This window comes from Argiope bruennichi, chromosome 6, assembly GCF_947563725.1.
Source record: "Argiope bruennichi chromosome 6, qqArgBrue1.1, whole genome shotgun sequence".
Lineage (NCBI taxonomy): Eukaryota > Metazoa > Arthropoda > Arachnida > Araneae > Araneidae > Argiope > Argiope bruennichi.
Window position 1 is genome coordinate 126,427,871 of NC_079156.1, and position 72,089 is coordinate 126,499,959.

A 72,089-nucleotide genomic window follows, 5' to 3' on the forward strand; every position below is an offset into this window, starting at 1 on the left:
TATGCTCCCCATTACAGCTTGCTCTCCGCCCATGCATTTTATGGTGAAAACTGCTTGTTTAGATGTTTTCTTTCATCCCCTAAATTGTTGCCTATGAGTTTTGAAACACCTTGCATACATTACTATAGATAATACCAAGTATTTACATTATTTCCAAGCATTTCATGGAATTTTTCCATCAGCAAAGATATAATGAAAACTGAAAAATCTCTTTTTCCTATAAATGACAAATTTTGCAAAATATTCCTTTCATAAATACTTAAAATTTTCATTTATAATTGATATTTAATGAACTTTAAGAATGCTTCTGATAAATAATTTTATATTATGCAAAAAATTCCAATGTTTCTATAAAATTTCAATATTTTTTTCTCCTTTTCAAGAAATTTTTGTTGTTATTTTCTATAAAAAATATTCAGTTATTTCAATGCCAGTTTTTATTTTCATCGAATAATGTGATCTCTACTAATAATAATGATTAATTTGTATGCACTGTTAGAAGGAAATTTGTTAAGAATCTTGTTCGCTATACAGAAACTGATACTATCGAAAGTGAAGAAGAAGAGAGCATTAATAAGCTGAACGAGGAATTTTGTAATCGACAAACACACCGCTTATCAGGAGAAATCCCTAACTGGTGTCTGGTCACCAATATTTCCCTTGATTTCAGGCATAATGTATGCTTAGGTGTGATGAAAAAGAAGGTGAATTTATGGATGAAAGAAGACATTGCGGATAATGTGTGTATCTCCTATAGAGAAAGAGCACGGATATCCAATATATTACAGGCATTAAACAAATATAGATCAAAGGACTATAATATCTGGCCAAGCTGGTTGGATAAGTTAAAAAAAAATTGTAAAGCCACATAATCCAGACAGTTTTTACTTTACATAAGACAAAAAAAAATGGAATCAAGAATTTTGGCTTTACAAAAAATTTTGGATTCATCTAAATATAAATATATAAATTCATCTAAATTCATCTATAATTCATATATATATATATATATATATATAATTCATCTAAATATATATATATATATATATATATATATATATATATATATATATATATATAATTCATCTAAATAAATAAATATATATATATATATATATATATATATATATATATATATATATATATATATATATATATATATTCCTTTCAAGTGTATGTAAGAAGGCTCAGTGTTGAAACTATGGAAGTAATTCTTAATCACACCAAACAGTTCTTTTTTTTTATTTAATTTGTTTGACGAAATATATGGCATTCAAAATTTATAGCAAAATGGATGTGGGCTCATATATTTGTCACATTACGTAATAATGCGTGGTAAGCTTCATAATGCCTGTCTTTTCGAATTTTAAAATGGCATACAAAAGTTAATGAGGAAATCAGAGAAGTCCCTTTAATAGTTGTGGAAAATATATCAAGAAATATCTGTTATAAAAACTATTATTGCAGCAGCAAATGAAGAAATGAATTGTGATTCTATGGGAAAAATCCATTTGGGTTGTTTTACTCTGAATCGAATTTGAAAGATGACAGATTTTGTAATTTGAAATCAGGAGAGATGGTATTAATTAAAAAATTGAAATAATCGCATGGCGATGGTACTATCAATAGCGGTTCTAAATTTTTAAACTGACGATACCTTTATATTCTTATTGAAATCGTCTTTTCTTGGTACTTGCGTAGTAAGCTAACTTCCATTCTTGAGATGTTTCAGACATTACAGTAAAGTTTGCTCTTTATGCTATGGGAGTGTAATGCTACTTTTGATGAAATCAGATTAATGCAAATCGAAGTACACATAAATGTATCTTCTTGTAATATTCAATTTCATGCATATTACTGCAATTATCGAGTTCGTTTGCTCCTATGATATATTTTCACTAGATTAAAACTAAATGAATTGTAGAAAAAAATTTTAGTACCTTTCATGAAAATTATGTTTCGAAATTAAAACATCTGCTCAGAAATAAGAACTGACATCGCCATTTACATATAACTAAAAGCTCAATGTTACTTAACATCGGTCGGAAGGACGTCGTTCCTTTCCTATTATTTTCAACGCCCTACGATTAGTTTCGAGATTGTATTAAATTTTTTTGTTCTGCTTCCCTAACTGATTCGAATGCATATTGAAAACTATGAAATCCACATTTTAGGAATGCCATGTAAATATTCGATTCATTGAAATGAACTTATGAGCAGTAAATAAACCTAATCATAAATTGCGACACTGCATGCATCCTCTTCTCATCTCAGGGATTGGTCAAGGATATTATTGCACAGTTTATTTATTCCAATAGTTGAAAATTTAAAGCAAATAAAAAACTTCTTACCCATTTATTCAAGCTCTGTATTTGTTTCTAAAATTTACTTTATGCACGGACAACCATTTACACAATTTATTCGCAGTTCTTATTTCTTTTCAATGATAAATTGAATTTTGAAAAATGAGTACTGACCAATGTTAGTATCTTATTTATCTGTACAGAAGACTCCATTTGAAGATTAGTCTGCATTCAGATGCATTTTGACACGAACTGGAAATGATATGAGGTTGAAATTAGTTTCTGAGACATTAACCCTTTACACTCAGATATTGACTCTCACTCACCATTCAAAACGGCTCATCATTTTGACGTTTTATTTATTTTTTGATCTTCATTATGAAAAATACCTGCAGAATAATAAGAAGATGCAAATTAGTAAAAGGAAAAATTTGACTAAAAACAATTACATATAATTATTTTTCGGAGCAAGAAACAAGTCTTTCTATTAAATGAATAATTAAGCCTCGAATTGCTTTTACGAGTGCAAAAGGTTAAATGAGCTATGCACCTTGGTGGAAATGGTAAAAGAAAATAATCGGCAAAAAATTGTAAATAAATAAATGATGAGAATGAAAAATTATTTCTTTTCTTTTCTGAAAGCCGATGGTGATTGTGGGGGGCCTAATGGTGCATGGATTTGAAATACATTATTCCATGATTGAAACCAAATTGCGGAAGAAGAAAAAGAAAATTTCTTACAAAAAGGAAGCATTCAATTTGAAACTGAATGGAAGAAAAACTTAAAAACAATCAGTATTCAATATTGATCACAAAAGGAATAAAACCTGCTTCATTTTGTCCCATACGAAATAATTTGCTACAAACATGATTCACACGTGCATTTTTTCTTCTTGTTTTGATGGGAACTTAATGTTAGACATTTGAATGACTCTTTCTCTTCCTACAAGTAGTGAATAAAATTTCCAAAGATTCCAAACCAGGATTTTTCTTTATTAGAAACTATGCTGTAGTTTCGTGTACGTATAAAAATTTCCTGTTATAGAATCTGATTCTATATTCAATATTAAATTCTCGTTTAAAGTTCCACGAGACTGTCATTAGTTTATATCCATGTTGCTTGCAATGAATGGCGTCTTCAACTGCACAATACTGTGCGGTTTTTGAAGAGTATTCGAACACAACAGAAGATTATTACTTCTTATTGAGTTTGTGTCTTGATTACTCAATTTGTCTCATTATATTTCCTAGAATTGGGAAATTCAAAAGGTGTTAATCCATATAAGTTGCGTTTATTTTGAAACCTTGAAACTAGAGTTAAAATGCAATTAAAATTATGATTTTTTTCTCATGCAATGAATACCGGATATCCTTTTCTTGAAAATATGTTGCATCATCTTTGTTTTTCAGAAAAAAAATGGCAGATATATAAGAATATTCACAACCTTATTTATAAGAAATTAAATATTCTTTCAGCAAAAATTTATCTTCTGTCCTTCTAATTAATCTTCTGGATCTTTTAATTTCGGAAAATGGTCAAAAGACGTGAACTGTTAATCAGCAGCAATATTTATGCTAGTGAAATATTTGAAATAGAAACTTCTAAACTGTTAAAGATGAAAGAATTGCAAGATTTGTTTCCGTATTTTATTTTACTGATGTTGTATTGCTTCTCTGTCCCATTCGAAAATAATTCTTCAGACAAAATGTGATTACTGAAATATAACTTAGAAGTAAATAATCATAAAAATGCGTTGAAATTTTTTTTATGAGCAGAAAATAAATAGGAAACCGAATCGCTTCTTTTGGTTTATGGAGTGACGAAATAAACAAAAAATCTTAATTTATTCTTTAAAATATTTCGATAAATAGTTTTTTTTAACAGAATCTCATTGAATTTCAAATCATTTCATAGCTACTAGTGCATTTGAGTGATTACATTCATAGAAAATAATTTTAATAAAATGTAAGCTTTTATTTAATATACATGTATAATTATATTGTAAAATCTTAACGAACTGGAGGATTCAGATTAAAAAAAAAAATATTACATCACACATGCACACATTTTTGCTATTAATACCATCTCATCATTTTCATGCTGTAAATTAAATTTCGTTTGACATTAGAAAATGAACTAATTATCCCAATAATTTCATCTAACAGCGTCCTATCTTTCCATTCTCTTTTATGCTATATAATATTTAACATGTTGAATATTTCCCCACTTGTAGATAAGATTGTAGAAAATCAAAATTTCCCGCCATCATGCATTTATGCGCTCTTTTAAATACCGAATTCATTTAATTTAAGAAATTTAAAATTAAAATGCATAACAAAGGAAAAAATCTGAATAGGCTTGATGTTTAAACTTTCATGCAATAATATCGGACTTTAAACAAAAGCTAGTTCTATTTTGAAAGGAAATCCTAATTTAAGATTACGGTCTAAGAAAGAGGCAAGCACTTGAGTAGACCCTTAATGAGCATTAAAAGATTCTTGTGAAAGCTTTGAAATAGAAAATATTAATCGATCAAAAATGATAAGATTAAAGAAATAAAAAAAAGTTCAAATTTCATTTTACTGATATTATACTTTCCATTCTAAAACAGTCTTTTATATATAATATTATAACAGAATTACAAGCAAATGACTATGAAAATGCATTCGATTATATCTTTATTCACACAAAATAAATACAAACCAAATCTTTTGCAATAATTATGAGAAAAAGAAAAAGAAACAAACCAAATTTATTTTATTATAAAAATGTTATTAAAATATCAATTAACTGAATGTCGTGGAATTTTAAATGTTTTCCTATTTGCGAGTACATTAAGAGGGAAAAAATCATAGAAACGTTTCTGGTAAAAGTTCGTTTAAGGTAAATTTTCATTTTATAGACAGTATATTTCTATTTTAAAATCTGATTCATGCCTTTTATTTTTTTTTTTCATAATACCTTCCTTCATAGACAGATATATTTTGCCTGACAGGAGTTTTGATTGTTGAAATGAAACATCAATATACACTCAAAGTAATAACTTCGAATCCATCGTGGAATTCAGGTTAAAAACAATCTTCCTTTTTCTAGGTTTCTATGCTTTCTCTGCGAGGGTAATAGGCATTCTAGATCATAATCTTTATTTTTGTTTTAATTCAGTTGCTACCCAGATTAAGATAAGGATATCACAAATAAACACATGAAGCGAATGTGGATTTTAAATATTAGACATTGCATATTTGAATTTAGGGCAAAGGGCTCTAGCACTTTATTTAATAAATGAAACATTCATAATTTATTCATCGTTGAATATACTTTAACTATAACCGTAAGTACCAAATGTAAATCTCATCAAGAACGTTTACAGCATTAAACTGTTGAAGAAAAGAAAATCTACGTTTCTTACCTATTTAAGAAATATTTAAAAAAATTTAAAAAATCGGAATTTTATTTTTGTTGGAAATTAATGGCTCGATACTTTTGCCATATTTGTCGCAGAGTACTGACTTACGGTGAGCATCATCCTTGCGTATTTTATAAGAATGATGACAACGTGTATTCACTGCCAACGACAGGAAATTCAGATGAAGATAATAAAGAAGCCAAAGACAAATGTACGGAAAATTCGAATGAGAATTCTTTGTATTTAAGTCAGGCTTTCCAACAACAGGAAGATAAAGAATCTTAGCTGATTAATTTATCGCTGTATCAACATAATGAAGAATTTAAGCCGCTTCCTCCAAAAGTAAACAAGTACAGGAATTCTACAGAGTGCTCCGACAATGCACAACTAAGTGATCCTTGTGATATTTCTTATATTAATCCCATTTCAGATGCTCAGGCGACGGAAGTGCAAGGCAAAGAAAACACATCTTTTACAACTTATTCAAAAAACATTGAATCTGCTCATAGACCTGAAATCGTCCATCGTGAAGCTTATGAAGAGACGACAGTTTCTGCCGGATCAAGTGGATTTCAGATACAAACTCAAAGTGCATCAGGTGTATCAGACCTGATCTATGCAACAACTGATGAAGAATATAAAACGTCTCTTGAAAATAGCAAATGGCAAACTTTGAATTACGGTAAAAAATTTTTTATTGATTCTCTAGAATGTGTCGTCAAAACAGGTCATTCAGGAAGTAAAAGTATTTCTGGAAATGAAAATTTGATTTTGAGGAATGTCTCAGAGAGTGTCAATCATAAAAATATTTCACCTGAAATGCATTCTCAAGGTCACAACAATAAGAAGAAAAGGAGTACCGACTTGAATGAACCTATCTCTACCAAGGAGGATGACAATGCTGTAGCTGGTCCTTCCGGATTCTGTTCTGGTAAGAAGAAATTTCCTAAGAACTCTTGTAAGAAAGATACTCCTAAAACGAATTATCGAACACGCACTAGCGAGAAGCGCGATATATGCAAGAAGCAGTTCTCTCAAAAATCAGGTCTCAACCTACATTACATAACCCACACGGCAAAACGCCTTATGCATGTGATGTATGCGGAAAAGAATTTACTCAGAAAACAGGTCGCGACAGACATCATCGATCCCATACCGGTGAGAGACCTTTCGTGTGCTACGTCTGCAATAAAGGTTTTGCTCATAAGGGTAATCTTATTACACATTTAAAGATGCACACTGGAGAAAAGCCTTTTGCATGTGATGTTTGTAATGAAGCTTTCGCTCAAAAGGGTCATCTTAAGAATCATGTTAGGACTCACACTGGCGAAAAGCCTTTTGTATGTGAAGTTTCTAATGAAGCTTTCGCTCAAAAGAGTAATTTTAAAAGACATGCTCGTACCCATACTAGAGACAAGCCTTACAAGTGTCCATTTTGTGGAAAAGCTTTCACGACCAGCAGCTATTGTAATAGACATAAGAGGAGCGCTCATAAGTGAAATCAACTTGTAAACTACCAAAATAATTCTTTTTTTCTTGTGTGGAACTATTTTACCTTCTTAGCCGAATTGAAATAATTTTAACATGCGAGGACGCACACGGGAGAAATACCTTATAAATGTCCAGATTGTGAAATGGCATTCGCGCACAGCAGCGATTGTTAAAAGCCTGACGGAAGAAAGCTCGAGTGAAAGTAATCAACAAATTACAGAAATAATTATTTTACACTCCTTATCGAAATTTAAGGAATTTTAAGTGAAAGTTGTTACAATTTTATTTTTAAATTTACTGTATAAATTTTATTACTTTGACGAAGTATATTTCCTGATACAGAACCCATAAGCTTATTGTATTTTACTAATAATTGACAATGAAAATATATTTTCAGTTCAAATGCATTTATATCTGAGTGTATTAATATTGATTATATTTTTAAAATCCTAATAAAAATTTTAAATCATTTATATTAAAAATGCATTTTTATCCTCTCTTCAAATAAAATTATTTTGGTTTTGATTTTCGCTCAATATTAAATATTTCCAAATTTAATGGTATCTACCGTTTCATTTATAGTTTTTCAGAGTATTTCGGAAAACAATTTAATGCAAACTTAGTATTGGTTTTAAATAATGATACGTAAAACGATATTTTAACTGAAAAAATTACTTGTGTGCGGTAAATAATTGTAATAATCGATAAATTAATGTAAGCAACACTTTTTTTAATTTGATGTTTTCTTAATGAATAATTTTTGCTGCAATTGGAAAATATTGATAAAACAAAAATCTATTTTTAATATTAATGACGAATTACGCAAGGAGTACCTTTCTTCATATCTTGAAAATCGTTCTCTACAAGAGATATTTAATGCATTTTTGTAAAAAGTTAATAAATATTTTTATATTATACCTAAGATATAAATATCTCTGTGATATATTGTTTTTCTTTCTAAGAAATTCTTTGGAGTCATTTTCTATGAAATAAATAAATTCAATAACAGTTTTTTTTTCCAATTATTTGAGTAATGCCTTTTAGTACTTAAGATAAACATGTGAGTTGGCACATGCAGGAATTGCAAAATTTGCATATTTGTCTACTGTACATTTTCAATGTGGGGAATTTGGAGGACCACCCGGTTTTTTTAAATGTTTGGTAGCAATTAAATTAATTTTAAAACACACTTCATTTAGACAATAAATTTCCAATGAAAAAAATTATTTTTAAACATACCAAAATTCGAAGCATAATCATTTCAATGATAAGTTTTAGACGCGTCATTGTATTTTCTATTTTTAACACATTAAACAAACATGTTTAAACTTATTTTTCATTAATATGTTTCATTGTTGAAGTGAAAATCTGATTATTTTCATTTTTCTTAACTTTTTATCTTGTATTTTTCTATTGCTAATGTTCAAATTATTATGATTCGGCGGATTTTGCGTGTTGTTGTTTTTTTAATGTAAGGTATTCTTTTATAAAAATTTTTGAAGATTTTTTTTTTGTAATTATAATTAAAAGTTTTGTTTCGAATCATGCGGCACCTAAAATTGTACCCATTTTTAATACTGCTGCCCTATCTCTTAATATAATTTCATCTAGTTTCAAAGACAATTGTTTTGTGTTGATGTGCCGGGGTATTTGATTTTTATTCATTTCCTCTCAAAGCTAACTAATTCTATATATTCGAATCATTTTCCTGGGAATGAATTCACTGGTCTTTATGTGTTCAACTTGAAAGTTTTTTAAGCATCGCTTGAATTTCAACCAGCTTGATATAGCAACGTGTTAGTGATAAATTGAATCCAAGGAAACGAAATCTTCAAGTATAAGCTAAAGATACATGATTCCTGTTATCAGACCAATGCATTTGTGAGCAATCTGGTTTTTAAAAAAACTGATGAATGTTAAAAGCAACAATGATTTGTTGGAAATTTTTTGGTCGGCATATAAAAAATGTGTATTTACTTTTTAGATTATGATTTTGGCTGTAATTAATAATACATTGTAATTTGATAAAATTATAAAATTATTTTATTATTTAATTTTTGAACAGAGTCCGAGTAAATTTGAAATTGTCTTTTCAGAGGTTTTCTTTTCTGTGTCATTGTTAATTCAACTAAATTGCATTAAACCTTGGTGTTAATTTCATATATATGATGCATGAAGATATGCATGAAATGTGTGCGTGCGTTTTTAATAAAGAAATATATTTGAATTTTTATAGTTTCTTCGATATACTGGCAGAATCATTTGACCTTAAAATTTATCTCCTTGAATTGATTAGATATTTTTTCAACATTCCTTCGAATCAAACTCTAGAAGGGAATAAGGTGATCTTTAAATAAAATCTGATATAAAAATTGATTAGCATTAATTTGAACTATTTCATATTTTTTCAGTTGAACTTACGATTGTTTATAAAGCACAGAATATATGTTTTTAAATAGGCAAAAATATTTTCCGTTTTTTTTTTTTTTTTTTCGATATTTCAGAGATAAGCTTCTATTTTTTACATCTTGTTATATAAAGAAATAGAAAAAAGGAAAAAGTCTTCTATTAAGACTTTTTTTAATTAATTATTGAAATGGATTAAAAAGACAGATTCAAAACGAAGAAATTTCGATCAAGGATATTTCGTATCAAGTGTTTTCTAAACAAAATCTATTTATTTAATATAATTTTTTTAACAATTACTTTTTGTACTTCTTTTGCAAATTAAGGAAAATTTAAAAAGCTTTGCAGAAAATTACACAAATTGAAGGCTCGTTTTAAACATTAGATGTTGAAAATTATATTAGAATATGATAACAATCTTAAAATTAAGGTAGATGTTCTAGCACGTTTTTAATATTCATTCATTAAATATAATTTAAATGTATAAAAAATTTTAATTTTTATAATTAATCAAAACATTGCGACTATGTTCTTATACTGCTGGAATCAATTGAAACCTTGATTTCTTTTTATTAATATTTACTGAATATTTTTGATTATACGAAAAATTAACAGCCTGATTTCTATGTCGGTCATGCGATGGAATATTGATCTGCGGCAAGATTCACCCTTGAAATTTGCACAAAAAAATTACTTATATTCTCCTCTCTGTTCAGAAGAATCAGTACTAATTCAAAATTAATGAATAATCCTGGTAATTTCAATTTAGATTCTATTCTATATTTTTGAACGAATGAAGATCGATCTAAAGAAAATGCTTGGATGATTGTGAAATGTTGCTTAAAGAGACCAAACGACAGTCTTTTAATATATATAAAATGCTTTTTATGAGTTCCTTAGTGTACAATACAACGAATATTTTTAAATAATTTTTTTTTAGTTGCGATTTTAGTTGCGCATTTTGTTTTCTCAGCAGACAATAAGGAACCAGTTAATGAAAATGATCAAAGTGTCAGGAGGACTAGCAGACGATCTGATGTAAGTATCAAAACATAACACTGATTCCTCGACTCTCCCGAAGGCTCACGGATAAAAAAATTGAATAACCGGACTGCCACTACAGCAATAGGAATTGTGGTTGAGTTGTAAGGGTCATTACTGGCCACGATACAACACTTCCCTAAGGAAGTATGTCCCGTCATCGATGGGAGGTGCAGAACCATAATTTTTCGTTCACCCACAAAGGTGACGAGAACCTACTACCAGGTTTCTCACCCTCAATTCTGAGGTGTCTCTCAGGTTGGGGGGGGGGATTGATGCAAATATCAGGAGTGCTAGTAGTTTTATCTAGTGTAAACTCAATGGTTCAAAGTAAGGATGAGGATAAGATTGCGATTTTAATTAATTCTACTTACCTCACTTCTAGTTACATTACATAATGTAAATTTTGTAGTACTTTCCAAAATGCGTAACATAAAAGCAGAATTAACATGTTATTATTGTGGTAAACAATTCAGTGGAAAAATAGGTTTTGACAATCATACAAATACAATTTGGTACAATACAATTTGGTGGAAAGCCAATTGTGTGCAGTGAATGTGCAGTAAAGAGAAATGTTCTCAAAAATAAGTCACTTCAAGCCTCACAGAATAGACATTGGCGTGTAGCCCTTTCTTGTGCTATATGCGAGAAAAAGAATTTGTTCCGGAAGCAGATTTGGTCCATCATCATCGGTCATGAGAGGGGTATAAGCCTTTTCTGTGTGATGTGTTTAACAAGAATTATTGTCAACATTACAATCTTATGGTACATGTCAAGACACACACAGGAGAAAGGCCTTGTAAATGGCCAGTTTATGAAGATACTTTCACAAACAGCAGTAATTACATCTGGCATCATAGGAGAAAACAGCTACATCAACCAACTTGAAACGAACATTAGTTCAAATTTGAATACACCACTTCATTTATTGTAATGCTCGAATGACGACATCTGCACTTCAATAAACATTTAAATATCACGTGAAAGATACCAAATGTGAAAAACCATTCTTTTAAATAAGAAAGGGCCCAGGAAAAAATATGTTTCCGTATTTTGTGTCACTGATATTTTATTTATTCATAGTCATTCATTATTTATTCATTTTATTTATTGATATTTATTCATAGTTGTATTCCAAAACAACCGTTCATTCCACATCTGATTATTGAAATAGAGTTTAGAAGTAAATAATCATAATCTTATTTTTTTTATCTACCAAAAAAAGAAAAGAACAGAAATCGTTTTCTTTAAAGGTTATGGGTAGCAGAAATAAATAACTCCAAAACAGATTTTCTTATAAAAATATTAATGAAATTATTTTTACAGAATCTCATTGAATTTCAAATATTTCATATTTTTTATTTTAGAGAAAAAAAAAGTCTTAGAAAATTATTTTGAATAAAATGTGGCGAGAGGAGAAGCATTATTTTATATACGTGTGTCCTTCTCTTTTATAATTATATTTTTTCACCTTCTTTTATAATATCTTCTTTCATGCACAATAACTTTTAAATCTTGTAGGATTTTTGTTTGTTGAAATAAAAGATCAAAATACACTCAAATAAATTCGAATCAATTTCCAGAACTCAGGTTAAATAACTCCAATTTTCCATGTTTCTAAGCTACTCTGTGCTCTAGATCATAATCTTTATTTTTTATAACTCATTTGGTATGCAGATTAAGATAAATCAAATGATTCCACAAACATTTACATAAAGCGAATGCAGATTTTAAATATTAAATATCGGATTTTTTGAATTTAAGATTTTTACTTTTGAATTTTGAACAGGGCTCTTGCACGTTATTAAAGAAACAATGCATTTGTAGTTTATTTATCGACTTGCGCACACTTTAAATATAGCAAGAGCTACAAAATTGAAAAGTGATCACTACCTCTACAACATATAAATGACTGGAGGAATACAAAATTCAGTTTCTGCTCTCAAATAACAATTTATTTTAAAATTTTGATGTCGGAATTTTCATTTAAATTTAAAATTCATGGATCGATATTTGTGTCAGCTTTGTAATAAAATAGTGATTTACGATGAGAATCATCCTTGCTTCTGTTGTAAGAATCCTGTATTACCTATCATAGATAAAACATTGTGTATTTCCAATCATAGGTAACACCAATGTGTATTACCTATCAGAGCCAGAATAATCCGATAAAAAACACGGTGAAGGAAAACAGAAATCAACGAAAATTTCTAATAATGATTCCCGATATTTATGTCAAGCTACTCGATCAAATGAAAGAAAAAAATCTGAGTTCTTGAATTTACCGCTCTTTCCAAACAATGAAATTGTTTCAATTTTGCCTTCCTTTGTGATAAAAGGGAGTAGGTCATTTTCAAAGAAGACCTCCATCAATGCATAACAAATGAATCCTTATGACAATTCATATTTTAATTCCCTTTCAGAAATTCACGTGAGTGAAGCCCGAAGGCAAAAAACGCATCTTTTACTGCTTCTCCAGAAAATGTTAAATATAATTGCAAATTTGAAAATGATTTTCACCATATTTATAAGATAACACAGCAGGTTGTCACCAGATCAAATGGTGTTGACGAGCAGAAACAAAGAAAATCAGGTGTATCCGATTTTATTCAATCTGGGGATGACTGTAAAACGATCCTTGAAAAAAGCAAATGGAAATCTTTGGAAAACTCTAAACATATTTTTTTGGACTCTGTAGAATCTGTAGTTCGAAACTCTACTTCAAATAATAACACTTCTGGAACTGTGAATATGATTGTGAATCCTAATCTCAAACTAGGAAGTACGGAACTAAGAAATGGCATGATCCATGTATCAGGGAATGTAATGGATGAAAATATTTCACTTCAAATGCTCTCTCAGATTCACAGAAAGAACGTGAAAATAATTACCAATGTGAAAGTACCATTCTCTTCCAAGTAAGATGACAGACAATGTTATGGCTGTATCTTCCGGAATACATCCTCGCAAGAAGAAATTCCATGCCATTATGTCCTTAGGAATTCAAGAGGAAAACTCATAACTATAGACCAAATACTATATCCTATAGACTAACCTTTCGCTTGCGACACATGCTGTAAACAATTCTCTCAGAAACTAGTTCGCGGTAGGCATTAGAGAATACACACTGAAGAGAGAGCAATTTGTGCGTGATATATGCAGAAAAGAATTTTCACAGAAAATAAACTTCGACAAACATTATCAGACTCACAAGGGTGAAAAGCTCTTTTCATGATACGTATGTAAAAAGCTTTTGCTTATGACTCTACTCTTAAGATACTGTAACATTCCCCATTTCCCAGTACTGATAGGACATTTACAGCCAGCTGTGTCGTCGCTGTTAATTACCAAACTTCTCGAGATATCCAGATGGTGGATTTTTCACTGGGTGGTTTCGCATCTATTCATTAGCGACTGCAGTGAAAGACCACAAGGGGAAATTCCTCGTCCAAGAGGTATTGATAGTACCTTCAAAGAGAAAGGGATGTCCAAACATCTGGATTCTAAGTGTTTCTCACTGTGAAAGAACTATGATAACTACGTGTTCCAGAATAATCAGTTATGAAAGTTGCATCACTAAATGGACCTTCCTACGACCGACTGGCACCGCTGAGGGAGCATATTGCTGAACCCCGATTGGCCGAAGGAGAGCTCAAATGATCAATGTAAATTAAAAGACGGAGATTGTAGCCAAAATATAGTGCGGAGATTTTTTTTTTTATTGAGAGGAGAAGAAACGAAGTTCGGAGTCCGAGAACTACCCCTGAAGTGGTCGTGTTGACTAACAACTTGTTAGTTATCTGTGGTGTTGTTTCTCCGTATTGGTGGAGAACTGAGTTGCAAGATAAACCTTTGACTTCGACTGTTGTGTCTCCTACTACAGGTGTAAATAACTATTTATTGAACCAAGATTAGAACAAGTTGTTCTTTTATATATATAGGGCTGTAAAATAAAGAATTGTCTGGAAATTCTGCTTCGTTATTTGATCAGTCTAGATCAAGACATTACAATACACATCTGGACTCACTTTGGGTAAAAACCTCATAAATGCTCATCTTATGAAAAGATTTTCACTAGCAGCAGCGTTTGTAATAGGCATCACATTAGAAAGAATGGATGAAATCAAGCAGGAAATTACGGAAATAACTCTTTTAATCTTGTATGGAATTGATTTAGATTCTTTATAGAATTGAAAAAATTATAATTCAAAATCCCTTCATTTTTTAAATTATTCTGTGAATTTCACTACTTCGCGAAGTGTATTCCTGATATCACAATATAAAATATTTTTAAATCACAATTGACGATGAAAACGTATTTTTAGTTGAAACGGATTTATATCTCATGTTAAAGGTTTTTAATTTTATTTCTACATTTCATAGGCTTTATCCTAGTACATATTCTAATAGTTAATACCAACAATATATGTTCATTTTTCTTTCAAAAAGGGGATTTCTTCTTCTGTCTTTAATTTAAAATTATATATTTTCAAATACAATGATAGTCACTTTCCCCCCCCCCCTGTTTCTTAGGACATTTGAATACCAAATAAGTGTTGTCAACAGTATAGAATATAACGGATTAAAAGAACACATTTACTTGAAGATTAATAACTCTAATAATCGACTGCAATTTGGTGTTTGCAATAGTTTTTTTTTAACTTGATATTTAATTAATAATACTATTTGTATTTTTTACAATTGAAAAATTTATAAAAAATGTAAAATCTATTTTTAATATTAATGGTGATTTTGACATAGAATTAATTTCTTTATTTATAAAAAATGAGGTTTACAAAAGATAGTTAATGTAGTTATTAAATGCAACAATAAATATATTCATACTTAGTAACAGAGTCTAATGTCTGTGATATTTTTCCCCTTTTAGGCATTCTTTGTGGTTCTTTCAAATGAAAAAAATAGATTCATTATATTGATGAACAATTTTTTTTTCATTAATTTGAGAAATCTTTGCTAATAATAGAGTTTAATCTGTGTGTGTTCTTTGCTGGGGTTTACAGTGCTAGACTGTGGAGCTAGAACTCTGAAATTAGCGAATGTACTTTTTAAATATTGAGAAGTTTCATCTCGGAACAGGTTTTCTTTAAAACCTTAATTTGAATTTTTATTAAGAATTAATTGAAATTTTGCGTCTAATTTCCAAAAGTCAAAAATAATTTTTACACCACCACAAAATTTTAAGCATCATCCTTTGAACTATACAGTCTTTAAATATATAATTCTTTTTATTTTTAAAAAATTAAAAAAAAATACTTTCAATATTATTTTAGAGAGATGTCTTCCATTGTTGAGTGAAACTCAGATTGTTTTTATTGTCTTTATTAACACTTCATTTTGACATTTTCTGCATCGTTTGTGGCCAAGATATCAATATGATCCGATATATTTTTCATATTGACTGATTTCAGTGTAAAATAATATTACAATTGTTGAGTCTTTTTTTTTAAATTTACAATTAGAGTTTTCTTCCAAATCATGCAAAAGTGAAAATTCTTTAAATGCATTAATTTTTAATACCACCGTTCTTTCTTGTGATGTATTTGGATCACAAGAAAGGATGTATTTGGAACACAGATAAATAAGCAGAACAGTGTAAAAATAAAGCATATTAAGGGTCTAAAAATTTGAAGATTAAAAATATTCTACTGAGAAAGCCATTGAAACCACATTAGACAAAATATTTAATTAAATTTCTTTAGTATTAATACAGATGAACGATCTGATCGTCAAAGAATGTTAGTAGGAGTTATTATTGTTAAGTTTACTGACTAAAGAATCATTGTTTGGCATACTGCTTCATTCATATGGTGTAATCTCTTACCAGACTACAAAATATTTAGGTAAAATTTAAAAATAAAAAGAATAAGAGGGAAAGGAAACAAAACTTCTTTAAATGCTGATTCACAAATAGTGAACAATAGTATAATGTGTTAGACACATGTAAAAGAACGAACAATTATGAACATTTTTAAAAATTTGGATGGCATTTTTCATCTACTAAGTCTTGCATGTTAAGAGGCAATGAGAAGAAAAAGTGACGACAACGAATATTAAAATCAAGGCATTCAATCAAAATATGTGAACACTAAAATCAATATGACAAGTGGATCATATTGATAACCTTTCACTGAAATGGAGATTATGGTGTGTCCTGTATGGAGGCGAGTCAATTTAACATCAACTTCTAGTGCAAGGACAATGGTACATAAACTAGTTGTGGGTTTAAGTGAATGAATGTATTTCATTCTGTATTCTCAGATCATAGGATTTTTGCCAATTACATTAACGGTAACTAACAAAGGTCCCTCTCACAAAGCAGTGTAGAAGTCCTTTAAACAGAAAGCAGGTTTCGTGTTTATAAACATAATATGCATATCATAGCATGAAATATCCACTTGACATTGAATCCAGAGAAATATGACAATGGAGAATCTATTTTGTAGATTTCGATTGAAATAATCAAAATTAAAGAAGGGTGAAGGCAACAGTGATACGAAGAATAGGCATACAAAAACAATAATTCTTTTTTCATGCCGTTCACATTCCATTTGCGTGCATGGTGCATCTTACTAGAATTTGAATTTATTGGAGCTTTGTATTAGTAGCAATTTATAATATTCCAATGGATTCTATTACATCAAGAATTAAATTAAAAATTACAAATTTGAAATTTGAAAAAAAAAAATTAGATTGTCTTTTCTTAAAACTGGATAACTCTCAAGATAATATTTCTTTTCACAAGTTTTGAGAATCAACTTTAAAATCTTATATAATCTTATCTCCCTGAAACGTTTTTTCCAGTTATGTAATGGAAACTAAAAGCAATATTTGCTTATATGACTCAAACAATCTATATATGTAGAATATGTTCAAAACAGCTGCTAACCAAAACAGATATATTTTGTTCTTGAGCTTTACAACAAAAATTGATTAAAATTATGAATTAGGTTTGAGGGCTCTACATTTTCTTGACGGATGTAGTAAATAATAAAATAAGTGGATTGAGAAGGGTTTAGTTAAACGCACTTTTACTCTAAAATAAAATTTAAAAAATCCAGCTTAACTTTGTGTACGTCTGGAGAGAGTTGGTTAATAATTAAAATAATGGTACAGATCAAAGATTTAAAAATTAAAGCAGCTAGTTTCATTTTCTGCACTTCAAAACAATAAAAGTAAATCTCACGGAAAAAAATCCCACAAAAACTTTGATTAAACAAATTAACTCAAAACAGAAACTATTCCTCATCTTAATGCCAATTTCGCTTTTATAAGACTAAAACTTTATTTCCATTTGTACACTCTTTAATTTTTAATCACAAAATGAGAAAAAATATGCTTTTCATTTCTGATACCAATATACGTCATTTGATAATAAATCCAGAAAAATACAATTTCTTTCAGCACAATTTTTAGATTTATGTGTTATTAGGAAAGCTCCGCATCCAATTGGTCTGCTGCAATTGATAGTGAAAAAAAATCAATTTAGTACTTTTTGCAACTTTGTCTAGATGACTTTAAAAGCCAAATATTTTATTAATCAAAAATTTTGTTTTACATGTAATTAATATTACCATATTACACCCTTTTGTTCATTGCTTCATGTTACATTCCAGGTTTTCTGTCTAAATATTTACACATCCAATTATATCACATGAGAGCATGAATTAAAAACGGTCATATTGTAAAAAAATTCGATCAATCACTACTCTATTTGAAGTTATACCATAATTTGAAAAAAAAATTATATTTCATTAAATTGTTACTTTATGATAAAAACTATTCAAAATAATACATTATAATAAGTGGCATATCTTTTCTTGATCATTAATAAAACGAAGAATAAATTATAATAAAGTGTTATTGGCAAAAATAAAAAAGATTTGCATTTCAATTCTCAAATGAAATATATTGCTGTAAAATATGCTTAAAATATTTATTTAAGAATTTATTAAAATTTAAAAAAAAACGAAAAAGTCTGTTGACATTGAAAAGACAATGCATTGACTTTAGTGATATTGAAAAAATCATTTTTGTGCAGTAATATTTTTAGGAATTTATAAAAGCGAATAATGCTAAGATTATTGCTTATTTTTTCTTTGCCCCAAATTCTAATATATATTTTAAGCACACCACCCTGATGAAATATTCTCATCTTTCAAATTAAATATTTTCCAATATGTTCCCTTTTAAGAAAACGATCTCAAAGTTTTTCTTAAAAAGTGAAAACACACACACACACACACACACACACACACACACACACACACACACACACACACACACACACACACACACACACACACACACACACACACACACACACACACACACACACACACACACACACACACACACACACACACACACACACACACACACACACACACACACACACACAGACATTGCACTTATATGTGTAATATGAAAATATTTATTAAAGCTTTCACAAAACACATTAAATTCATCCTATACAACTCTGATTTCCTTATAATAAGAACAGATTCCTTTGAGAAATTCGCAATTATAGTAGAAACAAATTCTTAACTGGCTCAGAGTTTTCCCTTTGGAATAGAAATATCATTTGTTATTAAACATCAAATTAATATATATATATATATATATATATATATATATATATATATATATATATATATATATATATATATATATATATATATATATATATATCCACAAAGTAAGTTCCGTTTCTATTTCTATCAGCGGCAGCCTGCGATCACAGTTCCGAGCATGCGCAGCAGTTACTCTGACTCAAGGAGAAGAAATGTACGCCATTTTCGGATCGCTGTAACTGACGTGTTCTTTGTAGTGCTTCTTTATAATGTCTGCCTTAATTAATGCCTCCGCTTATGAAATCAGATCTGTGATTCGTTTTATAAATGCAAAGAGAGTTAAACCATGTGAAATTTATCGGCAAATCTGCGAGGTTTACGGAAAAATGCTATGAGTGATTCAATGTATGGAAGATGGGTCAGACAGTTCAATGACGTGATCAAGTGCAGGATGAAAATCAAGTGGACGCCCGTCTTTGGTAACTGATGAACTGGTCCACGCAATTGAAGAGAAGCTTCAGCAAAACCGTAAATTTACAATTAGTGCTCTTCCTATGGAATTTCCGCAAATCTCACGATTACTAATTCATGAAATTGTTACTGAAAAACTGAAATTTCGAAAACTTTTCTCACGTTGGGTACCCAAAATTCTAACTGAACAACACAAAGAACAACGAATGGACAGTGCACTTAAGTTTTTGACACGCTACAATGAAGACGGCGAGGATAGTCACGGAGGATGAAACTTGGGTATCTTACGACACCCCTGAAAGTAAACGGGAATCAATGGAATGGAGGCACATTTCCTCCCCCACGAAAATTAAGCCTAAGCAAACCTTGGTACCTAGAAAAGTCATGTGCACCATTTTTTGGGACAGAAAAGGCATTTTACTGATTGATTTCTTACCACGAGGCCAATCAATCAATGCACATTTTTACTGCGAGACCATTAAGAAATTGCGCTGCGCAATACAGAACAAGCGCCTAGGATTAATGACAAAAGGCGTTGTTTCTTTCCACGATAATGCCCGACCTCACACTCCGAACGTGACAAAACAACTCCTACAGAAATTTGACTGGGACGTGTTTGATCATCCGTACATGTTCCAGTACATTCCATACATCCGTATCCGTAGAGCCCGGACCTCGCTCCTAGCGACTTTCATCTCTTCCTACACCTAAAATCTTTCTTTGGTGCTCAACACTTTAACGATGAGGCCGAGCTGAAAGAACATGTTACTACATGGTTGAAAACACAGGCGGCAACCTTCTGTGAAGAAGGAATACAAAAACTTGTGCCACAGTATGAAAAGTGCCTACAAAATTTTGGAAGCTATTTAGAAAAGTAGTTTAACAGTTGTAGATTTTTGTAGAATAAATTTGTTTCGGTATCTGTACACACATTTTTTATATAACCAAATGCAACTTACTTTGTGCATATACCTCGTATATTACCTAGAAAAACAGTAACAAGTATTATAATGTATGATATATTTGTTTTGAAAACATTCAGTTTTCGTCAATCCGTCATCAAATAACATGTAAACACATTGTAATTTTGATATGAGAAGAATATACTTCACAAAATTTTAAAATTCTTGCGGTCATTTTAAAATTAAAATTTATTTAATTCGATTAAAAAAAAGTAGTTTCATACTAGTGTAAAAATTCCATTTCTTTAATTTCCTGGTTGATTTCACTTATGATTTCTCCTGTGATGCCTTTTGCAATCGCTACTGTCCGAGAAATTCTTTTAACATGCTGGACATTTATAACGTTTTTCTCCAATGTTAGTGCGGAAATGTCTTGTGAGATTATTACTTTGAACAAAGTTTTTTTCACAGACATAACACGTAAAGGGTTTTTCGTTATTGTGAATTCTGTAATGTCTCTTTAAAACTGATTTTTGAGTAAATAAGGCTTTACATATTTTGAACTGGAATAGTTATTCGCCAATGTGTTTTCGATAGTGATTTTCAAACCAACTTTCCCATTTAAACTCTTTAGAACAAATATCGCAAACAAATCTTTTATTATACGGGCGTATTTCTGAATTTCTTGCTACCGCAGTGTCATCTTTCATAGAACAGATAGGTTCTTTCTAGTTGGTAGTCCTATCGTCGCAGTAACTGGAATCTTCCGAAGTCTCCTCAGATGAAATATGCTCGTTTTTCAGATCTTTTGAAGTTTCGATAGTGCCATTTTTCGATTCGTTATTTCCGAGTGAATAATCAGAATTCACGAATGAATTCTTTGCTCAAAAAAATATTTGCCTTCTAGAAGATTGTTTTTAATAAAATTTTTAAGAATCCATTAGCAAATCTTTATCGTTATTAAAGGATTGTGACTTACATTCCTCAAGAAACATTTCACATTCTTTATTATCTCAAATTTTTCATCCACATTTCTTTTGCTTATAGACTGATCCAGTGTCAACTGATGTCTTCTTATCAGCACCACGAATGAGTTCTTCAGTTCTACAGCAGGAAAAAATATCTTTGATATGAAAAAAAAAAAAATGATGAGATATGAAAAAATATCTTTGATGATATGATAAAATATCTTTGATGATATGAAAAAATGAATGAAAAAATATCTTTAGCTGATATGAAAAAATATCTTTCGATGTGAAGCTCTGAAGAATTTTGTTCCTTGCAGCAGTTTATTGCTTCAGGCGTTTTTGTTGATGTTATACCATTTGTGGCCTTTCTTATGGTTAAAATGGCTCAATCGATTAATAAATTATGCTTTAATTCTTTTCATAAAGAACGCTCTAGAACCGTTTCTCCTGAATTCAAACACCGTTCTTTGATTCTCATGTAATATCCTGTATATAAAATCGCTAATTAGCCTTCACTTCAGTATTATAAAATGTAGTCTTGATTTATCTTAGTTCTTAAATCAAATGAGTTGGAAAAAAAATATCTTCTTAAAATCATAATTCTAGAACGCATTTAGATTAGAAGGCATCGACATGATATATTGATCATTTTTTCTGAAAAATCTTAATTCTACTATTAATCAGAATATGTCCCTTGGTGTATATGTAGATGGTTAATCCGTATTTTCTTTAGCTATATTTTAATAGATAAATACATATTTTGAAATGAAATATGATTTTGTTAATGAGATAAGGAATTTGCTATGTTGTTTTAATTTTTTTAATGCTAATTTCTCTATTTTTCTTCTGTTTCATTACAATATAGAAGAAAAACATATAATCATATTAAAAGCACTTTTTTTTCAAACGATTAAAACCAAAATTTGACACATAGTTATAAGTTTGATCACAAAAACGTGTGCTAAATTTCATTTATCTAAATTGTTGCGTTTTTGATTAATCGTTTTTATATGGATACATGCAGGAAGACTATCAGATGACTAACTGAATAAATTATTTCCAAATCTGCAAGTTAGATGCTAAAACAGTATACTAAATTTTCTTCATCTATCTCTCGCCCTCCAAAAAGCAGACAGACAAACTTACGTCAAACACAAGTCTTAAAAATGTTTTGCAGGCCACGTACCTTATTCCGTTCTTCTAATTTAAAGCATTTTTTGAGTTATCGTTTTCACAAAAAGTGAGCCAGACAGTCGTAATTTAAATCCTTTTTTTTCTGTTTCTGAAAGGTTTGAAATATGAAAATCCTTCAAAATCTCGAGATAGAATTATTGACAGTTAAAATATTTTCTCTTTCCTTATTTCGTATGTCACAGAGCAAAAAGGACTAACATCTAATAACAGTATGAATTCGGGAGGAATTTCCTTTTCACGAGTTTAATGTAAGATCATCATTCGGAGCTAGACAGTGCTTCTTCCAAGGGGTCCAACAAGGAAAGGAAGTATTTTGGGAAGCCAGTCTAACCGAATTCAGCTCACCTACTCCAATGCAACCCACTGCAGCTTAAAAATCTTTAACCCAGCCAACTACAACTCTGCCAACATCAGCTTCACATCATCAGCCCAATCACCATTACCTCCACATCATTAGCTTAGCCATCTGCAACTCTCACTCTCCATGTCCACCCAACTGTTTAAATAATCGTTAAGATTATAGTCGCAGGGGCATGGAGAGGTGTTAAGTGTTAAGTTAAGTATTTTGGGAAGTATTGGGGATCTTTTGGCTTAGAGACGGAGGAAAAACTAAAAGGGGCAACCAAAAAGTAGTTTAATTTAGCTCCATTAAGTCACCGTTTTAAAGCAATAGGCAGTTTTAGAACGGTTCTTGTAATTTTGTACCAAGGTCAGATGACGAGACCGACACCTGAGCTGGCACGTCCTCTCTCCTAACTTCCACAACACACCAGCGGAAGGCCGTTTGCCTCCACCGGATTTAACGAGCACCAGATCCGCTAACACGACGGTTCTTCGCTGAAATAGGATCTGGAAACCTGAAACCCCGCGGTTTTGAAGCTGTGACCTTACCACCAAGCCACCGCGTCCTGGAGACTAAAAAGAAAAGTGGATCCTAGTGTATCTCTAGCATCCTTATGCATGGGCAGATTTAGTTTTAGTGAGTCGCAATGTGAAATAATGTAGTATAAAACATGGAAGTAATAATAGAACAATCTATAATTTTTAAGCATATTATTTTTATAAATAATAAAAATTGATTATAACTTGTATAATTTTTATCTAGTTTATTCTTTTAATCATTAGCTAAATTTTACTTCAGATAATATAGAACAGTGATTCAATTTAAAATATCATCAAATAACGAGTATTGTTTGACAACTGGGTTTAAAAACCATCCGCTCTTTTGCGCATGCCTTAGGACGGGTTTAATTCGACATATATATATATTCTTTTCTACATTTCATGGACACATTCAGCGAACACTAAACCATCACATGAGACAGAGATTCCATAATGTAATCGTTACTGCATTGAATAATAAGAGAATAAAGCTAAAATAATATTAATAATTTGAAACTAAATAATCAGTTATTACGTTACTAATATATTAGAAATTTGGTTACCACTGATGTCATTTCATTTCTGTCCGTTGATTCTATTTAATTAGGGAAACCCCTCATTGACAGAAAGAGAGAGTAGAAAATATGTCATGCAAATATGTAGAATATGTAAATGAAAATATGTGCATCCAAATTACACATACCAATTATAGTATGAACGTCTTAATGAAATCTGTGAAAAAAAACTCATTAGATTTAAAATTATAAATATTAGCATTGATTTTTTTTTCTAGGTTTCCAACATCCTAGATTTACGACATTCTCTGGACTTTTTCTAGTGTTACATTTAGATTCGACAAAAGAAAAACTCAAGAATCAATGAAACAAACAAGAATTCATTAAAAAGCAAAAAGGATTAAAACGAAAGCAGATTTACAAAGAATAAATTGAAAAAAGAAATGGGTGATGTCCAACAATAAACCTGAGCAATTTCCTAAAATTGCATTAAATGGAACCTATAACAGTCTCTTATAGGCCATACAGGATTACTATCTAATTATCCATGTCATCATCTTACAGTAAATATATAACAAAAAAAATCTTTCTAAAATTCTCTCTACCACTGAATGGGGTTGTATCCTCCCTAAACAATCGTTTATGCGAAAACCTGCCAGAATCGGCATTGCGAAGACTGAAAGATGGAATATGCAAACCGTCCTAATTTCTATCATTCCATTTTTATATGGTTTGATAATTGTGTGTTCATTACGAGATTCTTCGAGTGTGTGGTATTTTAAGTTTGCGACGAATTATAGCAAGATTTTCACTTAGATGGATGGAGTAAAACTGGTGTAAAGTGTTTATTACTGCGTGTTAGGGTGTATATACTTGAAAAAAAAATTAGGGCGATGGTGAGACAAAAATTACCTCTGACACCGAGTTATCAATAATTATTCAAGTTAAATATATATCGAAATGTAATCAATTATGTTATCATTTGAAGAAAACAATAGAATTCTGATACTACATGCAATGCATGCAAATTGTTTCTCCAATGACATTTCTAATTTATATAAGAAGAGGACTAATTTAAGTTCATCCAAATGAGGTTTTCTATGAAAGAGAATTTCTATTTTATAAAAATAACTAAATTACAGAAACGCTTTATAATAATCAGGAAATAGCGTGATATACATATCATCACAGGTCCTTTTTATGGTAAAATACTGTCTGTTTTTTAATCCCTCAAAATCACATGTGGAGATGTTATTACAATTTATCTGTAATCCTGCTTGGCATACATTTAAGCAATGGATCTATTAAAATAATTCATATGAATAATGAAAAATTTAGATACAGTGAGAGCACAAGTGGGAAAAATGTGAATATGCATATTTCTTATACACACATGTTTTTTTGTTATTAGTAGAAAGAATGAGAAAGATATGAGGCAAACATATCAACCTCTCAAGTAGAACTTTTTGGTTTACTTAGACTCAAACAAAACAAAAAGTATAAAAAAAGCGATTGCATCCTATTGTACTTCTTGAAATTTGATACGCAGGCTTGATGCTTATCCTAGTGAATCGTAATGTGAAGCAATGGAGTAAGAAACCTGCAAGTCGCGTTAGCACAGTCTAAATGTAATTTGCAAGTATTAAACACAATTAAATGAAAATTAAAGAAACAGTCATACCAAAGCCATATATTGAATGAAATGATTATTGTAATACCGTCAAAATTCTGTTGCATCTTACTGTAAAAGAATTTATTGAAACATTATTGAATTTTGTTTTTATCTTAACTCTTTGTTAGTTGCACTTTATATTCACACGCGGACGTATGTTATTACATCAAGTATTAAATTGGGAAATATTAATTGTTTGAATTAAAAAAAATCCAATCCTTCCAACGTGTCGTCTCGGGAAATTCTACCTGTACAGTCTTGTGGCTTCCAAAGTATTCCCATTCGTCAGACCATACATCAAATGCATGTCCGCCTTTTCCTGATTACTGTACGTCGCCATACCTTCTGAAATCCTAAGTAGAAATGACGTTGTGTAAGAAATTTCGCACTTTATGCTCTCCATTACAGCTTGCTCTCCGCCCATGCATTGTATGGTGAAAACTGCTTGTTTAGATGTTTTCTTTCATCCCCTAAATTGTTGCCTATGAGTTTTGAAACACCTTGCATACATTACTATAGATAATACCAAGTATTTACATTATTTCCAAGCATTTCATGGAATTTTTCCATCAGCAAAGGTATAATGAAAACTGAAAAATCTCTTTTTCCTATAAATGACAAATGTTGCAAAATATTCCTTTCTTAAATACTTAAAATTTTAATTTATAATTGATATTTAATGCACTTTAAGAATGCTTCTGAAAAATAATTTTATATTATGCAAAAGATTCCAATGTTTTTATAAAATTCCAATATTTTTTTCTCCTTTTCAAGAAATTTTCGTGGTCATTTTCTATAAAAAATATTGTTATTTCAATGCCAGTTTTTATTTTCATCGATTAATGTGGTCTCTACTAATAATAATGATAAATTTGTATGCATTGTTAGAAGGAAATTTGTTAAGAATCTTGTTCGCTATACAGAAACTGATATTATCGAAAGTGAAGATGAAGATAGCATTAATAAGCTGAAAGAGGAATTTTATAATGGACAAACACACGGATTATCAGGAGAAATCCCTAACTGGTGTCTGGTCACCAATATTTTCCTAGATTTCAGGGATAATGTATGCTCAGGTGTGATGAAAAAGAAGCTGAATTTATGGATGAAAGAAGACATTGCGGATAATGTGTGTATCTCCTATAGAGTAAGAGCAATGATATCCAATAGATTAGAGGCATTAAACAAATATAGATCAAAGGAATATAATATCTGGCGAAGCTGATTGGATAACTTAAAAAAAATTGTAAAGCCACATAATCCAGACAGTTTTTACTTTCCACAAGACAAAAAAATTTGGAATCAAGAATTTTGGCTTTACAAGAAATTTTGGATTTATCTAAATATATCATTTTTTTTCCTTTCAAGTGTATGTAAGAATGCTCATTGTTGAAATTATGGAAGTATTTCTTAATCACACCAAACAGTTGAGTTTTTTTTTATTTAATTGGTTTGACGAAATATACGGCATTCAAAATTTATAGCAAAATGGATATGGGCTCATATATTTGTCACATTACGTAATAATGCATGGTAAGATTCATAATGCCAGTCTTTTCGAATTTTAAAATGGCATACAAAAGTTAATGAGGAAATCAGAGAAGTCCCTTTAATAGTTGTGGAAAATATATCAAGAAATATCTGTTATAAAAACTATTATTGCAGCAGCAAATGAAGAAAATAATTGTGATTCTATGGGAAAAATCCATTTGGGTTGTTTTGTTCTGAATCGAATTCGAAAGATGACAGATTTTGTAATTTGAAATCAGGAGAGATGGTATTAATTAAAAAATTGAAATAATCGCATGGCGATAGTACTATCAATAGCGGTTCTAAAATTTTAAACTGAAGATACCTTTATATTCTTATTGAAATCGTCTTTTCTTGGTACTTGCGTAGTAAGCTAACTTCCATTCTTGAGATGTTTCAGACATTACAGTAAAGTTTGCTCTTTATGCTATGGGAGAGGAGTTTGTAATTCTACTTTTGATGAAATCAGATTAATGCAAATCGAAGTACACATAAATGTATCTTCCTGTAATATTCAATTTCATGCATATTACTGCAATTATCAAATTCGTTTGCTCCTATGATATATTTTCACTCGATTAAAACTAAATGAATTGTAGAAAAAAAATTTAATACCTTTAAAAATGAAAATTATGTTTCGAAATTAAAACATCTGCTCAGAAATAAGAACTGACATCGCCGTTTACATATAACTAAAGGCGCAATGTTACGTAACATTGGTCGGAAGGACGTCGTTCCTTTTCTTTTCTTTTCAACACCCTGCCTTTAGTTTCGAGATTGTATTCAATTTTGATGTTCTGTTTCCCTAACTGATTCGAATGCATATTGAAAACTATGAAATCCACATTTTAGGAATGCCATGTAAATATTCATTTCATTGAAATGAACTTATGAGCAGTAAATAAACCTAATCATAAATTGCGACACTGCATGCATCCTCTTCTCATCTCAGGAATTGGTCAAGGATATTATTGCACAGTTTATTTCTTCCGATCGTTGAAATTTTAAAGCAAATAAAAAATTTCTTACCCATTTATTGAAGCTCTGTATTTGTTTCTAAAATTTACTTTATGCACGGACCACCATTTACACAATTTATTCGCAGTTCTTATTTCTTTTCAATGATAAATTGAATTTTGAAAAATGAGTACTGACCAATGTTAGTATCTTATTTATCTGTACAGAAGACTCCATTTGAAGATTAGTCTGCATTCAGATGCATTTTGACACGAACTGGAAATGATATGAGGTTGAAATTAGTTTCTGAGACTTTAACCCTTTACAATCAGATATTGACTCTCACTTACCATTCAAAACGGCTCAGCATTTTGACGTTTTATTTATTATTTGATCTTCATTATGAAAAATACATGCAGAATAATAAGAAGATGCAAATTAGTAAAAGGAAAAATTTGACTAAAAACAATTACATATAATTATTTTTCGGAGCAAGAAACAAGTCTTTGTATTAAATGAATAATTAAGCCTCGAATTACTTTTACGAGTGCAAAAGGTTAAATGACCTATGCACCCTGGTGGAAATGGTAAAAGAAAATAATCGGCAAAAAATTGTAAATAAATAAATGAGGAGAATGAAAAATTATTTCTTTTCTTTTCTGAAAGCCGATGGTGATTGTGGGGGGCCTAATGGTGCATGGATTTGAAATACATTATTCCATGATGAAAAACAAATTGCGGAAGAAGAAAAACAAAAATATCAAATTTCTTACAAAAAGGAAGCATTCAATTTGAAACTGAATGGAAGAAAAACATAAAAAAAAACAGTATTCAATATTGATCACAAAAGGAATAAAACCTGCTTCATTTTCTCCCATACGAAATAATTTGCTACAAACATGATTCACACATTTTTATAATGTGCATTTTTTCTTCTTGTTTGGATGGGAACTTAATGTTAGACATTTGAATGACTCTTTCTCCTCCTACAAGTAGTGAATAAAATTTCCAAAGATTCCAAACCAGGATTTTTAATTATTAGAAACTATGCAGTAGTTTCGTGTACGTATAAAGATTTCCTGTTATAGAATCTGATTCTATATTCAATATTAAATTCACGTTTAAAGTTCCACGAGACTGTCATTAGTTTATATCCATGTTGCTTGCAATGAATGGCGTCTTCAACTGAACAATACTGTGCGGTTTTTGAAGAGTATTTGAACACAACAGAAGATTATTACTTGTTATTGAGTTTGTGACTTGATCACTGAATTTGTCTCATTATATTTCCTAGCATTTGTGAAACTCAAAAGGTGTTAATCCATATAAGTTGCGATTGTTTTGAAACCTTGGAACTAGAGTTAAAATGCAATTAAAATTATGATTTTTTTTCTCATGCAATGAATACCGGATATCCTTTTCTTGAAAATATGTTGCATCATTTTTGTTTTTCAGAAAAAAAATGGCAATTATATAAGAATATTCACTACCTTATTTATAAGAAATTAAATATTCTTTCAGCAAAAATCTATCTTCAGTACTTCTAATTAATCTTCTGGATCTTTTAATTTCGGACAATGGTCAAAAGACGTGAACTGTTAATCAGCAACAATATTTTTGCTCGTGAAATATTTGAAATAGAAACTATCAAACTGTTCAAGATAAAAGAATTGAAAGATATGTTTCCGGATTTTATTTTACTGATGTTGTATTGCTTCTCAGTCCCATTCGAAAATAATTCTTCAGACACAATCTGATTACTGAAATATAACTTAGAAGTAAATAATCATAAAAATACATTGAAATTTTTTTTTTATCAGCAGAAAATAAATAGGAAACCGAATCGCTTCTTTTCGTTTATGGAGTGACGAAATAAACAAAAAATCCTCATTTAATCTCTAAAAAATTTTGATAAATAGTTTTTTTTAACAGAATCTCATTGAATTTCAAACCATTTCATTGCTATTAGTGCATTTGAGTGATTGCATTCATAGAAAATAATTTTAATAAAATGTAAGCTTTTATTTAATATACATGTATAATTATATTTTAAAATCTTAACTAACGGGAGGATTCAGATTTTAAAAAAAATATTACATCACACATGCACACATTTTTGCTATTAATAACATCTCATCATTTTCATGCTGTAAATTAAATTTGGTTTGACATTAGAAAATGAACTAATTATCGCAATAATTTCATCTAACAGCGTCCTATCTTTCCATACTTTACATTGTTATTTCTCTTTTATGCTATATAATATTTAACATGCTGAATATTGATCCACTTCTAGATAAGATTGTAGAAAATCAAAATTTCCCGCCATCATGGATTTATGCGCTCTTTTAAATGCCGAATTCATTTAATTTAAGAAATTTAAAATTAAAATTCTTAACAAAGGACAAAATCTGAATAGGCTTGATGTTTAAACTTTCATGCAATAATATCAGACTTTAAACAAAAGTGAGGTCTATTTTGAAAGGAAATCCTAATTTATGATTACGGTCTAATAAAGAGGCAAGAACTTGAGTTGACCCTTAATGAGCATTTAAAGTATGCATGGAATAGAAAAAGCTTTGAAATAGAAAATATTAATCGATCAAAAATAATAAGATTAAAGAAATAAAAAAAGTTCGAATTTCATTTTACTGATATTATTCTTTCCCTTCTAAAACAGTCTTTTATATATAATATCATAACAGAATTACAAGTTACAAGCAAATGAATATGAAAATGCATTCGATTGTATCTTTGTTCACACAAATAAATACAAACCAAATCTTTTGCAATAATTATGAGAAAGAAAAAGAAAAAACTAAATTGATTTTATTATAAAAAATGTTATTAACGTATCAATTAACAGAATGTCGTGGAATTTTAAATGTTTTCCTATTTGAGAGTACATTAAGAGGGAAAAAATCATAGAAAAGTTTGTGGTAAAAGTTCGTTTAAGGTAAATTTTCCTTTTATAGACAGTATATTTCTATTTTAAAATCTGATTCATGCCTTTTTTTTTTATAATACCTTTTTTCATAGACAGATATATTTTGCCGGACAGGAGTTTTGATTGTTGAAATGAAAGATCAATATACACTCAAAGTAATAACTTCGAATCAATCGTGGAATTCAGGTTATAAACAATCTTCCTTTTTCTAGGTTTCTATGCTTTCTCTGCGAGGGTAATAGGCATTCTAGATCATAATCTTTATTTTTGTTTTAATTCAGTTGCTACCCAGATTAAGATAAGGATATCACAAATAAACACATGAAGCGAATGTGGATTTTAAATATTAGACTTTGGATATTTGAATTTAGGGCAAAGGGCTCTAGCACGTTATTTAATAAATGAAACATTCATAATTCATTCATCGTTATACTTTACTATTACTATTCATAATTTATACATCGTTATGACATCATCAATATACTTTAACTATAACCATAAGTACCAAATGTAAATCTCATCAAGAACGTTTACAGCATTAAACTGTAGAAGAAAAGAAAATCTACGTTTTTTACCTATTTAAGAATTATTTAAAAAAATTTGATACGTCGGAATTTTATTTTTGTTGGAAATTAATGGCTCGATACTTTTGCCAAATTTGTCGCAGAGTACTGACTTACGGTGAGCATAATCCTTGCGTATTTTATAAGAATGATGACAACGTGTATTCACTGCCAACGACAGGAAATTCAGATGAAGATAATGAAGAAGCTAAAGACAAATGTACGGAAAATTCGAATGAGAATTCTTTGTATTTAAGTCAGTCTTTCCAGCAAAAGGAAAATAAAGAATCTGAGCTGATTAATTTATCGCTGTATCAACATAATGAAGAATTTAAGCCGCTTCCTCCAAAAGTAAACAAGTACAGGAATTCTGCAGAGTGCTCCGTCAAGGCACAACTAAGTGATCCTTGTGATATTTCTTATTTTAATCCCATTTCAGATGCTCAGGCGACGGAAGTGCAAGGCAAAGAAATCACATCTTTTACAGCTTCTTCAGAAAACATTGAATCTGCTCATAGACCTGAAATCGTCCATCGTGGCGCTTATGAAAAAACAACAGTTTCAGCCGGATCAAGTGTTTTTCAAATACAAAATCAAAGTGCATCAGGTGTATCAGACCTGCTCTATGCAACAACTGATGAAGAACCGTTTCTTGAAAATAGCAAATGGCAAACTTTGAATTACGATAAAATAAATTTTATTGAATCTCTAGAATGTGTCGTCAAAACAGGTCATTCAGAAAGTAAAAGTATTTCTGGAAATGAAAATTTGATTTTGAAGAATGTCTCAGAGTGTGTAAATCATAAAAATATTTCACCTGAAATGCATTCACAAGGTCACAATAATAAGAAGAAAAGGAGTACCGACTTGAAGGAACCTATCTCTACCAAGGAGGATGACAATGCTGTGGCTGGTCCTTCCGGATTCTGTTCTGGTAAGAAGAAATTTCCTAAGAGCTCTTGTAAGAAAGATACTCCTAAAACGAATTATCGAACACGCACTAGCGAGAAGCGCGATATATGCAAGAAGGAGTTCTCTCAAAAATCAGGTCTCAACCTACATTACATAACCCACACGGGCAAAACGCCTTATGCATGTGATGTATGCGGAAAAGAATTTACTCAGAAAACAGATCGCGACAGACATCATCGAACCCATACCGGTGAGAGACCTTTCGTGTGCTACGTCTGCAATAAAGGTTTTGCTCGAAAGTGTAATCTTAAGAATCATGATAGGACTCACACTGGCGAAAAGCCTTTTGTATGTGATGTTTGTAATGAAGCTTTCGCTCGAAAGGGTACTCTTAAAGCACATGCTCGTACCCACACTGGAGAAAAACCTTACAAGTGTCCATTTTGTGGAAAAGCTTTCACGACCAGCAGCAATTGTAATTTCCATCAGAGGAGCGCGCATAAGTGAAATCAACTTGTAAACTACCGAAATAATTCTTTTAATCTTGTATGGAATTATTTTACATTCTTAGCCGAATTTAAACAATTTTAATATGTGAGGAAGCACACGGAAAGAACCCTTATTAATGTCCAGATTGTGAAATGACATTCGCGCACAGCAGCGATTGTAAAAAGCATCACAGAAGAAAGCACGGGTGAAAGCAATCAGCAAATTACAGAAATAATTATTTTACACTTCCATGAATTTTTTTTTTACATTCTTTATCGAAATTTTATAGAATTAAGGAATTTTTAGTGAAAGTTGTTATAATTTTATTTTTAAATTTACTGTATGAATTTTATTCCTTTGACGAAGTATATTTACTGATACAGAAATCATAAGCTTTTGTATTTTATTAATAATTGACAAGGAAAATATATTTACAGTTCAAATGCATTTATATCTGTGTGTATGAATATTGCTTATATTTATCAAATCCTAATAAAAATTTTAACACATTTATATTAAAAATTCATTTTATCCTCTCTTCAAATAAAATTATTTTGATTTTCGCTCAATATTAAATATTTCCAAATTTAATGGTATCTACCGTTTTATTTATATCTTTTTAGAGCATTTCGGAAAACATTTTAATGCTAACTTAGTATTGGTTTTAAATAATGATACGTAAAACGATATTTTAACTGAAAAAATTACTTGAGTGCGTTAAATAATTGTAATAATCGATAAATTAATGTAAGCAACACTTTTTTTAATTTGATGTTTTCTTAATGAATAATATTTGCTTCATTTGGAAAATATAGATAAAACAAAAATCTATTTTTAATATTAATGACGAATTTCGCAAGGAGTACCGTTTTTCATATCTTGAAAATCGTTCTGTACAAGATATATTTAATGCATTTTTGTAAAAAGTTAATAAATATTTTTATATTAGACCTAAAATATCAATATCTCTGTGATATATTGTTTTTCTTTCTAAGAAATTCTTTGTAGTCATTTTCTATGAAATAAATAATTTCAATAGCAGTTTTTCCCAATGATTTGTGTAATCCTTTTTGGTACTTAAGATAAACCAGTGAGTTGACACATGCATGAATTGCAAAATTTGCAAATTTGTCTAATATACATTTTCAATGCGGGGAATTTGGAGGACCAACCGGTGTTTTTGAAATGTTTGGTAGCAATTTAAATAATTTTAAAACACACGTCATTTAGACAATAAATTTCCAATGAAAAAAAATTGTTTTTAAACATACCAAAATTCGAAGCATAATCATTTCAATGATAAGTTTTAGACGCGTCATTGTATTTTCTATTTTTAACACATTAAACAAACATGTTTAAACTTATTTTTCATTAATATGTTTCATTGTTGAAGTGAAAATCTGATTATTTTCATTTTTCTTAACTTTTTATCTTGTATTTTTCTATTGCTAATGTTCAAATTATTATGATTCGGCGGATTTTGCGTGTTGTGTTTTTTTTAATGTAAGGTATTCTTTTATAAAAATTTTTGAAGATTTTTTTTGTAATTATAATTAAAGTTTTGTTTCGAATCATGCGGCACCTAAAATTTTTTATTTGTACCCATTTTAAATACTGCTGTCCTATCTCTTAATATAATTTTATCTTGTTTCAAAGACAATTGTTTTGTGTTGATGTGCCGGGGTATTTGATCTTTACTCATTTCCCCTCAAAGCTAACTAATTCTATATATTCGAATCATTTTCCTGGGAATGAATTCATTGGTCTTTATGTGTTCAACTTGAGAGTCTTTTAAGCATCGTTTTGATTCGATCTGCGTATTAGTTATATAGCATCTTTAAACTATTATCGGGATTGAAAACTATTTTAATATACATAATTTTTATACTCCTACATCTTCTTATAATATAATCTCACCTTGTTTTGAAGAATATTGTTTTGTGCTGAGTGCCGAGGCATTTTATCGTCATTCTTTTCTCCGAAACATTATCATTTCTTCGAATCATTTTCCTGGGAATGAATTAACTGAGTTATATGTATTTAACTTGAAAGTCTTTTAAGCATCGCTTGAATTTCAACCAGCTTATTAGTGATACAGCAACGTGTTAGTGATAAATTGAATGCAAGGAAAAAATATGTTCAGGGTTTAAGCTACAGATACTGGATTCCTATTATTACAGAATAATGCATTTGTGAGCAATCTGGTTACTAAAAAATTTGCTGAATCTCAAAAACGATAATTATTTGTTGGAAATTTTTTCATCCGATTAAAAAATAAACTATTTTCTTTTTAGATTATGATTTTAGGTGTAATAAATAATGCATTCCAATTTCATTCAATTATAAAATTATTTGATTTTTTTTTAAACAGAATACGATTAAATTTGAAACTGCGTCTTTTCAGAGGTCTTCTGATTTGTGTTTCAGTTCTTTCAACTAAATTGCATTAAAACTTGGTGTTAAGTTCACATATATGATGTATGAGGTTATGTATGAAATGTGTGCGTGCGTTTTTCATAAAGAAATTTAGTTGAATTTTTATATTTCGTTCGATTTACTGGCGGAGTTATTTGACTTTAAATCTATTCTCATTGAATGGATGAGATATTTCTTCGACATATCTTCGAATCAAACTTCTGGGGATCAAATGTAGAGATTTTTGCTTCAAAAGAATACTAAATAGATCCTAAAATAAAATATAATAATTAATTAACATTGATCTATTTCAAATTATATTTTTGCATTTGAACTTACAATTGTTCAAAAAGTACAGAAGAATTTTTGAATGGCCAAAAAAATTATTCATTATTTAATTATTGAAATAGATTATTTATTTAAATTGATTAATTAAATTTATTTATGTCATTATTGAAATGGATTATCAAGACAGAAGACAAACGACAAATTTGGATCAAGGATATCTCGTATCTGGTATTTTCTAAGCAAACTCTATTCGATTAATAAAATTTTTTAATAATTACTTTTAGTACTAAGATAAATTTATTTGCAAATTAAAGAAAATTTAGAAAGCTTTACAGAAATTTGCATAAATTGAAGGCTTGTTTTAAATCTCAGATTCGGATATTATATTAGAATATGATAACAGGGCTTAAATTGAAGAGAAATGTTGTAGCACCTTTTTTTATGTAATTTTCATTTAAAATTCAGCATCGATAAAATATAATTTAAATGTCGGAAGCATTTTAATTTTTATATTTAATCAAAACAGTACATGTATGGTGTTAAACCCTTGGAAGATTGAATCCTTGATTTCCTTTTATTAATATTTACTGAATAGTTTTGATAACCGGAAGAATTAACAGCCTGATTTCTATGTCAGTCTTTCGATATAATACTGAATTGAGGCGAGAATGACCCTTTCATTTTTTATAAGAAACATGACAACTGCATTAACTTCTTTGATCAGGAGAATCTTTGATATTAACTAAAAGGTCCCACTTTCTCACTTCCCAAAGAAGGAAAGAAAGGGTAGGACATCTCTAACAATACTCAACTTAGATACTTATATTTTAGATCTCCGGACGTATGAGACCCTTTTATAGGGAATTTATGGTGAAGTCTACAAGATCGATTTGGCTCATAAGATTAATCTTACTGAACGTGCTCACACACACAGTGACGAAAAGCTCTATAGATTTTCTGATTGTGAAGTGTATCCGTAATCAAGTACAGTTGTAATCTGCATCGCTGGAGAAAGCATACGTACAATCAATCATCAAATCACAGAAATAATTATTTTTCTCTAGTATAAAACTATTTCTTCTTTGTCAAACAGAAATTTTTAAAATTAAATTAAACTATTTCATTTTTAAAAATACTCCTAGAATTTTACTATTTTATCAAAACATATTTCCTGATATCATACCTATGAGTTATTAATATCTAATTCGTGACTGGCAACGAAAATTTTAGTTCAAATAAAGTTATATTTATTTGTTTAATTTTTAATATTTTAATACTTTTTAATCCTTCTATAAATGTTCCACAATTAGTATCAAAAATACGTATTCAGTTCTCATTGAATAAAACCATTATGATTTCTTCTTTTGATTTAATTGTAAATTAAATATTTACTAATTCAATGGTATTCAGTATTCAATTGCTAATTATTTAGAGTTTTGAGAAAGAGTCTAAATGCGAACTAAGTACCGGTCTTAAAAATGGATTACGATATTTTAAGTGAGCAAATGCATTTGCGTTCTTTTAATAACTGTAATAATCGACTGCAATGCATGAATTTTGAATTTCTGTCTGAAACAGTTTTTTGTAACTTGATATTTAATTAAAGAATAATACTTGCATTTGTTCCCATTCAGAAATTTAGTAAAAAATGTGAAATCCATTTTTTATATTTATAATAAATTTCACAAAGAACTCCTTTTTTTATATATTGAAGATCATGTACTATAAAAATTATTTAATGAATTTGACAAATGCTTGAATAAATTTTTTATACTAAGCAAAAGATTCCAATGTTTCTGTGGTATTTTCCCTTTTTAATAAATTCTTAGTTGACATTCTACGCGAAAGAAAGAAATTCATTACTTTCAATTTGTTAGTTGTTTTGTTTTCATCGATTTGTGTAATCTGAAAGTGCTGAAGCTGTGTGCATGCCTTTCACATTTACAAGAACAGATTATTTAGCTAAAACTCCAAAATCTGGCAAATGGCCTTTTTGAATGATCAGAAGTATTGATCCAGAAAGATCTTTCTTGAAATATTTAAAAGCATTTTGATTCATCAAAAGTCAAGTGAAATATTTGTATGTTGGATGTACTTTCCGAAGACCAAAAATGATTTTTATTTCCTCTCATATCTCAACGAAACATTTCGTCAATGATAAAAATTTTAAATTTATAATTATTTTATTTTTCCTTATTTAACAAATTAAAGGGAATATTTTTAACTTACTTTCAATAATATTTAAAGCATTGCTGAAGTGAAACTCGGACCGTTTTCATTGCTTTTATATTAAGATTTCAATGTGTCATTTTTAATGATTCGTCTTATTTTTTCATGTTGTTTGATTTCAAAGTAAGGCATTCTTTTAATAAATTTTGAGAAAATTTTTTGGTTTATAGATACGGTTTCTTTTTGAATCATGTATGTAATAGTAAAAAATACTTTAAATAAACCCATTTATTAATATGGCTTATCTTTCTGGCGATGTAATTGAATGTATATAGGTAGAAACAGAAATAAAGGTTTTAGAACGATAAAATGGAGAGTGTATGGTTTCAGAAGTAGTTTAAAATATTGAAATTATTTTACTGATAAAGCCATTAAAACATATTATACAAAATATTTAATTGAAATATTTTTACCATTCATTTTATGTGACGGCCCATCTAATCGTCAAAGACGCCCGCTTTATTTCAGGAAATGATTGCGCTGTCCATGTATTTATTATATTAGATGGATCTAATTTAAGCCTTTAATGCTGAATATGTTGTAAATATGTCATTCAATGAATGTATAAAATATGGATGCAAGTTGAATGTTTCGGATGATATTTATTTTATAATATATTGATTGATTAATACAGAATAATTGCGTCTGGATACAAGATTATTGAATGAAATGTTTCAAACCTAATATATATTTCAAATCTTCATAATTCTTCTAACATTTAAAATCGAAACTCATGGAAAATTAGAGAAAACTGAAGCAATTTAAAAAGCAGAAATAAAAATAATAAATTATATACATTTACAAGTAAACACATGGGACATAAATGCACACAACTTTCGTCAATTCTTCATCAAGTAAAGTACCAAAAAGTGTAGATATGATATCAGAAAAATATCTTCGTCAAATAAATAGAAGCCATGCAGAAATTTAAAAAAAAAAACTCTAATAATTGAGTTAAAAACTATTTTTCTATAGAGAATGTTAAGCAGTTTCATACGAGTGTAAAACAAGTATTTTTGCAATTTGCTCATTGATTTCACTCATGCAGTTTTCTAAGATGTCTATTGCAATTGTTTATCTGAGCGAATGCCATTCCGCAAATTGGGCATTTATAAGGTTTTACCCCAGTGTGTGTTCGGATGTGTGTTTGAAGAGTAGAGACCTGAGCAAATGCTTTTTGACAGACATCACACACAAAGGGTTTTTCACCCGTGTGAGTCCGATAATGTATCTGGAGATTTTTTTTTTGAAATTGAAATCTTTTCCGCATATATCACACACAAATGCCTTTTCGTCAGAGTGTCTTTTCGTTTTATAATGTTGTTTGAGACTTGATTTCCGAGCAAATGATGTTTTACAAATTCTGCACTCGAAGGGTCTGTCTCCAGTATGTATTCGATAATGTTCATGAAGGCTGTGTTTCCATTTAAACTCTTTAGAACAAATATCGCAAACGAACATTTTTTTAAGAGGACGTATTCCAGAAGGTCCTGCAACTTCAATGTCATCTTTTATAGAACAAATTGATTCTTCCTCGTTGGCAGCCATTTTGTCGATGTGATTGGAATCTTCAGAAGTCATTTCAGGTGAAATATGCTCGGTTTTTAGTCCCTTTGAAATTTTGATAGTACTATGTTTCGGACCCTTGTTTCCTTGCGAAAAATCATAATTAAAAAGAGAATTCTTGCTTCCAGTAATATTTTTCTTTACTGAAAGATTACTTTTGATAACACAGTCCAAGGAATCCATAAACGAATCTTTATCATTATTAAACGATTGCCTTTTGCTGTCCTGAAGAGACATTCGGTATTCTTCATAAGCTTCCCCAGCGGATAAATTTGAAATATTTGAATCACCATTTTTTGACTCAGAGAAAGATCCGGTGTTATCTGTTGTTTTCGTACAAGCCTTTTGAGAGTCTCTCTCAGAATTCCAGGCATTTTCAACATTTTCCGACAAAACGTTTATCGATGCATTTTCATTATTCCCTTGAGCGTTCACTATTGACGTACCACACCGATTTCTCATTTGTGCTATGTTCGAGATTGCCTTCAATTTCCGTTTTCGCCTTGAGTCAGACACTAACAAAACATCATCAATATTTTCTTTTAGCGATGTACTCATTACTGCCGAATTTTCACTATAAATTTGACGAACTTCTGGTTGCAGATTTTCATCAATGTCATTCAAATTTTCTTTAATTATATCTTTTGCGTAATCATTATTTTTATCCATTTTGTCCAATTCTTCTAAACTTAGCAATGTATATATATTGCAATTGTCCTTATAAAAGAGGCAGGAATGATTCTCACCATAAGGCACTGTTCTATAACAAATCTCACACAAGTATCGAGCCATATATATTAAAATTCAATTTTAAAAAATTATGTGCTCAGAAACGTATACAGAAAATGGCTGACAATTTGAAGTAATCAAGATTTCAAACGTTTCTAACAATTTATTTCTGTGGACACTATTGCTGATGTTATAAAATTTGTGCATTTTTTATGATTAAAATGGATTTAATCGATTAATAAATTATGTTTTGATTCGTTTCATAAACTAGAGCTTTCTCACCTTAAATCAAGACATGCATAAGATTCTAATGCAATATCCGATATATCAAATTTAAAATTACCTTTCTGTTATGTATGATATTGAGCAATCTTGAATTATCTTAATTGTCGAATGGAATGAGTTGGAAATATTAATATCTGCTTGAAATCAAAATTTTGGAATAGATTTCGATTAGAAGACTTTGATAGGATCTAATCATTACTTCTTTTAAATTCTTAATTCTACTATTGATCCGAATCTGCCTATCTGATTATACGATGATCCTATTTTTTTTCTAAAATTCTTCTTTAGACGTATACGGTATATTTTCGAATCAAATCTGATTCTGTTATTCTGGTAAAGATTTCGGCTATCTTGTTTCCATTGCACTCGAGACATATTTCACATATTTCCTAGTGTTTCATAAGAAGAGAGATAATGGATTTGTAATGCAGTTTTGCAAGCGATTGAAGCCAAAATTGGATGCAGAACATGCCTTTTTGTTGTATGTCTGAGAACACATACCAAACAGATATGGTTTTATATAAATCGTTACGTTTTTAATTATAGTATTTATTTGCATATATATATGCACAAACAAACAGACGATCATTGATAAATTGGATGGCAAAACAGTACAACAGAATTTATCCATATGGTTCTTCAAGTTTTGGTCGTCATGTTGTTCACAAGCACTCGACCAGAGAGGCAGACACATTTCATAAGAATAGATTTCGTTCAAATTACAAGGAATTCTAAGACTTTGGTCTAGACCTTACCCTGAATTCGTTTCTTCTATTTAAAAGAGTTTTCGAATCATTGTACGAATCAAAGAAGAGCCAAATAAATATATTTCTATAATTCCAATTTTTGGTCTCAGGTTGGACTGAAATATAAACATGCTTCAAAATACAGAGATAGAATTATTCACGAGAAAGTAAAAAAGGAACCAAAATTGATGATACTAAAGGGAATTTTTTTTAATCACGTGCCTTATATAATATCGCCATTTGGAGCCAGACAGCAAATCTTCCAAAGAGCCCAAAGAAGAAATTAAATTTCCTCCTCCGAGCGTTTTCGGATTATACGCTCAAATTCATTTTTAAGAATGCTAATTAGTTTTTACTCTAAGGTCAGAAATTGAGTCTTTCGATTGATTGATTTTTTGCAGATTAAGCTTTTAAGTAAGTGAGGATCTGAACGTATCCAGACAGAGTAAATCAGCACACAGAATCAAAGAAAGAGATAGATCTCACGCATCTGACATTTGTGTGTCATTATTTATTTGTGTTATATTAACCACCTTTGGAGACCGGAGTGTTCTTTGAAAATTTCAATAGATTTTCATTTCAATTAAATTTCTTAGCTTCACTACATTTTCATGATTATCCTAAGAAAATATTTCTAATTGTCAAATCTGTTCATTGTTTATTTTAATCATCCTATTACCAATGGCAACTTAATGCATTTAAAAGTATGTATCATGTCACAGTAATCGATTTGCATTTCCCTCACTGTTGTAGTTACACTTTTTTATTCGTCAAGTAAACTACATAGATAATAAATTAAATTCTTATTCTTTAGTTTCGGAAAAAGTAACAAAATCTCGCAATAAAAATGGTGATGGCTGATGTGGTAAATTTTAATGTGAGTATTTTTAAAAAATGCTAAAAGTTTTAAAACTTGCCATAACAATTTAATTCCTATAGTAAAATGACAAGTTTTTAAAATATCAAATTTCGCACTCATGCTCGCACACACACAAACACACACACACACACACACACTGTTAATTATTATATAGATATTCGGATATTTAGTTTGTAACATCAATCAGGCTTTTTACTACACACTTCAAGAATTTTTATAAACTTTATAAAGACACCTGAATCTTATCAGCCACTCAATTGTACAATGAAAGGTCATTCGGGCAACTATTATCACAGTAACAAAACAGCTAATTTTTGGATAATCTCTGCTCTCCACAGCATTTGACGAGGGAAAGAATAGCTGTATTCCTTACAATTTCCCAACTTTGAGTAGACATGAATGATGATGAATTGCTCCCAGATAATGTGCCAGGCTTCCGAACTCTTTTTAATATTAATAATAAATCAACTAGACTAAATGCATTCATACAGGAAACATTGTTTTCCTCTCTCTCTCTCTCACACACAAAATATATCTCTAGAGCTTGTTTTCACCCTAGATCATAAGGGTATATCAGGAACCGAATCAGCATATAATTGAACTCGAAACGTTCAATCTTCTTCAGCTGTGAAATGGATATGGAACGAAGGTATTTTCTGACACATTTTAAATGAAATTATTAGGAAAGAATTTAAGGAGTGAAAAGGAAATAACTGCACTAAATGCGTTTATTACTTGAAAAGCATCAAACAAAGATATTGTCAATATCCTTCCAATAGAAAAAGGGATATTTTGTCCTCAATTTTTCGTTCTGGCATATTTTCCTCCCATGAAAAGTTATGTAGCTTTGGTGTGACCACTTTACCCAAATGTCCTGCTTGTAATAAAATGTAAAGTTCTCTTTTTCCGGAGTGCAAATTATCGAGTTTAAACTAACTTTCAATGAAAAAAAAAATATTTAGAAGAGAACATTATTGGGAATAAATTGGCATATTAATATCACATAATTGGTACTCAATATTACACATGGAATATTGATTTCAATTATTGATTTGAGATTTAATGTAATAGTAGTAGTCTTTAGGATGCTCATTCATTAAAATGTTTAACTGCAGTAGCTAGAAAGTTTCGAGATACAGTGAGCCACAAAATTGAGTATACACCTCTAAAACTTTTAGACTTCTTCCAATTACAAATTAAATATTGATTTAAAATAGATATTTTTTTTATCCTAGATACTTTAACCTCTGCTTTATCATCCTATAATAACACAATTCTATAGTTAACTTATTTATTACGAAAAAAGTTAAGCGAAGAAAAGATAGAAAACCATGCCACAAAATTGAGTATACACTTCTTATATTTGTAAATTTTGCCACCACTTTTTTTAGTTTCAAATTTTCTTTTAGGAGTTTCAGGAATAGCTGCTGCATTCAACGCTTTTAAATAGTATTTTTTCTCATTAAAAATCGTAAAATGAGCTCTCGTAGAGAAACTACTGAATCTGAACGTTTATTGGTTGTAAAATGGTCGAAAGAGAGCAAATCTCTTCAAGAAATCGCTTCGTTGATTGGTGTAACTCATGGTTGTGTCCAAAAAATACTACAGAAGTATAAAGAAACTGGATTTGTGGCCAATATTTCTGGAAGAGGACGTAAAGAAACACTGAGTACTACAGCGAAGAGGAAGATCATTCACTCAGTAAAGAAAGATCCAAGGGTGAGTACCTCTAAACTAGCTTTATCGATGTCCTCTACAATCGGGAAAAAGATCTCAGATGAAACAATTCGACGTACCCTTCACCAATATGGTTTTCATGGCCGTACACCAATACGAAAGTCACTCATCAAGTATGTGAATAGACAAAAGAGAGTGATTTTCGCCAAAGAACATCGTTTAAAGCCTATATCTTTCTGGAACACTGTAATATTTTCTGATGAAAGTAAGTTTAATCTTTACGGAAGCGATGGACGATTTAAAATATGGAGAGAAGCTGGGAAAGCACTGGCACCTAAAAACACCATTAAGACAGTCAAGTTCGGAGGTGGATCTGTCCTCGTTTGGGGTTGTATGTCGGCTGGAGGAGTTAGAGAGCTTGCTTTTATTGATGGTATTATGGACAAACATGTATATTTCTGGATTTTAAAAGATAACTTGAAAAAAAGGGCCAGTAAGTTGGGACTTGGGTCAAGCTTCATATTCCAGCAGGATAACGACTCCAAGCATACAGCGAAGATTGTGCAGTTATACTTGCTGTACCATTGCAGGAAGCAATTACACACTCCAGCCCAGTCTCCAGACATAAACGTCATCGGAAATTTGTGGTCGCAATTAGAGAAAGCTGTACATGAGCACGAAGTCACAAGCAAGGAAGTTCTCAAGAAGGTTCTGAAAGAAGAATGGGATAAAATTTCTGTTGAAACAACTAAGACACTAGTAGAATCTATGCCCAGAAGATTACAAGCTGTAATTCAAGCAAAAAGTTATGCAACAAAATATTAATTTGTACGTTAAAAGGAAATTAATAAAGGTGTATACTTATTTTTGTGGTGTTGTTTTTTCTCTCGTCTCAGATCTTTTATTTTTTTTTCGAAAAAAAAAAAAAAAACGTAACAATTTTATTAGTATAGTACGGTAAAGCATAGACTAAAGTATATAAGGTAAAAATTTCAATCATCTTAAAGCAATATTTCATTTGTAATTGCAAAAAGTCTCAAAGTTTCTAAGGTGTATACTCAATTTTGTGACCCACTGTAATAGAATGGCCCTGAAACCTTCAGTGTAGCTTTTATACTAGTAATGTGTCACAGTCGCTTCCGAATAGCGATATGTAGTTGGTTCAGCAGTCATTCTTCCCTTTTCTAATGTATATTTATTTTTAACTATATTTTTTTCAGAATTACAACAAGTTAATTTAAGAATTTACAATTTGTTCCAATTAATGAGCTTTTCATTTTTTTGAAAAAATAACATATATTCACCTAATTCTTGAATTATATATTAATCTTTTGATTAAAAATAATCAAAATTTTAAATATGTTACAAACTTTCGGTGTTCAGTGAAAGTGTCTAATGGAAATCTCTATAAATATTGGAATCTCGGTTTCATGTGTAAAGTGGGCAGGGCATCGACCTGCATGAAGATGAGAAGTGATTAGGGATTGCAATACCGGACCAAAATTTCAATACCTGTATTCGGTATTTTTTAAATCTTAATACCGGGATACCGGTTTTAATACCGGTATTAGAAATTTTAGAAAAAGAAAGAAAACACAGGTGTTTCTTTGTTTTATTTACCAGTTGTTTGTTTTATTTGCCAGAGAGTGTAAATATCACAAAAAATAAGTTGTAACTTATAAATTATAACAGTATATAATCACAAAAAAGTAGAGGAACATCTTATTTATTTAAATCACAAAAAAGTGTAAATATCACTATTCAATCTGTGGTACTATTGTAAATTTCTGAAATTTGATCTTAAAAAAACATAATGCATCAATTGTACTGTCATTAAGCCTGAAAAGTAATTTTGTGTAAAAATGACCAGCTGTCGAAAACGCTCTTTCGGCATCTACGCTAGCGGGTGGTACTGTTAGCAATGTGCGATATACTTTTTCCAAGTACTTACCTCTAAATCCCTCATCTTCAAATAAATCGATACCTCGTCGGATGGTTTTGGATAGAGCTGATTTCTGTATTGTATTTTGGTTCGTTGAAATGTTTTTTATATATCCCTAATTCTAATTTTTTTTTCAAGAGACAATTCCTTTTCACTATCGACATTAGTGTCATCATAATATTCGATAACTATACCGAATTCTTCTGAATGTGGATAGGTTTGTGGGTAAAAATTTTTAAAAAAATTTACTGTAAACTTAATCAGATTTGAATTTGCTATTTTCTTTTCTTTTTCATTTACATTTTTAAAATAATTATAATTATGTAAATACCGTAAGACATTTTCTATTTCGGTATGCCTTTCTTCTGTGTGATTTTTCAATGTAATATATAATTCTTTAGATAGTGATGTGTGCTGTTCTTTCAGTGATTGCAACATGAAATTTATTGTTGCATTAGCTGTTATTAAATTAGAATCTCTCCGACATAATGCCTCAATAGTCAGTTTTATTGAAAGTAGAGCTGATATAGTTCTGGATATTAAGTCGAATTCACTATCTGAAAAAATAGTTTACAAGTGTAAGTGGATTATTGCTTTTTGGATTGGATTTCTCAGTTTCAAAAATCGTTCCATCATTAGGAGTAAACTGTTCCAACGTGTTTTAGAATCTAATATTAACATATATTCTGTTTTATTTTCAGTTAGTATATATTTTAGTAATATATCCTTTTTTATAGGAAAACGTTTAAATATCTTAAAAAATTTTCGAATTTTATAAATTATAGGAAGCAATTCTTGATAGGTTAATATTTCATCCTCATTAGCAATATCTTATTCAATAATTACAATGTCATTATCTTCATTGTCAATATCACTCTCACACTTACTCTCTTCTAAGTTAGAATCCGAAGTTTCTATATCCACAGTATTTCGATTCTTCTGTTCTTTATTTTTTAGGTATAATACATCTATTACTCCTTATTGAATTCCATGTGCATAGATAGCACAACTGCTGATTTGCACCAATCAACTTTCTAATTTTTTTCATAATTGTTGCTCCATCAGTCGTTATGGATACAATATTTTCTTTCAGGGATAATCCATGTTTCGCTCATTTAGATTTAAGCAATTAATTAAGCCATTAATTAGCTAATTAATTTCACCCGTAAGGGAGACATAAATACAAAAATGTATACTATTTTGCTATGTTCGCGATCCCTGAACATATAGTGGAGACAATTTTAATAATTTCTAGTAAATACCGAAAAACCGGTATTTAAACTTGTGAATACCGGTATTACAAAATTGTACAAATGGCTCAAAATACCGGTATTCGGTATCCCGGTATACCGGTATTGCAATCCCTAGAAGTGATACAATGCAGCTCCATATGGTAGCGTAAAAATGCGACTGCAGTGGCCGAATAAATTTTCTCACCAGATATAGGATAAAGTGTTTCAAAAAATTCGAAGCATAAAGATGAATTGAAATCAGACCAAACAATCACCTAAGGAGAATGCAATGGGTTGATCAGGTGAATTTCGAGAATTTGATGTTGTGCAAATACGGCGGTTTTGCCTTATTGAGATAACCATACAATGAAAAATAGGAGTTATTCATCCACATGATGTTCAGCAACCGTTTTGGGTCACACTTCATTTGAGCAACCGTACTTGTAATAAAATTTAATTTTACTTCTGTCTCTACTGGCATTAACCGGTGCCGTGCTGCATCTTTTATGGGTATAAATATTAGATTCCAAACAGAATGATTCCTGTTGTTCTCACAGGTTTTTGAGCACTGCTGCTCCTTGTTGATATCTCATCTTCCAGTTTGCACTTTTAACAACAGAACACAGCCCAGTGTTCAAGGATAGTCTGCTATTTCGCCATTTTCTCACCGAAACAAGAAACTTCACCCTTTATTTATCTGCAGCTATTTTATTATTATCGACATTGTTAGAAGAATTTCAGATGTTTCAGTTTTTTTAATAATTTCACAAAAGCCAAAAAGTTGTACAGTTTAATTTTTTAAAATACAGTTTTACCTCTGAAATTTATGCATTTTTTTTTTAAATTTAAAACAAAATCAGTATATTTTATGAAACATTGGTAGTGTATATATTCAATACGCTTGCAATGAAGGGTGGCTTCACTTGAAAATTCTGAGCTATTTTTTGAAGAGTATTTGAACAAAACTGAGGATTATTATTGAATATAGAATTTGTTTCTTTATTCTCCTAATTACATTTTTATATTTCTAAGCATTTATGAAATTCAAAGGGCGTTTATCCATAAAAGTTGCATTTATTTGGATATATTGATATTTCTTTTATTTTATATTTTTAGATTAGTTCATTTTTTTTAAAATCTTACTAAAAATCGTACACTAAAAATTATAATCCGATTTTGAATCCAATAGATAATGTACAGAAGACTAAATTTTGTAATTAAAGATAAATATGGTAAATACTAAATTTTTGTCTCAAGATTTTAGTAGGTATAAAATTGACTTCACTTTTGTTGAGCATTAAATTGTTGTTTTCCCTTCCAATTACATAAAATGAAAAAGAAAAAAAAATAGATTGTCGAAATTCAGTCGACATCCTGCGGTGGATGTCACAATATTTAATAGATCCAGCGTCTGAGAATGGATTCGAGTACCACAGAAGTAGAGTGAAACTGCAATTTACATAATGATTTTATTTTCATGTAATGAATTCCAGATCTCTTTTTCTTTGTAAATATGTTGCATCATCTTTGTATTTCAGACGAAATTTGCATTTATATAAGAATATTTATTCCCTTATTGATATCAAATTATTCTGTCTAAAGAAATTAATTTTCAGTATTTGTCATCATGTTGAGTTAGTAACAAGGATGTCCCCCGTGTTTCTTTATACTTTTTTAAGTGCTTAAAAATGGTTTATTTTGAATGGACCTTTTAATTTCGAACAATGGTCAAAAGACGTGGAACATACGGTTAATTATCAGCAAAATTTATGCTAGTGAAATATTTGAAAGAGAAACCCCCAAACTGCTAAAGATGAAAGGATTGCAGGATTTGCTTCCGGATTTTATTTTACTGATATTATATTTCTTCTCAGTTCCATACCAAAATAATCCTTCATGCATGATCTGATTACTAAAACATAACTAAGAAATAAATAATCATAAATATGAACTGAATTTTTTTTATTGGCAGAAAATGAAAAGGAAACCGAATCGCTTCTTTTGATTTACAGGAAGACGAAATAAAAAAAAATCTTAATTTAATCAGTAAAATATTTTGATTAATAATTTTTTAATAGAATCTCATTACATTTCAAACCATTTCATAGCTATTAGTGCAGTTGAGTGATTGAATTCATAGAAAATATTTTTTATAAAATGTAAATTTTTATTTAATAGATATGTATAATTCTATTTTTAAATCTATGACTTTTATTTTCATCTTGTTTTATAAAATGATTTTTTCAAATTCTTAATTCTCCGAGGAGTTTTGATTCTTCAAATGAATCATGAAAATAAACTCAAAGTAATCAATTCGAACCAACTAGAGGACTCTGGTTAAAAAAAAAAAATCTTGCATTACCCATGCTCTCTAAGCTAATTATGTTATAGTACGAGAAGTAATATTTTTTTATATTAACTTAATTGATTTCCATGTTAAGGTAATTCAAATATTAAAATAGGTAATCACGTATAGCGAAGACTGATGTTAGATATTAGGTCTCGTTTTCATTATTAGAATCGAGTGTAGTATTTAAATTTATTACAAGGGGCTCTAGTATGTTATTTAAAAAACCTTTAATTCATAATTTATTAAAGTTTCAAATCTGTTTTAACTGTAGAAATTTCTGAGAAATATAAAAACTCAATACAACGCCTACAGCATGAAACTGCTATAACTACATAAATCCCAATTTCTTCTCTTCTGTAAAAGTTTATTGCACATTTGTGACAAGACAATATTATTTAGGGTGAAAATATTGGGTAAATGCCGTTGCAAACGTTGCGGAAATATACTAATACTTGGTGAGGATCACGCTTGCTTCATTCACAAGAAATTTGACTACAGGTATTCAATACAACAGCGATTAGAATCAGACGAAAACATGGATGAAGGAAACGATAAATCAACGGAAAACTCGAATGACAATTCTTAGAATTTAAGTCGTGCTTTTGGACGAAATCAAAGTAAAAGATCAGAGCTCATAAGTTTGTGTCTATTTCAAAATAATGAACGAGACAAGTCTACGAAATTTGCAGGGAACTCCAACTTTGCACAACTAAGGAATCTTTCTGATAGTTCATATTTTCGTCCCATTTCAGATTTTCAAGCAATTCAAGTCCAAACAAATCAAAATGCATCTTCTACGGCTTCTTCAGAAAATGCTGAATCTAATAACAGACATGAAAATGTATTTTTCGAAACCTATAACAGAGAACAAGCTGCTGCCGGATCGAGTGGTATTGATAAACAAAATCTAAAAGGATCAGGTGTATCGGATCAGCTGCATGCGAAACCTGATGAAGAATGTAAACTGTCACTTGAAGATAACAAATCGCAATCTTTGAAAAAGATAAAAAGGATTTTATGGATGCTCTAGAAAATGTTCAGAGCGTAAGCGAGATTTTAAATCGCTTAAAAGGACGCGAGCAGGATGACGTCAATCATATCATCAACTGATAACGATTCACATTTCCGTATCTCACATTCCCTTCTCATTATCTCACAGCTTGAGATTGGGGGAAGAGAAAAACCGCAACCCGTAAAAATACGGGCAGCGACAGTTTTAAGGTTTTTTTTTTTGTTTTCGTCTATAGACGGGCCCTCCATTTTGAAGGGAGAAAAGATTCCGTCTTTTGACGGGGTTGCCACTTAGAGGGTTAAAATGTATGCTCGTTAACGCTTTGAAATAGGAAACTCCAATATATCAAAAAAGATATGATTAAAGGAATTAAAAAAAATGTCCAAATACTATTTTACTGATATTATACTTTCAGTAACAAGTACTGAAATTATACTTGTAAACAACCTTTTATACCTAATCTGATTACATAATTATAAGTTATAGGCAAATGACCATAAAAATAAATTCGATTACATTTTTATAAACTCAAAATAAAAAAAAAAAATACGAAATCTTTTATAAACATTTTGAAGAGAAAAGAAAATTTGATTTTTTTATAAAAATTTTAGCAAAATGTTCTTTGACAGAATCGTAAGAAATTTAAAATCATTTCCTATTTGCAAGTACAGTTAAGAGGGGAAAATTCATAGAAATGTTTCTGATAAAAGTATATTAAAGCTAAATTTCTATTTTATGGGCAGTACAATTCTATTTTAAAAATTAATTCACGCCTTTCATTTTTTTAATAATACCTGCTTTCAGAGACAAATATATTTAAAATTGACAAGTATTTTGATTGTTCAAATGAATCATCAAAATACACTCAAAGTTATAAATTCGAATCAGTTACGGAACTCGTATTATAAAATTCCACCCAGTACCCATATTTCTGTGCTATCTCTTCGACAGTAATAGGCATTCTAGATCATATTCCATTTGTTTTTAAAACTCAGTTGGCATGCAGATTAAGATAAATTAAATGATATCACAAATATTTAAATAAAGCGAATGCTAATTTTAAATATTACATATTAGAATGTTGAATTTAGGGAAAGTGCTCTAGCACGGTGTTTAAGAAACGAAAAGTTCATAATTTATTCATCGTTTGGAGCTACTTTAACTACAACCATAGGTACGAAAATTAAGTCTCGAGAAAAACGTTTATAACATGAAACAGCTGGGAAAAAAAAAAAAGAAAATCTCAGTTTTTGCACCTATTTAACCATTTATTATAAATTATGTGTTAAGTCCAAATTTTATTTCAGTTGGAAATTAATGGCTCGATACCTGTGCCAACTTTGCGACAACGTTGTGACTTATGGTGAGAATCATCCTTGCTTCTTTTATAAGAATAATGGCAACGTGTATTCACTACCAGAATATTGGAAGGACAGTTCTCGGCATTTAAGCCAAGCTGACCAACAAAACAAAAGAGAAAATCCTGAGCACAAAAATGTATCGCTGTTTCAAAATAATGCAGAAGTTAAATCTCTTTTCTCAAAGGGAAACTGGTTTAGGACTTTTGCAGAGAGCACCGACAATGCACAAACACGGAATCCTTATGAGAATTCCTATTTTAATCTAATTTCAGACGTTGAGGTGATTGAAGTCGAAGGTAATGAAAATGCATTTGTTACAGTTTCTTCAGAAAATGTTGAATCTGATTACAGACCTGAAACCGACCAGCGCGAAACTTTTGAAAAAACGATAGCTGTCATCGGACCAAGTGATGTTGACTTACAAACGCAGAGACTATTAGATGTATCAGATCTCATGCATGCAACAGCTGAAGAAGAATGTAAAATGTCAGTTGAAAAGAACAAATGGCAGACTTTGAATAACGATAAAAATAATTTCATATACTCTCTAGAATGTGGTATGAACAAAATTATTTCAGATGGAAATAAGGTTTCTGAAACAGCGAATTTGATTGTGAATCTTGATATCCCATCAGGAAATAAGGAGTCAAAGAATGGCAAGCAAGTGGCAGAATGTGTAAATCATGAACATATTTCACCCGAAGTTCACTCTCAGGTTCAAAGTAAGAAGACGAAAGTTGCTAACTACGTGAAGGAACCTCATTCTACCATAAAAGATGACAATGCTGTGGCTGGACCTTCAGGAATGTGTCACCGTAAGAAGAAATTTCGTAAGACCTGCACTAGGAAAGATAATCTTAAACCGAATTATCAAACACGCACTGGCGATTAGCCCTTTATGTGCAATATATGTAAGAAAAAATTCTCTTCTAAATCAGATCTCGAGCGACATTACAGAACGCATACTGGCGAAAAGCCTTATGAATGCAGTATATGCGGAAAAAAATACAGTATGAAAGGAAATCTTATCATCCATTATCGATTACATACTGGCGAAAAGCCTTATGTATGCGATATATGCGGAAAAAAATTCAATCAGAAAATACATCTCATCCACCATTATCGAGTACATACTGGCGAAAAGCCTTATGTGTGTCAATATTGTAATAAAGGTTTTGCTCAAAAGGGTTATTTTAAAATACATGTAAGGACGCACACTGGAGAAAGGCCATATAAATGTCCAGCTTGTGAAAAGTCTTTCATGTACAGCAGGGATTTTAAAAGTCATCACAAAAGAAACCACGAGTGATACTAATTTGCAAAGTACAGAAATAATTATTTTACTCTAGTATGAAATATCTTGGAATTCATTACTGAGTTAAAAAAAATTGTCATCTCTACAATTTTATTAAAAAAACTTTTTTACCAATTTTACTATTTTGACGAAGTACATTTATTGATTTTAAACTTATAGTTATTTTTTTAAATTTTTTATTGACGATGAAAATGTCTTTTTCTGCTTAAATGACTTTATATTTAAGTGTTTATTGTTTTTCATTTTTTATAGTTTTTTATCATAGTGAGTTGTATTCTTGTGAGTTTAAACCAAACATAGAGGTTTGAGCTCCCTTCTAATAAAACAGTCATTATTCCCTGCTTCCGTTTTAATTCATATAATAAATATTTCCAAATATAATTATATTCATTGTTTCATTTCTTGTTTTTCAGAGTATTTGGGCAAAATTTCAATACTAAATAAGTGCTGATTTTACAAATTACGACATTTTAAATGAAATTCTGATCGATCAATAACTATAATAATTGACGGCAAGGCTTTTATTTTGAATTGGTGTAAGAAATTATCTTTTTTTTTTAACTTGATGATTAATTAAAGAAGGATATTTGCTCCATACGGACAATTTAGATAGAACTTATAATCTATTCTGAATATTAGTGGCGAATTTCGAAATTAGTACTTTTCTTCTTATCTTGAGGATTTTGATGTAATACAGTATTTTAACGCATTTTTGTTAATAGTTTAATAAATATTTATTATTAGATATAAGATTCCAATATGTTTGTTATATGTTTTCCTTTCTAAGAAATTATTTATGGTCATTTGCGATGAAAAAAATTAATTCAGTTAATTCAATGCGAATTTTATTTTCAATAATTTGCGCGTTTATTTTAATAATAAAGATAAATGCATTGATACATGCCGGGCAAAAGAACTTTCAGCTTTTCAAATGTGCATTTTAAATATTGGAAATTTACAGAGGATTTTTTAAGGATTGCTAGAAGTTTAATTAGTTATGGAATAAAATAAATTTTGGCTTATTTCTTCAATTATTTCAGAAGCAAAAAATTATTTTCACACCATACGAAAATTCGAAACATGATCATTTCAAAGAAACAAAATTTAGATGTATAAATGTATTTTAAATTTTTGCAAATTAAAAAAAAAATATTTTATAGCAATATGTTTTATTGTTGACATAAAACTGAAACGTTTATGCTCATATTTATTATTTAACTCATCTACCAGGCAAATTGTTCCTATTGGTTTCATAAGAATTCGCCGGTATCATATATATATATATATATATCAAAGAAGCGATTATTTTGATCCGTTATTTATTTTCGTTTTTACAATTAACGTTTCAGTTCGAATCATGCGAGACTGAAAGCTATTTAGATGCACACATTTTTCTTTTAAAATATTCCTAACATTAATTTTTAAATTAATTCTTCCGGTTTGGAAGCGTATTGTTTTGTGTTGATGTCCCGAGTCATTTGATCTTCAATCTTTCTTTCTTTGGGCTAATGAATCACAAAGTCTTCGAATAATTTTTGTTTAAATAAATTGGTTAGGATCCATGTATTTAACACTTAAATTTCGACCGCGGTATTAGTGACAAAATGATTACCGAAAAACCAAGAAAGGGCAATCTGTTGAATTTGTTCATCATATTTTCACTTTTGTCACAGTCTAAATGCTTTCTATTCAACGACTCTTCGCCAAGGATTCTGGTTATGCACCATATCGAATATATCCGAATTATAAACCGAAGTAGTAACAATAAGGGAAATTGACGATATCAAATCAAATATAGGAGAATATATCCAAGATTTTACACAAACATAATGAAAATGAGGATGAGATGCAGTCTTGTAAAAATTGCAACACAGAGGCGATTAGAGTTTAAATCTAATAATTACATTGTAAAACATGTTTATCAGAATTATTTGATTTAGCTGGTATTTAAAAATTAAATTTGATTTCATATTTACAAAAATTCTTCACTTTTTTGTAAATTTAAAGTTTTATGTAGTGATACTTTCTCCATTTAGGTTCCCATTGATAATCGTATATTAATATTCCATTCCTATTCCAATTTTCCATTGATAAGCCTATATTAACTTTAAATGAATGCTGTTTATATTTCGAAATTAAAAGCTTTTTACATTTTTAAACCTTAAAATTGTAATTAAATATTAGTTCTATACTCGATAATATAGTATAATCAGTCTTAATTAACATGCCCTTACATTGTCAAAATGGCTAATACTCTTTGTCAATGTATAAATAATAGGAGTTAGGAAATTATTAAAAACTTTATCGTTTACGGTTTACGTGATAGTAGATGTCATTCAAGTTTATCTTTGCCATGCACGACGAAAAGTTCTACCAATCAAGTCAGAAGAATGTTAATATTGATCGTCGAAATATCGAAGTCCAAATACTTTTCCATAACGCGCCCTTCAAACAATTTATATGGAAAAACAGACTTCGTGTTTTCATCAACACTGAAAGAAAGATTACGATGTTTTGATCAGTATACTTCAATTTGAAAATGTAGATACTACTACCTGGGTGTAAAGCATAGCATTCGAGAACATTACGATACAGTTCTGAAAGCTTATTCCGCAAAAATATCGTCTGCTCGTTGAAACCTGCTACAAGTTAAATCTAAGATAAAGGGTCTTCCCTCTAAACCGATAAGATCATAAATGAATGAAAATGAGAAGAAGGGGTTTGCTTGGTCATTCTAGGTGAATTGTCGTTCTCATCCGGTTTCTGTGGTCACCAGATTAGAATATTTTAGGCATTTTATCTTTTCGAGATGGGATATTAAAATTCTAATCGATTCATCATTAGAATAGTCCATTTTTTTATACTTATAGACTGAAGATTAATCACTAAAACTACTAAATTGTGTAATCTTTAATAAAATTAAAGGGCAAAGAAAATTCCAGTTAAGAAAGACAAACACGAGTTTATACCTAACTAAGCAACCATAATTGGATATTCCGCTTTGTCTTAAGGCATTCAGATGAACCTGAATTACCTGAACACCCCTACATCATTGCATTGGAACTATGATTGAATCCTGAGAACCATTCACAAGTCACGGTATAAACTTATCTGTTTAGAAGACATCAAAATTAAAATTCAGGTTTCAGAAAAGAGACAATCTAATAACTAGAAAATAAATTTTCACTACTTATTTATAAAAATTGACTATTCTGATACCATTTGAAATTTCAGAAAGATTCTTTTAAAGCAAATTTTTTTTCTTTCGGTGTATTCCACTTAATAAGGAAGAGATTTCTCTAGAGATTTTTCAACAACACAATTTTTTTTTCGACAAACGTGAGATTAAAAAAACATTGCGATTATTACTTTCATTTATATTAAACCGGTTATTACTTTTTCAATTACTTCATTTTGCATAGTATATATTTAAAGACAATTCCAAGGATTTTGTACAATTCTTAAATAAAATAAAAATTATTTTCCCACTTTTGTACTTTTGAAAATTCACTCCTTTTCTAATTATGCTATCTTTACATTTTATCAATAATTGTTTAGGTTTGTTTAATATCTACGACTGATATTTTACCTTTGCGTTTAATAGATTTTTATTAATTTAATTTCTAAAAAAATGATTCTAAAATTTCCACTACCTCCGTCCATCCCTTACTATATTCGGATGAAAATTAAGAGACTTGCAGCCAGCTTGCCAATAAATAAAACCAAAAATTGCTTATTCTTGATAGCATATAAATTTTCTGTTGCGTATTTTTTCCAGGGAAGAATATAAATCGATTGGATCATTAAAAATAAGAAAACTTACAAAATTAATGAATATTCTGGGAGCCTTATGTCTGAGAATACAGAGAAAGAAGGGAATAAAATTGAAGCAGTCAAACATTAAAAAAAATAAAAATTAAACAATCTTGCGTTGTTTTCAAAACCCGTCAAATCAATGGTTATCCATGAAATGAAATATTCGTTAGTAAAAACTCCTAATTTCTATTTTTGAAGGAAATTTAAATTTCTGTGAAGGTTTTCAAGATTCCACACCGAAATCACAAAAAGGTTAAGGAGAAAAACTTCATGTATAATGAATGTGCCAGACTAAAAAGTAATACAGGAGATAGGTCCTTTTCATGCCATCTGTGCCACATCCCATTTGCTTGAAAATAGGATTTTTAGATTTCAATTCTCATCCCATATTTCAGAATAACGTTTTGTGTATCATGTCGACAAAAATTGCTACTGATTGGCATCTTCGGAATCACAGCGAAGTGAATCATCTCAGATATGACATATCTAATCTCAGAAGATATGCTTGTGTTAGATTTACCTATTTACCTAGATTTACCTAGTCTAAGTCTTAGTGATGCAAGGAGCTGGGTGGGCGTTTAAAAGTCACTGTTTAGTACATCACAAATTAAAACTGCAGGAAGTTATGTTTATTAAAAAGAAGTGAAACTTCTCAAAAGCTCAAGTTGTCAGTTCTTTAATGAGTTTTATTCGGCATTCATTATTATAGGTATCGAATAGCATTTTAGATAGCTGCAGGGAAAGCCAAACATATTGATACACACAGAAAGCAAACGAATTTAAAATTGCAGTTATGCGAAGTACCACGCTTACACAATATTAGCTGCAACACTTCACATGAACGAGTTTGTGCAATCTGAATTGACTGCAGTTCTCATCTACTGTCCAATTGGATGTCCATCTTTTCGACTACTGTACAGAGAAGAGGTAAAAAAGAAGGGGTTATCGTCAAAATAGATGGATGATTTGAATCATAGACGCAAACCTAGGTTACAAACGTGGCACAGAACGTGGTAAGCATAACAGAAACATTTGATTATTAAAATCAGAAAAATGAATATTAAAAAATAAAACATAATTATTATAGCGGTAAGGATCATTTGTAAAATTATTCAAATTACTAATATAATTATTAAAATGATATAAAATTTAATCTAACGTGATACAAATTTTGGAGCAGCACAGTAAAAATAAGAAAGTTGCGATGGCCTTTATCTTAATATGAATTACTGGGTTCTCTTTCAGGGGCTTTTTTTCCATTTGCAAAATTGGTTTTAAGTTCATCTGACAATCTTCATTACAGAAAAATGACCGTTGAAAAGATTTAAGATAAAATTATGCAAAGTTCGATTAAAATCTCGGCCAAACAGAAAGCATTTTGTGGTAGGTAAAAATATTTTTCATAATTCTATTCTCAATTCTTTCACTGGGAAATTTACTTAGTAAAATTTTTAAGTTATACAAGTATACGTTTTCATGAATTAATTCCTGTGTATATGCAAAGTAAAATTTCCGTAGTTCAATGCCTCGACGAGGATTTCTATTTTAACTATATTTTTTTTTATCATTAGTCACCGTGTAAAATGTTTATTTACGCAGAAAAGGAAGTGTATCTTTAAATGTTTAGGATTTTTGCATTGTTTGCTAAATTCATAAAATTCTAGTACATTCTGCTTAAGTAACATGCATCTTAGAAAATAATCCCTTTATTCTTTAGTAAAAATCTTTCTAGAATTTTAAATTGTGTAAAATAGTAATCTGCATTGTATTGAAGGGAGTATATTTGTTGCCTTCAATAATTTAAAATTTCAATTTATATAGCATGATGGTTCGATTCCTTATTTCTTATTTGCTAATTCAAGTTATAAGAAGTTTCCTTTTTTTGGCATCCTAAAATACTTACTTGTAGAAACTTATACTTGTAGTAATACTTATTCTTGTAGAAACTCAGAGTACGTTTGAGCATTGATATTTTTTTACGTTAGCCGAAAATTTAATTGATACTTGACTACAAACATGAAAATTATCACATTAACATAAATTCATTATTATTTTAAAAGGAGTTCAACACTCAACAATTGTTTATCTTTCATATAATGGTACAAAAAGTTTAATAAGTAAAATATCAAAATAAGGGGACAAAGCTGGTTAAAACTATTGACACAAACAAAAAACTAGTTTGTGTTGCCTTTAAGAGATTTTAAAGGCAAACAAAAAACAACACCCTTCAAAATACTAAAATTATTAATGAAAATGTGTCCTCTATTTTGAAGAAATCGTAAGTTATACAAAATTCGAATAATAATTCTAAGAACATTTAATAATAATAATATGCCTATTTTCATGCCATCCAACCTGCCCTGAATGGTCGTTGCATCCTAATTCAAATAAATTTATTCGAACATTACTTAAATTTGGTATTTATCAAAACTCAGTGTTAGTAGCAATTCAGATTCATATACCTACCTATGTTATTACTTCAAATATTAAATAAAGGGAATGTTAAGTATGAGAAATTAAAAAAATCTTTTAGGTTTCTTAAAATTGGTAATATTTTTAATTAAAATTTTTCCTTTTCAAGTTTTCAGAATGAATTTAAAAATTCATCCCCCTCCCTTCTTCCAATCATGTTTTTACAAGTTATAGAACGAATACGCAAAGCACGCTTTACTTGTGACAGTCAAACAGACGGTAAATGTAAAATGTATTCTTGAAACGGTTAATGCAAAAGTATATTTTCTTTCAGAATTTTACAGTAATAATTGATTACTCTTTATTGATTATGGTTGAGAGTTCGATATTTTTTGAAGGATTGAATAAATTAAAAAAAATCAATGAATGTAAATGTAGCAGTGGATAGTTAAAGGCATTTTACATGGAATTTTTTTAAAAAAAGAAGACTAATACATGACAGGGCAAGATTTGAATAAGAAATAAAATAAGTAAGTAACTGTAAAGATGAAAGATTTAAAGATTCGAACATATAACTTCGTTAATCCCTATTCAAAACAATCAAAATGAAGTACTTTAAAAAAATTCAAACATTTTGATGAGGCATTTTCATTAGAAAGAAAAAATTTTCTTTTACCCATAGTGCCAAATATTGCCTTTTATAAGACTTAAAATTTTTTTCAATTTATATACATGTTAATCTGTAATCAGAAAACGAGAAAAAATGTTCACATGGGCTTTTCACCCGTGTGAGTCCAATAATGTGTGTTTAGATTTCATTTGTGAGCAAAATCTTTTCTGAATATTTCACACACAAAGGTCTTTTCCCCCGTGTGAATATCGTAATGTTTTTCCAGATTTGCTTTCGAAGAAAATATTTTTTTTACGAATTCAGCACTCGTAAGGGTTTTTCACTAGTGTGTTGTTGATAATGATTTGCAAGCCAACTTTTCCATTTAAATTCTTTAGAAAAAATATCTCAAAAAGTCGTTTCTTATTGTCACGTATTCCTGAAGGTCCTGCTACAACATTGTCATCTTTTTTTCTAATATATAGGTTCTTTCTCGTTGGCAGCCCTTTGTCTTTGTTAAAGGTATCTTCTGAAGTAGTTTCACGTGAAACATGCTCGTCTGTTTGATCGCCAGATGTTTCGATCAAGCCGATTATAGGTCCCTTACTTTCTGATGCAAAATTAGATTTCTGAAGATAATTATCAGTTGCAGGAATATTTTTCTTATCTGACAGAAAGTCTTTAAAAATACACTCTAGGGAATCCTCGATTAACTTTTTATCAATATTAAATGATTGCCATTTGCTCTCTTCTAGAGACCTTTCTGCATAAACGTTCCCAGGGGATAAATTTGAAACTTTTGATTCAAAACGTTTTTGCTCATACACAGATGCAACGTTAAATGATATTCTAGTATAAGCCTCGAGAAAGTCATTTTCAGATCTGCAGTCAGAGTCAATATTTTCTGATAAAATTTTTACAGATGATTTTTCTTTATTGTAATAATCTTCATTCTCCAGAGCTTCCAAGAGAGAATCCAATATTGTTCTACCCAGCTGATTTCCAGCTTGTGTATTATTTGACGTTGTCTCAGAAAAAAATCTCGCATTTTCTGTTTGAGGCAGTCAAAAACGAAACGTTTTCATTATTTTTATTTAGCGACGAATTCATTACTTCAAATTTTTCACTTTGGTTTTGTACCTCTTCAGAGTTTGCTAAGATTTTCATTCGAATTCTCCTTAATCATGTCTTTAGCGAAATCATTCTTTTTATCCATTTTGAGTGATTCTTCTAGATGTGGCAGTGTATGCACGTTGCCATCGTCTTTGTAAAAGAGGCAGGAATGAATCTCACCATAAGTCTGCATTCTATTGCATGACTGACACATGTGTGGGTTAGTGCTGGTTTCAATTACCTAACTTACAAATTTGCCTGCCTAATTTAAAATATGCTAGAGCTAAGAAAACAAGGTTTAAGTTAAAGAAAATTTAATTACAACATATTTACAAGACTTTGTACAATTGCAAGATTAGTGAAACACACTTAAAGATTAAGTCAGAATCGTTCCGGTTGCGGCAGTGGTTTTTTCTTATTCTTCTTTCGCTGGTTTAAAAATAGACTGAAGGAGTCGTTGATTTGCATACTTGCCGAGATCAAAAATAACCACCAAGCGGCACTGTCAATTTGATTTGAACCTCGTGGCAAATGTCAATTTTTAGTTGCACTTTTTAGTACCGCTACAGCATTGTCAATTTGAACCTCGTGGCAAATGTCAGTTTTAGTTTCACTTTGTAGTACCGCTACACATGTGTTGAGTCATTAATAAATTAATATAAAATTTAAAAATCTGCATTCTCAAACCTGTACAGAAAAATATAATTGTGAATGTGGAAGAACGAAATTTCAACAGCAATTTAATGCTGTAGGCGTTTTGCTGATGTTGTAAAATTCATAGATTTGTTATGATTAAATTGGATTCAATCGATTAGCCAATTTTGTTTTGATTCGTTTCATAAACAATGCGGTTGAGCTTTCTCTCATAATTTCCTGTTCAAATTTGCTTTGTCGTACATAATACACTGAGGTGTCTTGCATTATCCTTTTTAGTATATCAAATAAGAACAAAAAATATCTTGAAATCATAATTCTGGAATACATTTAGATTAGAAGGTTATTAACTATTTATTAATTTTTAAATCTTAATTTCACTATTGATCCTTAATTTGTCTCTTTAAGTATACTTTGATCGTCCATGCTTTTTTCTTTCTTTAACTTTTCTTTTAATATGAGATATATTTGGGATTCAAACCCGATTCCGTTAATGAGATAATGATTATAACAATCTTGTTTCCATTTAACTTCAGACTCATTTCTCATATTTACTCGTTTCAGAAGAACAGAGAAGATAATCAAATATGCATTTCAAAAACGCCTTTTTCAACCGATTAAAATAAAAATTTGGCACTTAACTGCGATTTTAGTGATAAGAACACATGCGAAATGTCAAAGTCGTGTGATTCTGATTTATCATATTTATTTGCATGCAAATGCATAGAACAATCAACGATCAATCCATTGATAAATTTGTATTAAAATTTGGTGCATATCTGCATGTTAGATGATAAAACAAACCACCGAATTTTATCCATGTAGTTATTTATGTTTTGTAATTATGGTGCATGCAACCTCTTGAACAGGGAAGCAGACAAACTTCCTGAAAATACATTTCGTTCAATTTTTACAGAATTCTAAAAACTTCATGTAGACCACATATTGCATTTTATTCTTCTAATTAAAAGCATTTTTGCGTCATCGAATTTCGAAAGAAATAGAGATAGACAATCGGTACTTCAAAAAATTAATTTTTGGGGTTCACGGAAATCTGAATATTTTTCCAAATTTTGAAAGGGAATTTCTTCGGAAGGAAATATAATAATTTCTTCTGCCTATTTTGTATACCAGAAATTAACAAAGAAAACAAATTGATTACAGTATCAATCCAAAGTGAATGTATTTATTATATTCCGAATATAAGATCGTCATTCTGAGTAATACATCACCTCTTCCAAGGAGTTCGACAAGGAAAGAAAATTACTTCAACGGCTCATTTTAGGCTGGGTGGCCTCATGGTAAGGCCTCGACTTCAAGATTCGAGACGTAACTACACCAAAGAACCACTGTGTAAACGTATGAGGTATACATTAAGTCAATCGGGACCAAATGTCCTGTTATTGGTGTGGTTTCGGAATTTTGAAGAGCAGGTGTAAGCTGAGGTATAGTCTTCGTCATCTAAGTTCAAAATTACGAGGTCCATGTCAAATAACTGTAATGTTTCTTTTATACGGTTCTTTTATAAAGTGGAACTAAACTGAGCATTTTCAGAATATGCATTCAAATTTATTTTCAGGATAGATGGTCATTCTTCAATTCAAGCATCAGAAACCGAATCTTTCGATTGATACCGGAAGGCAAACAATTTATATAGGTTAGAATACTATCAAATCCAGACAGAAGACATCACTACATATAATTAAAATAAGAGACGGAAAACGCAAAGCTAATACTTGTGTACATCGTGGTTATAATTAAAGTTACGTTGCTTAGACCTACGTAGTGTCCACTGTAGTGGAAGGATATCGAAGAAACTTGATATTTAGGTTGTATGGATCATGGGGAAAAGAAATCTGCTATAAAAAATTGTATACATTTCGGCCGATAGATGGCGGTTTTCATGTACGATAAAGGCCGTTATGCAAATTTAGAGTTGTTTAAAAAGCCAGTACTTACGGCCGCAAAATCGTTCTTTGCCATGCCGTTAGAGAAGAAAGGAAGAGCTTTACTGATAAAGTTGTTTTATCAGAACAGCAGTAATTTTTCAGCTGCACCGCGAGAATATCTGCTCTTGAAAGACTTACGGAAAAGGCCTATGTCCAGGCAGGATTTGAAAAAGATGATTATTAAATTTGAAGAGACTGGAGTGTTGGGTGTGGCACAACGGATTTCACATGAAACTACGGAAGAAGTCGCTCTTGCCCTGGTCGAAAGAGCGTCCGATTCACAATATTCTTCATCAAGTGCTCGATCGGTGGCACGTGATTTGTCCCTTCCTTGGTGTATAGTGCGAAAGGTTTTTCGATCCATTGTAAAGTGGCATCCATATAAGATCCATCATTTGCAAGCGCTGAATCCTGCAGACACGGAGAAACGAAATCAATTTGCTAGAATTTTTTTTAGCTAAAATAGCCGTTAGCAATTCATGGCCTTGGAAAATTTTGTTGTCGGACGTAGTTCATTTTACCTTAGACGGAGCAGTTAATACTCAGAACTGTCGCATATGGGGTACTGCAAGTCCTAATGATGTGCATGAACAGTCTCTACATCCTGATTGCATTACTGTATGGTGTGGTTTTACTGCTGATTTCATTCTTGGTCCTTTTTTTTTCATTATTATTGTCATTTTTTTTAGGAGAACATTCCTCATGGCCCTCAGAGGTGTTCCGTTACGGGTGCACGTCACCGCGACCTTCTTCAGCAGCAAGTCATTTCCTGCTTTACAAGAAAGAGAATGTTTAGGGATTACTGTCTTCATGCAAGATGGTGCACTGCCTCACATTGTTTCACATAATTTCAAGAAGTTTTCCAACTGCTTGTCCTCCCTGTTCTCCGGACTTGAATCCCTGTGATTTCTAGTTGTGGGGATTCCTGGAAGATCATGTCTAAGGAGGAAGCATACGGACTCTGCATGAATTGAAAGCAAGTATAACACGTCCTGTTGCTGCAATTGATCGAGAAACCCTTCGTGCCACTGTTGAACACGCCATAACAAGCTTTGAACAAGTGCTTGAAGGAAATGGAATGCACATTGAAAATATATTGAAATTAAATAAAGTTTTTAAGTTCCAAATTGTGTTTTTTGTTTTTCATGCACCGCCTTTTTACCTGGCGGTTGAAATTTGAACTATTTTTTTTATTGCAGATTTTTGTTTCCCATGATGCATACATCCTAAGTATCAAGTTTTTTTGACATCCTTCCACTAGAGCGGACACTACGTAGGCCTAAACAGGTTAAGTTTAATTATAACTACCCTGTATTTAAGATATTAGCTATATTTGTCAACAAACATGTTCATCAGGAATATTTATTGTGTTTCTTTTCAACTAAATCTCTTCCGCATCACTTGATGTTAATGATTCTACTAAGAAAATATATTTAATAATCAAACAGAGACAGACATTAAAAAAATGTTATTTTAATAGCCTTGTACTAGCTTTGTTCGTTGTTTATTTGAACCATCTTAATACCCATAATGTCTTAATGCAATATATATATATATATATATATATATATATATATATATATATATATATATATATATATATATATATATATATATATAACCTATCAAAGTAAGAAATATTTTGAAAACGAAACTAAAATGAAACCGAAACGAAATAGCTTCGGAATAGCAACTAAAAATTATTTCTTATTCAAACTAAAACCAAAAAATTAACAGGAAAAACTTCATAGAATTTAGAGAGCGCAAATGCAGCTAGTTCTAAAACACAGATAAATTGAGACAAAAGTATTAAAATCATTTTTAATAGGATTACGTTTCGTTTTCAAAATATTTCTTACATTGATAGGTTACTTATTCTTGCATTTGGTTGGAATTAAGCTGCAGGTGCGCTTTTCCACGAACTACAATTTTTAAATATTTTTATAAAGGGTTTTTCAAAAGGTTTTTTAATATATTGCCTAAAAAAATGTAAAAATTTTAGAATTTTCAGATCATTATCCTGAATTTACTTTTTAGAGAATTCCATATTTTTGGGCGTTTGGGAGATATATTTTTATTTTATAAATAAATAAAGACATGCAAGAAGCTAATGGGAAATTGATCATAGCGCATGACCCGTCGTGCGCTCTACTAAGGGGCACTGTGGATAGCTTTGTGTCAGGAGCATTCACGGAGAAAAAATTAATGACACAATCGTTTTGTTTTAAAAATCTTAAAAATACAAAAAATATAAGATTTGTGGAAACGGAAAGTGTAAGACATGTCCTTTAGCAGATAAGGAACAGATCAATAATGAAAACTCAAAATTACAAGTATTCTGCAAAAACAAAAACTTGATTTATCTTTTAAATTGTTCAGAATGTAATTTAAAATATATTGGCCAAATTAGCACCGAGCTCAATTTAGAAATTAACAATCCCAGATCCGACATTAAAAACTTAAAAAAAAAAAAAAAAAAAAAAAAAATAGGACTACCGATTTTGAACTGGATCATTTTCAAAACCATAACTTTAATAATATAAATATCTACATTCTAGAAGATAATGTTAACGAATTAAGCAAAAGATTAGATCTGGAAAACATTTATATTTGTAACCTTAAAACTTTATTTCCTTATAGTCTCAATAGTAAATTAAATGGGGAAGTTTTCGCAGATTTAAAAAATTATTGCATTTATTACAAATTTAGCATATTTAAAAATTTTCTAAATAAAGATAACTACTCTAAAAGATTTAAAAGAAGTAAAGAAAAAGGGGACAATTTTCAAATTTTATTTGAGAAATTTCAAAATGACTGTAATCTGCAACACAATAGTGAAAACATTCACAAAATTAGGAAATACATTTTTGGTCTTAGAAATAATAAAATTAAATGGTTATTAAATAATAAATTCAGGGATTTAGAGTTTAAAAATTGGTACACAAAATGTATTATTCTAGATCTAATTAAATGTAAGCTTAACATTGGAAAAAACGATATAATTTTTAATAATAAAAATAATGTTTACAAAGAATTATGTGTGATTAAATTCATAGATATTTACTTCGAATATCTAAAATTACCCAAAATTATACATAATCATATTTTTTCCTCTATCAGATAAAACAACTGTTCCTATAGCGTTTAGTTACACTTCAACTTTAAAGAAAAAAATTTGTAATTATAATTACTATAGCAAAAATTTAGATAAAATAAATATAACAGATTGTTACTGTAACAAAGAAAACTTTAAAGATTTTGTACATATAGATAAAAGTCATATTATTACAGTTATTTAAAAAATTATTGAATACAAATATTTAAGAGATTTAATGGGAAGAGGAACTAAATTTAGATTAAGAGAAAAAATAAACCATAACAAAATTTTCTTTTCTATTGGTAAAGATTTGGATATTTTTATTGCTAAATTATCTAGAAAATACCATTGGCCTGCGGAAGATTTCGGAGAATGGAAAGAGAATTTTAAAGGAAATTAAAATAAAAAAGAATACTGATTTCGACAAATCTAAAGAACGTGGGATTTATTTTAGTAAAACATTAAAAAACGAAATAAAAAATTTAAAAGAAAAATTTTTTATTACAGTAATAGATAAATCAGCAAATAATTTCTGTTTAATTTGTAAACATTATTATAAAGAACTTTTAATTAATGAATGTAACTCTAACGCAACTTATATGTTAAAGAACAATCATAAAAAAACCAAAATTAAGACTTGCTCTCTAAACTACCCTTATTTATTCCCAACAGTTGAATTTCATAAAAATCCATTAAAATAAAGATTCGTGACATGTAGCACTGGCAGTTATAATTACTGTACTGGTAAACATTTCTTTAAATACTTAAACATTATTTGGTTTAGACATACATTAAAGAAATGTTATTTTAATAGCCTTGTACTCTGCTCATTGTTTATTTGAACCACCTTAATACCCATAATATCCAAGTGCAATATATATATATATATATATATATATATATATATATATATATATATATATATATATATATATATATATATATATATATATATATATATATATATATATATATATATATATAAGGTAACATAAAACTATTTGTACCTTTAATTTCACTCTGCTGTCATTTCACTTTTATATTCGTCTTGTGAATTACACAAATATGAAATAGAAGCCATCTGTTTTAGTTTCCAACAAAGAAAGGAAATCACAATTTAAAATAATTGAAAGAAGGATGAAAACGGTTTCAAATGCAACCGGTGATGTAATGTATTGTCGAAAATAATGGAAAAAGCAACTTTAATAATTTAGATCTTGAAAAAGGCAATTAAAGAAAAGTTAAATGGTGTAAAAATCTTTGTGTCCTATAATAGTTTTTGAAGTAATCGAAGGAAAAAAAGCTCAAAAATGTCGCTTGATTTTTATTTAAATTTTGAGACAATCAATACGAGGTGCACTTTCCCATCTTCCAAAGAATATCTGTGCCATATTTGATATCTATTGATCTAAGAACCACTCCCTCCCTCCCCCACCCTTACACACATTTTTAAAAATTGTTAGTAGAAAGAGAGAGACTGGAAGAAAATATGACAAATTATCACGGAGATTTTCTGGCTTAGACATGAAAGTAAAATTTCCAAGGTAAACTGTAAAGACTGGATCCTAACACAATCAGGAATCCTTTACATTAGGGTAGATGCATCCCTTATTCAGTGGTAATGTGCGGCAATGCAATATGAAGCCTGGAAGTAATAATACTACATTCCAAACCTAATTTGTAAACATGAAATGACTATAAATTATAAAATTGGAATACATTTTAATAATTTATGGACGGAACTGTGATATCTTCTTCATCAGATTTAATTTTAAATCAATTCTTTGCCAGATTTTATTTTGCCTATTAAAGAACAATCATTTAATTTTAGATGTGATAAGATAATTTTTTTTAAAATCATTGATGTAATCTATTCTTAACTAACACAGGCACCACAGAATTCCATAAGGCAAGCCTTATTGTACTGAAAACTTAGAGATTAAAGCTGCAATGATATTATCAGCTTGAAATTAGATAATCATTTGATTACAATGACCCACATCTTAGCATTCCGATTACTACTGACGTCATTTGTCTTCTGCCTGTTGATTCTATTTAATTAGAGGATCCCTTCACTGATAAAAAGATAATAGAAAAGGGGTCGCCTGATTAAAAGATGCAAATAAAAAATGCAATTCATGGTAATGAAGCTTTAGTTAAATCTAGGAAATGACTGTCTTAGTCTTACATCTCTGATCATTAGAAATAACTTTTTTTTTCTAAATTTCTATTTACGGATCTTTTTAGTAAAAAGGCGCAAATTAATTAAACGGGAGAATTCAAATTCAAACAATTATATATATTTATTTTTTGGAGCAATTAATATGTCTTTGTATTAGATGAATATTTACATATCGAAATACTTTTCTGTGTGTTAAATGAACTATGTACCCTGGGGAAAAGAGTGAAAGAAAGAAATTATCGGCAAAAGTGGTAAATAAATGTATGGTGAAATTGATTTTTTTTTCTTTTCTCTCCTGAAGTGCATGAGTTTGAAACTCATTATTCCATACTTGGAAATAAATTGCAGATGCATTTCTTAGTTACAAAGAAAAATAGCACATTTCTTACAAAAGGAAGCATTCATTTGAAATTGAAAAAACATTAAAAAAATAAGTATTCAATGTTGCTCACAAAAGGGATAAAAGTTACTTAATTTTCTCACATCCGAGATAAATTTGCTATAAACACAATTCACACATTTTTATAATGTGCCTTTTTTGTCTTCTTCTTTTGATGTAAAACTTAATGTTAGATATTTGAATGACATACCTCATCCAACAAGTAGTGAATAAAATGTCCGAGATAACTTGGTTGGTAAGGCGTTGGATTCACGTCCCTTGGGTTGCGAGTTCGAACTCGGCCGGCCGAAGACTCCGCGCGTGTGTGGTGGCTGCCGCGCATATAAATCTGTCATGGTAACAAAGTTCTCCATGTCAAGAATAATACCACTGGGGTTACTGGATAACGGGTGATCGTTTTCTGATTCGGGTCTGATTTGACAAGTGCCAATATACAAAACAACAACAACATTTTCCAAAGATTCCAAACGAAGACTTGTGCAGAACTTTTAGTTTTAAGAAAAACGTGCAGTTTTATGTGCATGTACAAATATTTCCTGTGTTAATACCTGATCCCATATCGAATATTAACTTCTTGTTTGAACTTCCACTAGGCTATCTTTCATTTATATTCAATACTCTTGCAATAAATGGCGATTTCCATTGAAAATGCTGAGCAATCTTTTGAAGAGTATTTGAACAAAACTTAGGATTATTACTTAATATAGAATTTGTTTCTTTATTGTCCTAATTACATTTTTATATTTCTAAGCATTTATGAAATTCAAAAGGTGTTTATCCATATAAGTTGCATTTATTTTGATACCTTGATATTTCGTTTATTTTATATTTTCAGATTAGTTCAATTTTTTTTATCTTCCTAAAAAAAGTGCATTAAAAATTATAATCCGATTTTGAATCCAATAGATAATGTACAGAAGACTAAATTTTGTAATTAAATATAAAGGTGGTAAATACTGAATTTTTGACTCAAGATTTTACTAGGTACAAAATCGACTTAACTTTTGACGAGCATTAAATTATTGCTTTCGCTTACAAGTACATGAAATGAAAAAAAAAATCGAACAATGGTCAAAAGACGTGGAAAATACTGTTAATTATCAGCAAAATTTATACTAGTGAAATATTTGAAAGAGAAACCCCCAAACTGCTAAAGATGAAAGGATTACAAGATTTGCTTCCGGGTTTTATTTTACTGATGTTATATTTCTTCTCAGTCCCATTCCAAAATAATCCTTCATGCACGATCTGATTACTGAAACATAACTAAGAAGTAAATAATCATAAATATGCATTGCAAATTTTTTTATTCGCCGAAAATAAAAAGGATGCCGAATCGCTTCTTTTGATTTATAGGAAGACGAAATAAAAAAAAAATCTTAATTTAATCAGTAAAATATTTTGATAAATAGTTTTTTATTAGAATCTCATTAAATTGCAAACCATTTCATATCTATTAGTGCAGTTGAGTGTTTGCATTCAAAGAAAATATTTTTAATAAAATGTAAATTTTTATTTAATAGACATGTATATTTCCATTTTTAAATCTTTGACTTTTATTTTCATCTTGTTTTATAATATCATTTTTGAAATTCTTAAAACTCGGGATTTTGATTGTTCAAATGAATCATGAAAATACACTCATAGTAATCAATTCGAACCAACTAGAGGACTTAGGTTAAAAAAAAAATCTTGCATCACCGATTCTCTCTACGCTAATTATGTTATAGTACGAGAAGTAATATTTTTTTATATTAACTTAATTGATTTCCATGTTAAGGTAATTCAAATATTAAAATAGGTAATCACGTAAAGCGAAGACTGATGTTAGATATTAGGTCTCGTTTTCATTATTAGAATCGAGTGTAGTATTTAAATTTATTACAAGGGGCTCTAGTATGTTATTTAAGAAACCTTCATTTCATAATTTGTTGAAGTTTCAAATCTGTTTTAACTGTAGAAATTTCTGACAAATATAAAAACTCAATACAACGCCAACAGCATGAAACTGCTATAACTACATAAATCCCAATTTCTTCGCTTCTATAAAAGTTCATTGTACATTTGTGATAAGACAATATTATTTTGGGTGAAAATAATGGGTAAATGCCGTTGCAAACGTTGCGGAAATATACTAATACGTGGTGAGGATCACGCTTGCTTCATTCACAAGAAATTTGACTACAGGTATTCAATACAACAGCGAGAAGAATCAGATGAAAACATGGATGAAGGAAACGATAAATCTACGGAAAAATCAAATGACAATTCTCAGAATTCAAGTCGAGCTTTTGGACGAAACGAAAGTAAAAGATCATTGCTCAGAAGTTTGCTTCTATTTCAAAATAATGAAAGAAACAAGTCTACGAATTCTGCAGGGAGCTCCTACTATGCACAACTAAGGAATCCTTCTGATAGTTCATATTTTCATCCCATTTCTGATTTTAAAGCGATTCAAGTCCAAACAAATCAAAATGCCTCTTTTACGGTTTCTTCAGAAAATGCTGAATCTAATAACAGAAATGAAAATGATTTTATCGAAACCTATAACAGAGAACAAGCTGCTGCCGGATCGAGTGGTATTGATA

The 72,089-nt window shown here is 29.9% G+C and overlaps 1 protein-coding gene across 1 annotated transcript; it reads left to right on the forward strand.

Annotated features, from left to right (window-relative positions):
• Nucleotides 1–6,325: 6,325 nt before the first annotated feature.
• On the forward strand, nt 6,326–33,379 carry LOC129971994 (zinc finger protein 614-like). Its single transcript, XM_056085973.1, has 4 exons — nt 6,326–7,177; nt 10,584–10,645; nt 20,376–20,542; nt 31,945–33,379. Exons 1-4 carry the CDS (start codon nt 6,727–6,729, stop codon nt 33,257–33,259), a joined length of 1,995 nt encoding a protein of 664 aa, XP_055941948.1. The 5' UTR covers nt 6,326–6,726; the 3' UTR covers nt 33,260–33,379.
• Nucleotides 33,380–72,089: the final 38,710 nt, after the last annotated feature.

What these genes read in the sequence shown, in the direction of transcription:
- LOC129971994 (XM_056085973.1), top strand. Translation starts at nt 6,727, where the DNA reads ATGCAAGAAGCAGTTCTCTCAAAAATCAGGTCTCAACCTACATTACAT. An exon ending in TTTCACGACCAGCAGCTATT is followed by an intron (nt 7,178 to 10,583) that starts GTAATAGACATA and finishes TTTTCTCAGCAG; the next exon opens with ACAATAAGGAACCAGTTAAT. An exon ending in ATACAAAAACTTGTGCCACA is followed by an intron (nt 20,543 to 31,944) that starts GTATGAAAAGTG and finishes AATTTGTCGCAG; the next exon opens with AGTACTGACTTACGGTGAGC.